The 72,089-nt window shown below is 37.2% G+C and overlaps 3 protein-coding genes across 4 annotated transcripts in view; all 3 read right to left on the reverse strand.

The window, feature by feature from the left end:
• Positions 1–717: 717 nt before the first annotated feature.
• Positions 718–13,017, reverse strand: LOC149076424 (fatty-acid amide hydrolase 2-like). Its single transcript, XM_089243984.1, has 8 exons — positions 12,778–13,017; positions 10,489–10,701; positions 10,165–10,384; positions 7,023–7,232; positions 6,764–6,883; positions 4,298–4,449; positions 2,399–2,494; positions 718–1,618 (listed from the first exon to the last, which is right to left on the reverse strand). Exons 2-8 carry the CDS (start codon positions 10,669–10,671, stop codon positions 1,025–1,027), a joined length of 1,575 nt encoding a protein of 524 aa, XP_089100110.1. The 5' UTR covers positions 10,672–10,701; positions 12,778–13,017; the 3' UTR covers positions 718–1,024.
• A 24,101-nt stretch (positions 13,018–37,118) lies between these two features.
• LOC149076425 (fatty-acid amide hydrolase 2-B-like) lies at positions 37,119–59,087 on the reverse strand. 2 transcript variants are annotated; one of them, XM_089243985.1, is made up of 8 exons: positions 58,885–59,087; positions 44,749–44,931; positions 43,010–43,229; positions 40,767–40,976; positions 40,564–40,683; positions 40,310–40,461; positions 40,076–40,174; positions 37,119–38,044 (listed from the first exon to the last, which is right to left on the reverse strand). In XM_089243985.1, the coding sequence occupies exons 1-8, from the start codon at positions 58,966–58,968 to the stop codon at positions 37,454–37,456; spliced, it is 1,659 nt and encodes a 552-aa protein (XP_089100111.1). In that variant the 5' UTR covers positions 58,969–59,087; the 3' UTR covers positions 37,119–37,453. The 2 variants fall into 2 exon arrangements, with proteins under 2 accessions (XP_089100111.1, XP_089100112.1); XM_089243986.1 differs by lacking the exon at positions 58,885–59,087 and adding an exon at positions 47,770–48,065.
• Positions 59,088–61,225: 2,138 nt separating this feature from the next.
• Positions 61,226–72,089, reverse strand: part of LOC149076426 (fatty-acid amide hydrolase 2-B-like) — a 15,959-nt gene continuing 5,095 nt past the window's right edge. Inside the window, exons 3-8 of the mRNA XM_089243988.1 lie at positions 70,901–71,120; positions 67,889–68,098; positions 66,334–66,453; positions 63,634–63,785; positions 62,038–62,136; positions 61,226–61,911 (exon numbers count right to left, since the gene is read on the reverse strand). Coding sequence (XP_089100114.1) covers positions 61,315–61,911; positions 62,038–62,136; positions 63,634–63,785; positions 66,334–66,453; positions 67,889–68,098; positions 70,901–71,120 — 1,398 coding nt within the window. The 3' untranslated portion in view covers positions 61,226–61,314. The remainder of the gene's footprint in view (positions 61,912–62,037; positions 62,137–63,633; positions 63,786–66,333; positions 66,454–67,888; positions 68,099–70,900; positions 71,121–72,089) is intronic.

The following is a 72,089-nucleotide window of genomic DNA, read 5'->3' on the forward strand; positions in this document are numbered from 1 at the left end:
ACGCAGGTGTCGAGGAGATATGATCGAAGTGTTCAAAATTTTCAATGGGATGGATAGGATGGACCATGAACTTTTAGTACACCGCCAATCGACTGCTTTTACAAGGGGACACCAGTATCGATTGGTGAGGGACAATGCAAGGTTATGGTGTCGCAGGGAATTTTTCTCCAATAGGGTTGTTAATAAATGGAATAGCTTACCCCCGGAGGTAGTAAATTGTAACACAATTGACACGTTTAAAAAGAAATACGATAAACATGTTGGGGTAAATCGAGAAGCTATCCATTCTTAGAATAAGACAACCATAATTATTCTTTATGGGCATTGTATATAATATTTTATCATGTGTATATATTGTTTATAATTTGTGTTAATTGCATTTTTAATTGGGTTGACGTATTTTTGAAATATATGACAACCATATTTTTATGGGCATCTTTTTATCAGCCACCTCGTTGGGCATTTTGCCTGTTGTGGCGTTGTATTTGTATTACCTGTAGAAATATTGGATTTCTGAACACATTACCAATAACACGCCTATGAAATTTACTATACCTGTTACTCAAGCTGCATAAGAGCCTGTAGCTTTCTCCTTTCACTAGTTATCTGAATTCAAGGAGACTTTGTGATGTGTACAACCATGTAAAATTAATGCAGGGAATGCAAAGATCATATCGACATTTATTTTAAAAATGGTAATCGATCTTCAACCAAACATCATTATAAAAACAAGTTTATTGCACAGCAGATTATAACCAGTACAATATGCACAATATTTTTTTTTACCGGATTTTGTTCCCAGTCTCGGAAGTTCCCGAATTAGTTGAGCTCGTATGCGAGAGAGAGGGAGGATGTATTGCAAAACACGTACTATTACAATTATGATTTACGATGACTCACAAACGACTCATATTATTGATGAAGATACTAGCTTCGACCATTAACCTAGTTGTTCACTGATAATTAGGATAATCGTCATTTGTCCCAGTCTCTGGAAGACTTTCTTCTTTTTTTTTTTGCATTATTAGATGGACGGTGCGGTCCACCCTCCGAAAACTTGTTCCAGTTCTTTGGCGACGGCGATGGTTACCCGGTCATTGTAAGTATTAGCCACGCATTGTAAACCGACTGGAAGACCGTCTTTCCCAGGTGTCGTCGGAAAAGAAGTGACCGGATATAGAAGTACGTTGAAAATGGAGGTGTACCCTATATTCCAGGGTTTCATGACAGTCTCGTAATGGAACGGTGCCGGCTGCGGTTGAGTCGGACACAGGAAAACACTGTTCTCGTCGTTTAGGATCTCGTCAAACTGGGCCTTCAGCCTGTGGAATCGTTCGATAGCCTCCTTGTGCCCGACTTTGAGATCCCTGTTGGTTAGGAATGAAATCATGACGCTATTCCATAGAGACAGCAGAGTGTGGTCGGAACTACGGAAGCACCACTTGAGCATTTCGCTGAAGGGGCTTATTTTACCATTTCCGGCGGTCATCATTTCGGAGAAGGGCTCGGGATGTGCTTCCACCATCACGTGGCTCCACAACTCGGCCGATTCACCGAGGTGCTGCAATCGCACTTCGGTTGGTTCGATGCCATGTGCATTCCTAAAATGATCGAGAGCCTGGAACGATAAATGTAAAATACATTTAACGAATTGAAAGAAAATAACAATAATTGTGCATAAAGCAGCAAAAATATCCATTCAAAATATTTTTTTTTTCAGATTGTAATGACGTCAGAGCCGCTCTTAGAGGTGTGCGACAGGTGCGGTCGCAGCGGGCCCCACACTCACGGTGAAGAAGTGAAAAAATATGCATGCAAATAAAACATTTTTCGTGGTAAGCAAAGCGTCTGAAATTCAACTGATTTTGATTCTGAAATGTTAATATCATTGCTGGAATTGTCACTCATGAATTGTGAATTTCAACCAATTCTGGAATTATTCATATAATTTTTAATTTCCATCAATTCTGAGATTTTTCCTCTCATTAATTATGAATTTCCATCAATTCCGGGATTGTTTGTTCAATTGGTTCTGAATTTCCATTAAATCTGGAATTTTTTCTGTCATTAATTCTGCATTTTTATCACTACTGGGATTTTTTTCCTCTCATTCTCAATTTTCATCAATTCTGGGGTTTTTCCTTTCATTAGTTCTGAATTTCCGTTAATTCATGGATTTTTCCTCTCATAACATTCGAATTTTCATTGGCGATAGATATTTTTCAAAAATTCCTGCATATTCGGTGATAATGTATGAATCTTTGTGGATGCCTAATTATTCCCACCCCAACAAAATGCATACATAAAACCGAGGCTAAAGAGCCCCGAAATTATTATTCTCGCAACGGGCGCGGCGTCTGATAAAGGCGGCCCTGAATGATGTTTATGAATGAGTTACCTTTTTCATCGATCTCCGAATCGCTGGTACGACTGGTGACGCAAGGGGACATCCATTCTCTTCGGCATAGTATATCTTCAATTTCTTTAAATCCACCTACAGCAAAATGCCAATTATTCAAAAATTCGTGAATAATTTAAAAATTATTAACTCATTTTTTTATACTGACGTTGCATTTCCGCAACGTTTTGTTTACAAAAAATTCAAGTAATTTTTCAAGCAAATTTTTGTGTGAAATGAATTTTTTTTTAATTAAAAGGTTTAATAAATGTCAAGTATTTTTTAAAAAAATTTTTACGAAGAAATTTTATTTTTTATAATTTTTCAAAAATTAAATTTCAAGAAATTGTTAGAGATTTTCAATCTGAATATTTTTTCCCCATGATAAACTTTACAAATATGGAAAGGAAATGTTTTTCCTTTCCCTTAAATGTTTTGTTTCTGATATTTGTTTGAAAAACTTCTCAAATGTGTTATTTAAGTATCCAATCATCATAAATATAAAAAATGTGAAATTTGGTTAAAAATTAGAAAAGCGGTTAAAAATGGATAAAAAATTCAAGAAATTGGTTTTTTTTAATGCTGTTTGCAAAAAGTTGTTCTCGCGAAAGGGGTACTTTTTTAGTACAGGAAAACAAATTGGTTCAAATTGTTGTCGAATCTGCACGAATTACTTTGAGCCAGCCTGAGGCTTTACGAACGTTTCAGGTCGGGTTTCAATGTCTCCCGATTTGTTTTTGTGCAGCGCTCTCTATCGACAAAATTTTGAATCAATTTTTTTTTTTCCTGTACCGAAACAAATCTCCCTTCGTGAGAACAACTTTTCTGCAAACCGCATTCAAAAAAAACAATTTTTGGACTTTTTAAAAAATTTTAAACTATTCACGAACTTATGAGACACCCTATATTAGTGTTTAATTTTTATTTGGTTTGTTTTTTTATATAATAGATAAATATTTTAAATTTGTTCGTTAATTTGTCTGACATTAACAACTTAAAACTTTCCACGAAGGCCACGGACCGGTAAATTATTTTTTTCATTGAGTCTGAAAACTGCCCCAATAATTCTGTGAAATTAGTTTCACACTAATTTTAAATTTTCCTCCATCAATTATGAAATTATTTCTTTCAAAAAGTTTTTTTCATGAACATTTTTACTCTTAATAATTCTGAAGTTACTCTTGATAATACTGAAATTATTTCCATCGGGTAGTTACACTTTCTTCAATGATGATTTTTTTTTAATAATTCTAAAACCACACACACATTGAGGTGTTTTTTAGCATTTCTTTAAACCCTGTAATTATGTATACGTTTTAGATGCTTAATTTGGTCTCTCGAAATATTTAGCCTATAAGAAATAGGCCCCAAAAACTGTTTTGGATCAGGGTCCCCTGAATAAGTAACGACTTCCCTTTTAATGTTTTATTTTTATGGGCATCTTTTTCTCAGCCACCTCGTTGGGCATTTTGCCTGTTGTGGCGTTGTATTTATATCAAATGCACAACATTACTATTGAATGTGTAAAGCATCTCGCCCCCAGTTTCTAAATACAGTAGTAGCCTTACAGATCTCTAACAATTTTTTTTTTAAATTCAATCGTGTTTTTCTATGTAAAGTTGCTATTTTTTAAAAATGGTCGGTGGGCCACAGAAAAAAGCTCAAAAGGATCAAATTTGTCCCACGGGAAATGGATTGAAATTCCCGATTTTATTTATTATAGAAATTAATTTAGTCATTTTACGCTATTGTTACTTACAAAATGACTTCGTTACCATCATAGAAAGTTGTGGAAGCTTTAGAGAACACCATATTTCCTTTTACTAAAACCTACGATGGCGGTGGTCGTGTAATCACGGAAGGGGTTCGAGAAAATGAAGTGTAACAAAATATAGTTACCGGATCGCTGAGTTTTAACGTTGGGTCATTTTTGGTCATGACTTTCAACATGGGCAACAAATCTTCCGCATATCTACACAGAGGTCCGAGCGCTGCATACTTTAGTACTTCCTTGGCCAGATAACTAGTTACTCCACCGTTCGGAATGATACCTATAGTGAAATAACAATACTGACGAATATAGCATACGTATTTCTCTTTAAAACACGTTTTTCCATGCTGAATGTAAATTTAAAACATGCTCTATGAGCCAGCTATAGCCAGTATGAGCAACTCATGTGCCACTGGGAGCCCGTGCAATTTTTTTCTCTTTGCATTGGGTTCAGTTTTCCCTTTTTAGTCAAATGGCTTGTGCGTTATTACATCCACTTGATAGTTGTCTTCGTGAGGAGAACGACACGAGAGATTTGGTAATTAAGAGCCCGGGGCAAAGAGGGGGGGCCACTGCCATAAATCTTTGCTAACTTTTTCTGACACAACCCTGCCTTATTCAATACTTCCTGGAAAGGTTCCAGGATGTAATGCCTCATTTGAGGTAACGGAAGTAAGTTGCTTTGCACGAGTCCGGCATTTTGTGAGCAGTTCTATCTATCTCTATTACGGTAGAATCTCGTTATAAAGTGGGTGAGGAAAGACATGGCATACATCCGCGTTACAAAAGTATAGGCGCAATGAAGGGAGTAAAGGTGAAACACATAAAAATCGGGGCCGTACTTATGCATTTCGTCGCCTGGTACGAATATATTTTTTTGATCTGGTGCGCCAGCAACCATGTTAGTCCCTATTCCAAAAGTTAGATTTAGAACTTAACGAATCGTGGGAAACATGAATAGCACCAAAGGCTGCACACAAAGCTCAACCCATATGAGAGTGCCATGGGTCCGATGACTAAGCAATTCTTGGACCCTTATCTACCTGGATGGTAGTACCTGCCTACCAACACATATACTCAAAAATCATATAACCAAATCTCATTATTACGGTGATCGCTTGAGGCTGATAGCAGCACCCGGTTGAGGCACATGCTTTAAGATGGCGTTGGCGGAATTGCCAGGAACACACTGTTAATGACAACAGAGAAGCATTTTTCCCAAAAACATAATTTCAGGCTGAAGTGTCTACAAAATGCACAACGAAAGTAATGTGGTAAATGATAACTATATACGTATGTTACGGCAAAAATGTGATAAATCCGGCTATTATGCATGATCGCCGAGCATTTTGCTAAATTTGATTTCTCCAGATTAAATCACTTTTACCGGCGATTATTCATAATACCCAAGCGTCGAGTCAAATCGTAAAATTTGTTATAGTATCGGGGTCCGACTATATTTGTCACACATATTAGACTCATTCGGAATTGTTTTTTCATATTTATCAAATTCACCAATTACACTAGGGTATTATGCATAATCACAGATAAAGGCTATAAATTTGAAGTATTTATAAAAAATATCAACGACACTTCATGAATAATCGCCGGTAAAAGTGGCAGTTTTTCGATATTTACCAACGACGCTTGAGTGTGGGGTGTTATGCGTAATCTCCGGTAAAAGTGTTTTTTTTTTAGTATTTATCGAACTTATATCAAGATGATGGGGTAAGTATACATAGTAACCGATTAATCACATTTACCGTCGTGAGATAGGTTAGTTTTACCCTATTGTTGGAGGTGACGCTTCTGCTTGATGCACGTTGCACTAAGCCCTGGGATCGAAGACTTAAGCTCAGTAGCTATAGCTAAAAACCACACGACGAACATTAAGAGGGGGTGGCACCCCCCCCCCCCCCGAATATGGCTCCGCTGGCTATCGACTCGGGATTTATTTCCGTTTCGCTCAATCAGATCTGTACTGAGTAGGATGAATACATCCAAACTACAATTAATCTGTATACCCTCAAGGTTGGGCCAGGGGTGCGTGTATCAATGCAAATAATTGTGATTACCGTAACATACACACCGAACACACGTTTAATATACACATTTTTTTTCCAACTCGGAATCAGGGACATCAACTGATAACAACTCCCCCCGGCCGGCGCATTTTTTGGGAGCAATGCATTCAACTTGTTAAAATTTCCTTGTAATTAGCGCCAATAGATACGATCATAATAATGACTGGTAATTCTGTGATCGGAACTAAATATTCTCATTTGAAATTGACTGGTACACGCCGACGCCGGCAGTAAAAACGGGCATTTCTCTTGTTTTATGAAAGTACGGACACGAAAACTGTACTTACAAAATACGGACATGTCATGTCTAGTGTGGACAAAAATGGGACATAGGTGTACGTTGGGGTTCTAACCTCTCCCCCCCCCACTCCCCTCAAGCCGAGATTATAGTGTTATTTTGCAGGAAAAGACAAACCCCCCCCCCCCCCACCGAGAAGGAAAAAAAATTGAAACCCCTCTCCTTGAGAAAATTCTGCGTACGCCAATACATAGGTGTAAACACACGCTTACCGGATGAGGCTTTGTGGCCGAAGACACCGTTCATGACAGCGGGAAGACGCACGCTGCCACCCAAGTCACTGCCGATACCCACAACTGATCCTGCAGAGGCTATCAAGGCACCTTCACCACCTGAAAAATAATAACAATCGCGTTGTTTGGTAACATCCCAAATATTTATGAATGAATATTGGAGAAGCGAATACGGGAAAAAAGTTACAGCAGCATCGCGTCGCAATCATTTAGAACGGAATGGTCGCTTCAAACTCACCCGAGCTACCTCCGCACGTCCTCCTGGTGTCGTACGGATTGGAAGCCGTACCATAAACGTTGTTGGTCGATTCCCAACCCAACAATGACTCCGGTACGTTCGTGGTGACCAGCGGGATACCGCCAGCATCCCTGGCGAGCTTGACGACGTCGGAATCAGCATCTGATACGTTGTCCTTGACCACTACCAATCCGTTGGTGCAGCGCATATCTGTAATCGGTATCACAAATAGTCATTAAGCACTGGGAAATTTTGTTAGAAATTATTTTAAATTTGGTAAAAGCGATTTTCACGATAGATAGCTCAGATGATGTGCGCGTGTGAACCAATTAAAAAAATTATCTACAGTGCATGGTACAGTGCTCAAACATGGAATGCGAGGCGGTGTCCCACTTTCTTGCCACGGAGAGAGAGCAGGCAGACCTACAGAGTGAACCGAACACAACCAGGCTCTGTCATTGAAGAGACGATTTAGCACCGTTGTTGAAAAAAAATTCCAGTCGGTGACCCGGTTGGACGAAGCAGACCAACAATACGATACCTATATGATACGAAAAATCTAGGCATCTACCATCTTCACTTCGAAATATGGGGGCACCCAGTAGCTGTGCCCGAGTGGCGCAGTGGATACTCGTCTTCCACCATGAAGGTTTCCACCAGGGTGTACGGTTTCAAACCAGGGGAAGAACGTAGATAAGATAGGGTGACCTTACGTCCTGAATTTCCCTAATGTGTTCCGTTTTTTCGCATATTTTGAACGAAGCTAACTTGGCTTTTTATTCTCACATATATATATAGTTATTCATGTTCTTTTTTTTAATTCACTGCGATTTGAAATGGGGCTTCATTTCCCACGATTGGTGACTTTTCTGTGATTTTACTGCGAGGTGGGTACTTTTAGCATCATTTTTGCTAATACTTGACTAATAATATTTATTACATTTCTGCTAATAATTGCTAATAATGTCCCGTATTTTCCCCTATTTCGAAGCCCAACTTCCCGTATTTTTCTCGAGTGAACATTGTTAGCCTAACTATAGAAGATTAGAAAGAATTACTAAAGCTTTATTTCTCACACAAGAATGTTAGAGAATATTTATGAAGATATTTTTCTCATTGTATATGGTGGCCATAGAAAAAAAAGGAAATAAGGGTACGCGTGGGTGAAAATACCAGAACCGAAGACTAAGAAAGGAGGACGTTTGGTCGTACACCCTTAATAGCGTCACGTATCATAATTTCTGCAATAGATGGTGCCACTATTGTGATCAATAAAACCAACCACAAGAACAATTTTTCCCAACTCTTAAAACAGAACCGCTAAACAAAAACAAACAATTCTGCGAATTTCGACGGTTATTAGTGAATGCATGTGCGAAAACAAACACAAAAACACTCATACGAATGAAGAAATATGTGTTTCAAAGAGGAGAAAAAAAAAATTGAACATAATTCCGGAAAAATTAAAAGGAGGACAAAAAAGACGAATTTCTCCGAAACGTAGGAGGACGCTTGAAATGACAAAAAAAAAGAGGATAGTTGGTAACGCTACGCGCGCGCGTTATGAGGCTAGATTTTCAAATACAAAATATTCAACTAACAACGCTCCGTAGTGCTGCCATCTAGGTTTCAAGCTAGGAACAAAAAATAATATACATATGCAATTTCAATTCTCTTCGCTCTCTCTTAAACCAGGCATCTTCAACACGGTGCTCTCTGAAGCACCCAGAGTGCTCGATGCTCGTGTCTGATTTTGTGCTCGCGAGCACTTAGAAAAAATTTCAACGTCCCAAGTAACCACCTTATAAAAATCCCATTGAAGGATTGAAGTTCTTGGTTTCATGCATGGTTATGCCAAACTTGCAGTAAGGGTGCTCTTCTTTTGATAATGGGTACAGGAAGTGCTCGGGACTAGAAAAAGGTTGAAGACTCCACCCCCCCCCCCCATCCCGGCTTAAGCCATAGTTTCCCAAAATTTTAGTGGCCGTCAAGCCTCCCCATACGATCGTGTGGTACACCCTTAGCTTCTACCGCCCCCATAGACCATTCCCAACTTGGCAAACACTGGCTTAAATGTTGGAATATTTTTTCAGATAGGTCACCAGCTGCGGATTCCAAGGAAGGGAAGCATTGCGGGCGATCGCTCCTTTCAAGAGCCGCATAGTATGGGAAAATTAGTCTGTCCCGTTACAGGACTCTCGTGCAATGAGGTACGGTCGAACGAACCTCATTTTGAGGGTCGATATCCCGGGAGGGACAGAGCCTGGGTCGTGTCTCGTCTGTCGGTCGAACGAACCTACACAAATCACTTCCCGACATATTGCTCTGGATCCGTTTATTTTTGCAGCAGAAGATGTCTGCCTCAGCTTCATTAGCAGCTGAAAAGGTCTGCACCCGCTTCATTAGCAGCTGAAGATGCCTGCCTCGGCTCATTCGCAACTGAAGATGTACGCGTTCGCTTCATTCGAACAAGAAAATGCTGGCCTCCTCTGCATTTGCAGATTGTGATACTGCCTCGGCTTCATTGGCATCTAAAGATGTCTGGCTTCACTCTATTCAATGCCGAAGACGTTTACCTCCGCTTCATTCACAGCTAAAGATGTTTGCCTCAGCTTCTTTAGCTGATACTACTACTACTTAACCGTACATGTACCTCGTACACATTCCTCTACGTAAGTTATCTTCTTTAGCTGCTGAAAATGTGTCTCCTCGCTCCATTCGCATCTCTAAAGATCTCTGCCTCCACTCCATTTGTAGCTGGAAATGTCTGCCTCGGGAAAATCGCCCCACCCAAGGGCAGAATGATGTGGGAAAATTTGCCTGTCTCGTAAAATACGAGGCGATTCAACGAACCCCTTCCGCCCTGGATCCGTGCCTGTACGTGACTGCATTCAATTTCTGTTCAGATGGTTGAATATATATCAATTTTACAATATTTTTCATTCCTTGGACTTGTAGCACATAGGTCTAACGCAACTCATAGGTATCGTTATAATACTATCTTATATCTGTGTTTTTCGAAGTACGAGAGCCACAGATAGACGATGACTAGAGCAATGGGGGCCACCGGGGGGGGGGGGCAAAAGTTTGAGAACCACTGTCCTATATTGATATCTTCGATTACCACGAACTCGACACTTACTTTTGACGCAAATATGCTCTTTGACACTGAACGGCACCCCCAACAGAGGAAAGGCCGCCTCGAGCTCCTCTGTGGATTTTTCGCCAGATGCGACCATCTCGTCGACCCTACGAGCCTCGTCAAGGGCTTCGTCGAATCTGTCTTCGACGACGGCGTTGATCATCGGCTGGACCTCTCGGATCCTCGCGATGTAAGCGCTAACCACATCCTCGCACTTCAACTTTTAAAATAAAATAATGAAAAATATTAAAATCATAAAATAAATCCTTGTTAATATGAACTAGCAGAGAGTGAATACAACTCATTAAGAGAAAGTGATTTTACCTCTTTCTTCCTGATCTTCGAGGAGATTTCGGTTGCGGACAACAACAGGACGTCGTCCTCGACCGGTGGGACGCATTTCCTATGTCCGTACAGCAAACCAAACACAAAGGCGGTCGTGACGTCTATTACACGCCGTATGAACCTCAGCGCACGGAACCTGAAACTTCTTCCGGTTTGGACCATTTTTAATTTATATTATTTGTGCGGTTATGCCTGAAAATAATGAAAAAAAAATACAAAATTCAAAATAACTTTGATTAAAATTCGAAACGAGAAAAATTGAAGTTTTGCTTATGAGTAGAGTACTAATTGTCAGTGCCGTCTTAACGCATGGGCACACGCGGGCACGGCCCGGGGGCCTCAAGAGAAGAGGGGCCTCACAAAAATGAGATCCTGTAGAAATTTTCTAGAATTTACCATGTAGGGCCTCGGAAAACAACATTTGGCCCGGGGGCTCATGATGATCTTGAGGCGGCCCTGCTTTTTGTGCCGGTACACTAATATGAACATCTTTCAAAATCTCAAACGTTTAAGGAAATTTTCAAGTTTGGAGTTTTGAAGAAGGTACTTCGGAATCGTTTCGGCTACTACCACTACTACTAAACCATACGTGCACCTCCTCACATTCCTCTGCGGAACTTTTAACTGGTTGGAATGTGCACGTCCGTTTTGTGAACCTAAATTTTTATTACCTTGTTTCTGTGTAATACTTGTGCTGCAATCTGCCACCTATTTTGCGAACTATGAGTGAAGTGTAATGGTTGAAGATTTTACCGTTGTAGGTCTGTTGCAAAGCCTTTCAACGGAGAGATCGGCACGCATTCGTTCCTCGGAATCGAAATACTGGCTGAATCGTTTCGGCAGCAGAACCCAAATCTGGTAAAGACGGTCCTGATCCTTCCGCATTTTGAGAATAAAATACTGAACCACACAAATGTCTCAAGTAACCTTACCGGCATCCAAACATGCAGTTAAGAACAACTGCTCGAACCATTATTTCCAAAATAAAATTCATTACAGGTTCTCTTCATTGGCTACTAGGAGAGGATTTTACGACTGCCATTTATAGTGATTTTATAATGAATTTGCAATGTATATGAGACTTTAAATAAAAAATTGCTGATTCTCCCAGATTTTCGGGCCCTGTCAGCCTCTTTCTTGGGACGAGGGTTCCCAACAGAAAGGGGGGGGGGTACGTGTTTTATCCCCCGGGCAGTCAATATGCCCGTTCCACGTGATACATGAAAATTCAAGCATTCACCATGTTCACTTCGAAATACGGAAATGAGAGGGCAGCACCAGAGCAGAACACGAAACAATTATTATTCTGGCAACAAAAATAGTTTAAGGGCCACGCATACACTCAGAATACACATTCCGGCAGGTACCAATTCGTTACAAATTCCACAGAGGAATGTGTATTTACGTGGTGCGTGTTCGGTTAAGTACTACGTATTAAGTACAATATACGCTCCTTTTCATGGGAGTGAGTCTGAGGGTGGTTTTGTTCTGGCCACCTCTTGGATGAATTTTATTTGCTTTTAGTTGTTTTTTCTTAACTATAAATTTACTAGAGTGAGGCAAGTGAAAAATCCTAATTTAACGTCTTCACTCCATAATGAGAGAGCCCTCGCAGTATTTACGCCTTCCTGCTCAGCTCAGAAGACTAACTATAATACCAGGCGATGCCCGGATTTTCCCAATATAATGGGAGAATTCAAGAAGTGACAAACGGAAACCAAAGTAAGTATTCCAAAACGCATTGTTGAGGCCCAGAAACCATTGTTGCGAGACAATTTTTTTGCCTTTTTCAGATATTTACCCTGCTCTGACGAAGTTTTGAAGTAGCCTATCGTAGTCGTGTCTCGATGCAAAAATATCACATGTATACAAAATTTTAGCAACGATCGGTTTAAAATTGTAGATTTGTAGGGAGAATATACGCACACACGCACAGAAAATCAATTTTGTATATGTATACATATAGTCATGCACAACGTCGTACAATGCATATGCAAATCTACCAATAAACATATGTGCAGTTGGTATTAAAGTTAAATTACTGTAAAATTTCATTGCATAAGGTGAAAACGATCGATGAGAATTAGCAGAAAACAATCGATAAATCAATAAGAACAAATTCAGTTCGTACCGCAGTAAAAATCAAATAAGAAATGGAATGCGATTGAAAATCGAATTATAGAACGTTCGCGCGGTTACATGCGCACAAAACTACCACTATAAAAATATTGCCAAGAGAAAGTGTGACATTGCTTCTCAGAATCTTACCTCACATGTCAAAACAATCGATACCCGATCCAAAATCAATCACCAAAACGGCACATCGCAATCGATAGTAGAATGATTGCACGGCACAATCCAGAACGATGTCAGCACGAGTTTGATGCTCTCTGTGTGTGTTTGCACTCAAAAAAACGTTATTTATCGTCCTATTTTTAATAAAATTTTCTTTCACCACCACTACGAGCGCTCGGAGGAGAAAGTAACAACTAAAAAAAAAGAAAAAACAACGAAGGCCGCACGCAATACGCGGGATACAAAGGTAGTCTGGAACGTGACGTCACGGGTTTTACGCCGAAACCACGTGATCTCATCGATCGTTAAGAAAACTGGGACCCTCCTGGGCATTGAAAAAAAAACCTAAACAAAATTGTATTTAGTCACACGAGGAGAGAGGAAATTAAAAGACGAGAGAGATTATTCATCAGCCTTTTAACAGGATTTTTCCTCATCGTGCGAACAAAAATATTGTCGTTATAGCGCAAATAATCATTCAAATAATCATAAATTAAAAGATCCGTTTATTGCAATTTCCCGATGAAATTATTGAAGTATATTGTTTTAGTATATATTTTTGGTTTTTTTTAAATATAAATTATAATTGATGATATTACCTGGATTCAATTGAGAAATTTTCTTTGACCGTAAACAAGGCTGCTCACAATCTTCTGTGAAGTGCGTGCCACTTGTCACGAGCCAGTTAAGCGATGTGGAAATGTGCTGCGAGACACTTGAGGGTTTTGGAAACGGGCCGCGGGTCTGTCAGGTGATCTTGAACCACGCGGTCGGCCAGTTCAGTGATCTGTAAATCAGCCATGGGTCACTTAAGGCGGTTGGTGCACACAGAATTTTCCAAAAAAACACATTTTCGAATTTTTCAATTTTTAAATACTATGAAATTTTCTACGGCTAACTGCGTTAAAGATTTTATTATGCCCGTACTAAAAATATTTTTAAAACATTAAGTATAAACTGTGTTGACAGGCATCACACATTATATACTAATGTTTCCCACACACATTAAAATGGTGTTTTCTCAAAACTAAGTTTTTTGTTTTATTTCAGATAAGGAATATTTTTTCTAACACCGCTCATTCAAATGCCTTGAAACTTTGTGCGTCTCTCAGCGCACGATGGTGTTACATACTTTAGCACGAGCTTTCAGGATTGTTTTTTAATCGCGTTTATTTTTTTCTTTCAACTTTAACAACATGCAACATTTTCAAAAATCACCAAAATTTAACCATATTTTGTCCCATAAAAGTTTTTTTTTAATAATTTTAGTAAAAAATCGTCGTGCTAAAGTAAGTAACACCATAGTGTTGAGAGATACACAAAGTTTCAAGGCATTTGAATGAGTGTTGTTGGAAAAAATGTTCCTTATCTCACAAAAAACTTAGTCATTTTGAGAAAAAAAGCATTTTAGTGCGAGAGAAAAGCATTAGCATGTGTGTATATATAATGCCTACCAGCAGTTTATATTAAAATAGTTTACAAATATTTTTAGTACAGGTAGAACAAAATCTTCAACGCAGTTACGCGCAGAAAATTTCACTGTATTTAAAATTTGGAAAATATGTTTTTTTGGAAAATTTGAGTGCGCCAACCCTCTTAACTAAGTTGTAAATGTGCCTCGGGTCACTTAAATGATTTAGTAATCCTTCGATGGGAAATAATAATCGATAACCACTGTCCAAGAAAACAATATTGGAATGAACAATAATTAAGTTCATTTTTACAAAACTGGGTTTTGAGATCACGGGGCCACATCAGATGATTCCGAGGGGCATATCTAATCCGCTGGCCATGGGTTGAGTATGTATGTATGCACTATTGTTTCTAGAACATTCTTTAGACACGGTAGAGTCATTATTGTAACACCTCACTAACAACTAACCCATGGGAGATACGGGGGGGGGGGGCATGGAAGGATCATTCTCCCCCTCCCCCCCAGCGTCAAAGATGGATTCGACTGATCATGCGTATGTATGAATTGACATCATCATCATCATCGCGCTCCCCCAAGCTTTCACGTCTATCTCCACCTACGCTTCAACCATGTTTTTTCCTTGTTGTAACAGGTAGCAAATAATTATACTGACTGGAGTTGTGGCTATTATCCAAATTTATAATCATTTTTTTCCTCTCTTACTAAATGTAGTTTCAAGTCTCAAGGTTAGCAGCGATGCAATGACAGAATTCCTTTTAGAGATAATTTCTGCCGTTTATATTTCTGCACGAGAATCAAGACTTATCTGTTCAATATACGCTCGATATAGAACTTATCGCCTTGTCAGTATCACCCGATAAGGGTTCAAAGAATCTTTGACAGTAGGAAATGATTATCGATAAGAAATTATCTCCGAAGCTCCAAATTCCACTGGAGCTGCTTTATTTGCTTGAACTTGAGTGGGAGTAGATGGAAACAAGAGAAAATATTAATTACTGGCAATGATTTCCGACGCTGCCCGGGTTTTCTCTACGTACTGGGAGCATTGAAGAAGTTGCAAATCATTGTAAAGAGGTAAACATATGTGAAACGAATTGTTTGGGAAACGCGTTAACCAAATTCAACATTCCAAAAATTCATTGTTGATTCCCCAAGATCCCTTGTTGCCCGATAGTTTTCCGCCCGTTTCGGGCATTTTCTCATCTCTGACAAACTTCTAAAGTAGCCTATCGTTCACGTTCGGGGCATGTTTGGTACATGCCATGCAAAATTTGGCGACGATCGGTTTCAAGTTGTAGATTTGTTTTGAGAACATACACATGCACACAAAGGTCAAGGTCCTAAATTTCTTAAATTCAGGCTTAGGCCAATTAGTTCGCGAGGTGGGTGAAGGTCTCTGGCCAAAGCAATAGCCTGAATCGTCATCGCCAGGTTGACGTACTTTTTGCGATTATTATGGCCATTTATAATTGTGGTTAGCTATGGTAACCCTAACGATCAATCCATAAGGTCCTGCCCAAAATACAGTGGAGAGAGAGATCTTGGAGCAGAGAGAAGACGATATTCTTCTCGGGCCACGGGCCGTTCCCCACCTACTTCCTCCGCTTCGGGATCTCAAACAATGACAAGTGTCTGTGTGGAGGAGTCGGAAGCCCATTGCATTAAGCAACAGAGTGCGAAAAGACCTCAGAGTTCCACCTGGTTAAGCCGCTCCCTCAATTGGAGCATGAATGGTTCAAAAGGATGGAGAGAGATGGAAAAGCCCTGGAAACCATCAAGGACCTGGTTAAATTCCTAGAGGCCAACCAGGAACATCTCCACACCAAGAGGGATGAGACCATCCAGACTCCACATGAAACGCAACAACTGAGGAGGAGCGAAAGACTGAGAGCAAGGGCAGAAGCCGAAGACAGCGTCGATAGGGTACTCTCCCAGGAAATAGAAGAATTAGAAGACGAAGAATACGACACAGAGGGAGAGCAATCGGAGAGAGAAGAAGCGGTCGAAATATGGGAAGACTCTGACTCTGACTTCAAATAGGATGATCCAGTGAAAGAGTAATCAAGAAACAAAGTCCCAATGATCAGTGTTTAAACTGTGAAGCACCCAACCAAAAGCTGAGGAGCTTTTGAATAATCGAACAACCCCCTCCCCTCATGCTGAAGGACCTGGCACCTGGTCGGACCAATGTGACACGAAGGGCTCACACTAGCCAACAAGCCAACGAGGGAAGACATGGTCCAGGACCTGGCCTGGACACGGCGGAGGGCTCACCCGAGCCAACAAGCCAATGAGGGAAAACATGGTTCAGGACCTGGCGCTTGGCCACAGAGAGGAACGGGGGCTCGGGCTCAATAAAGCTGGAAAGGACATCAGAAGAGCTCATCGGAATAAATTGTATATTGTATAATAGAAATATTTAAATCTGTATATACTTTTTTTTTTAATGTGTTTTTATATTCAATGTTCATGTATTTTATATTTTATATGCATAATAAAGCACCCGACATCGCCCAGCCCCTCATCCGGGCAATGGCTAAAATTGACAATGGTCGATAGAGCCTGGGCGGTGCACGGAATGAAATGAAATGAACCCTAACGATCAAAGAAATCGGAATATCGAGATCTCATAGGACTGATATCGAAATTATAAGCCGATATTATCTCCAGCTTTTTTTCCCCTCTATAATGTCCGAAATACCACAAAATTTCGGACTTTGGCAAGTTCGTGATTTCGGGCTTTAGCAGTAACATATATACAGATGGGGTACTATCGCCCACCCAAAAATTACACACGTGATTCTTTGTAAGAAACTAATATGGGGAGAGAGGAAAAAAAAAGGTGCTTTCAGTTTTTTTTTTATTTAACCAATAATTATGGAATTATAACACATTAAAAATTTATGACGTCACTTCCGAATCCTGCCAAATTCACCGAAAGTGCACCAAATGTACAACTTGGCATTTTTAAACTGCTAACAATGTTATAACCCTGAGAGGAATCAAGAAAAATTTTTTTGCAAACAGTTTTTTCCCCTTCCTCCATTTCTCTCAAAAAATTTTACTTCACAATGAAGGAGAACAAATTACCACATTTTGATAAAAAAAATGTTGGTTTCGGGAAAACAATTTTTCGAATAGATCTCGTTTGGCTAACACTTTACAAATCTACTGATAAATTTGCCAATACAGTGGGGCGAAGGTAGCACGCAATAACAAGGTAGCACTCTATCACGAAGAGGAGAAAAGCGATAATTGTATAATAGCATGTCCGGACTGACTGATTCATCATCGCTGAGCCGAAACAGCTGAAGCTGTAGATATGAAATTTCGTCAGTATTTCAATACCGTAATGTAGAAACTCCCTGACAAGATATTTTTCTAAAATTCAACCAAGAATAAAACGGTGGTTTTATGGAGCAAGTATTACTGAGCCGAAATCACTGAAGCCATAAATGAGATTTAGCCTCAATATTATATTTTATAATGTATAGACACCCTCTAACAGGGCCGTAGCTAGCCATTCCTGTGCCCGTCTGTCTAGAACCTCCTACAGATAGAAAGCCTCCGCACTCAGCTTGTGACGTCAGTAAGCAGTCCATTTTCCCTCAGAATATTCAGGGAAAAAAAATTCCCTGCTCGTGCCAGTATCATCGTTGTGGGGAAAAGAAATGATCAGGTTCAGAATTAGCGATTTCTATGCCCCACATCCAATCACTACGCGGTATTCGTGAGCCAACCAGGAAGATTCTACGCCAAAATAGGAAGAAACGAAATAGGATGCTGTGTTTCAAAATATGGCAAACTTGCTAGGTAGTCTGAATGACGTTTATGGCAAACAGTGCAGAGGCCTTTTATCTCTAGAGGGTGATGGTCTGTCCCGGCTCATTCGCAGCTGAAGATGTCTACCTTCGCTTCCATTTGAAGCTGAAGATGTCTGCCTTTGCTCAGGAGCGGATACTGGGGGGGGGGGGGGACAAGCGAAAAGAGATGAAGAAACACTGATGTAAACTACGAACAATCGATGATCAATTATTCCTTTCGATCGATATCAGAAAAAAAAATTCGAATATTTTCTTGTTTGCCTGTTCTTTTCCATAGAAATAAATGGTAAATTTTAGTCATTGTTATTGATCTTCTAGAAGTCCTTCATGTGCCACACAGTTGAGTGCGTAATTCTTTTTTATACGGTTTTGTTTTTTTTTGCCCAAGGTGGTCATTCATTCGTCCATGGTTTTTGTCCCTTTGTAATCATTCTTTTGTTCTTTTAATGTGTATTCTGAAAACTAATAAAATAAATAATGTGATGTAAATTATGTATCTATAATTATATTTACTATAAATATTTATCACTTGATATGATGCAGTATTTATAAAAATAAATGCACATTACTTTAACGTTGCAGTGCATGCGGTACATTACATAAACTAACTGTTCGCATCATCGAATAGAGAGTAAAAAAATAAAAACAGTACTCTGTAAATAAATAAATTTTCATGTTTTCCAGTAGTCAATAAGGATTTTCTGTATGCACTTCACACCCTTTGCTGCCTAACTTTCAGTCAATAGTATTGCTTCAGAAATCATACTAAAAATGTCCGGGTCATTATGCCATATTGTCATTATATGTCCGTATTGTCATTATATTGTCATTATGCCCATTATGCCGTTATCATGAAGCAAAATGCAGCAGTTCTTTCAAGGTTTTGACACCATCTACATAAGACTATCAATCTACACTGTTCTTCAGAAATGACTAAATTTATCTCTCACATCTCTTCATCCTCTTTTCAACTTTCCCTAAAATTTTCAATGAAAGTGTCCTTATCTCAGGTTCAATCTACACATGGCCGCGTCTATGTTTATGTAAATCCTCAGCACTACGATCACAGAAAGCAGCCTGCATGCAATTCTGCGAGTATTGCCTATCATTTGGAAACCCAACCCGTACATTGATTTCTCCTGTAGGAAAGGAAACTTGCGAAAAGTTTTTTTACAGTTTCAAGGAGCAACTGTTTTTTACTACGTATCACTTATTAAAATCATAGCATCAATTACGGATGTTTGTTTGTTTTTTTTATACTCCAAATAAAGTTTTCCGGACTCTGCCACGAAGCTGGGATACGAGAGATCTCGGCAACGGGAGGAGTCCAGTGGCAAAGTTCTGGCGTTCATTCATTCAGCATCAAGTACGGAAATTGTTTTTGCTAATGTGGGGCGGGGGGGGGGGGGGATGTAGAACTGACATTGGCAAGCAAAGAGTATATAAAAAATTTCGGTAGAGCACTTTAGTATTTTGTATGGTCCCTTGGTCTATTGTTCGTGAACATTCACAGTATTTATGTGAAATGTTCCGTTATATAAGAGGGTACAATTTGCCTTTCCGTTTCCGCGTTAGACAGGTTCCGTTCAATCCAGATTCTTTAATGTGTATTTTGGAAAGTTTTTTTTTTTTCCGTTGAAGACAGGTTTCCGCTTGATACAGGTGCCGGTAAAGACAATTTTACTGTACAATTATACTAGCACAAAATATCTAATAGCACAAAGCATATAAAATTATACTAGCACAAAAAGTCCCAAAAACGTTGAAGACGAAGTGGTTAAATTTTGAAAGTGTTTTTAATTATTGGCTGTGTTACGTAAATGATGTGTATGGAGAAGTTTTTAATATTCATATAAAAGGTGTTTTGCAAAATACATGTAAAAATGAATGTCAACTGTTTAAATAGAAAGGGAAAACGAATACGGGTCGCACCTAAAACAAACTTACTCATCTGACGGCAAATAATTCAAGTAACGCTATTGCGTTCAGATCGAAAAAAATAGATAAATTCTTCGATCATATTCTAAATAAAGTGTTCACGAAGTAAGTAATATTCGACATGAAGAAACAGCTGCTTTTGTGTTGACAGAAACGGCCAGCCATAAATGTTATCCTTACACCATGTGCTCATATAGATTTCACTTTTTCGACCAACGCGTCATTTGAAAAAAAGTAGGAACAACGTTGTATTTGTTTCTTACCAAGGTCAAAGAAACCGAGTTGTTTACGTACATAATTCATGATTACATTGTAGGAACTTTTCAGGCTACACTTACCAGTGAAAAAGTAAAAATTGAAAAAGGGAGGAAAAATAACAGCAAAAGTGCAGTGAAACTCGGTTATAAGGAAGTCGAAGATCGGAGGGGCAGGGGGGGGGGGGGAAGGGAAGATCGACTTACAACGATATCTAGGCGCTGGGGTTGCCGTTTTGAGAGAATTTTAAGAACCCGAGGTATTTCAGGATTTCCGCTGTGAGGGTTAAGACGTTTTTTGACAATTAATGTAATAACAGGCAATCAAAAAAATGCTGTTTTGATTTCTTCATTATTAGTGCAACCGTTTTTGTTAGAGACGGTGAATTAGGGTAATTAATACGGGACATCACCGATTATCGCTAAAATATTTCGACAAATACTACTTATAAATAGCTCTTTTGGGGGGGGGGGCAATACCCTATGGAAAACCGGTTAAAATGTGTTTCACGGGAAGAAAATGAAACTTGACTAATATGTGGGATGAATATTTAGTCATTCGTTTTCGCACAATTTATGAATATTATGCAATTTATCCGCATTCATTCCCGATTCTAGTGAAGATAAGGAAATGAGGCAAGTGTCGTAGGAAAAACTACACATTTTTTAGAAAAAGTCGTGTGAAGGGCAAAATGCGTAAATGTTTCGTATAGTAGCCAGGTCAATGAGCAAGTTGGAGCGTCAAACGTGTTGCTCTGTCCCGTTTTCAGCAATAGGCATGAGTAGAACAACAAACGTTCCCTGGATTTGATTAGCTGTAATCTTGGGAATTTCTTGCGGAAACGTCATTGGAACGGAAACAAAAGTGGCAAAAACTTTGTTATATCCGAGTCGGTTGCTTTTCATCCATGTTATAAGCAAGGTTCATTAACATTATTCTGTTCAGGAATCGGTCCGAACTGCCAGATATTGACGTTATAACCGAGGTGTCATTATAACAGAGTTTAACTGCATATTGCAAGGAAATTTAAATACCGTATTTTATTAAGACGAAAATGCATCTGAATGAGAGAAAAAAACATTCACTACTAATAAAACTAAGAAAGAAATGCATTCTTTGTTAATTATTCTGTATTAAAATTATTATTCTGTATGAAGAAAGTACGAATTGTATATAAAAAAATATGTATTTTTATACATATCTCAAAGTGTTTTCAGGTTGGTCTTTTATTTTTCATGAATCTGCATTTGTACGTGAAGGGACGACTTTTTTCTAAGCAAAAGTTATCCCTAAGAAATATTTCAACATTCGAATTACACGGAAATGGAAACCATTCAACCCATTTGCGTGCGTCATCCGCATACGAGTTTGTTAACTATTTTCGTAATCAGTAATAAAGTGGAGTCACGATTCCGCGGATTATTGCGTTTCCAAATAATAAATGAGTTAATTGAATATTTCATTTCTTTCACAGTGAATAACACAGGGTGACTCCATTATTCCCCCTTGCCGCGTGATACTGGCAAACCATTTATCCTAGAGGAATACTTCCAATTAGAAAAAGCATCCAAATGGCATGTAGAACTCAGATGCGTCATTCATGTGTTTCAAGGGTGTTTGTATAGTTACAAATACACAAGGCCCACAACACGCAAAATGCCCAGCGAGGTGATGCTCCTCAAAAACTCAATCAAAAAGTTGTTGCTCTGTTTCTCTTGAGCACAGGGGGGGGGGACCCATGTTTTCAAGTGTAATATTCCCTGGGATATTGCGGAATTCATAAATTGGGAAAAACGGCGTGAGCTAACGAACAACGCTTGCTTATGCCGTTCTTTCGCAATTTCTCTCCAATTTTCAAATTCAAATATCTCAGCCAATATTCTACGCAGAGAGTTACTACTACTACAGAACCAGACATGCACCTCGTCCATATTCCTCTGCGGAACATCTAACGAATTGGTACATGTTGGAATATGTGTGCATACGTAGTGAACCTGACTTGAAGTTTGTTTCTGTATAATGTTTGTTATGTGTAGTGCTGCCATCTGAAATCAATTTTTTTTCGTAACTATGGGTGAAGTCTAATGATTGAAAGTTGGGAACTACAGAAAACCAACTTCAGCCGATCACCACTATGGCGACGGTGGGGTACGAACCCGGGTCCGTCACTATGACCAATCGACTACCATAGTGACTACGTAGAAAGTTGACAATTTATGTTGCTGGCTTCGGGAGAGAAAGGGTATCCGTATAAAAAGTTAATTTTTATATTTTGATAAAAACCCCTTGCAACACGAATGATGCATTTGCGTTTTACAGTAGTAGTGTACGCGTCGCTTGACCGCGATAATGTCAATTTCCGCCACCAGATGGCGCCACCGGAAATGTTTTCGCGCGTTTTTTTTTTTTTTAGCCGGACTTCGAACCAGATTACCTGACCGATATATTTCGAACCGGACTACCTGTCGACAGTGTTTATTTTCAAAATGGCGGTATTTTTTTATGTCACTGTCGAGACGTTATCTTGACCATGGGATGTTGTCTGTGGTTATCAACTAATTTCCGATAATTACTATACGCTCTTTGGAGTTCAAATCCAAAGTAAAACTAAAAGGGGTCATAGCGTTATCTTGACGATGGGATGTTGTCTGTGGTTATCAACTAATTTCCGATAATTACTATACGCTCATTGGATTTCAAATCCAAAGTAAAACTAAAAGGGGTTATAGCGTTATCTTGACCATGGGATGTTGTCTGTGGTTATCAACTAATTTCCGATAATTACTATACGCTCATTGGATTTCAAATCCAAAGTAAAACTAAAAGGGGTTATAGCGTTATCTTGACCAAGGGATGTTGTCTGTGGTTATCAACTAATTTCCGATAATTACTATACGCTCTTTGGAGTTCAAATCCAAAGTAAAACTGAAAGGGGCGGGGTCTTACTCGTCCAACTGCGAGGGTTCCTTGATTTAAAAAACGTCGCTCCTAATTTTGATGTGCCTATGATCGACGATCGTCCACGGAGTTATTGGTGAAAAGGGCGCATATTGTGAACCATATCTACTGTTTTTCAATTATTTTCCACGAACCATTTTTTTAAATAAATTTTTAAAAATTTTCTCAAGATGGTCGATCACGTGACCCACGTTGATGACGATACTAGATGGCAGCACTACCGATATTTAACTTCCGTGAAAATTATTCACTATGTCGTTATATAAAAAAATTTATGAAATGTCGTCCCGATTTTCTCTTTGGACATGAAGCTGTATTAGAAATGAATTTAAAAGAGAAAAAATTACGTCGCCAAATTACGGCGAAAATGTCAATTTTGGCACCAAACTAACCAAGATTTTTCTCTAGCTGTTTTCAAATCTCAAGTTTGAAAAGATATAGTTCGTTTGTGGTTGATGATGATGCTAATTAACCACTAGTGTTCAAATTATGCTGCTTCGAGAAGACCCTTTTTATAAAAAAAATATCCAAGTTAATCAAACATGATCCAAAAAAAACGCTCACTTTCCAAGCGTTATTATTTTTACCCATCGTCTTTGGATCTTTAAGAGATTAGATACCAAAAATATGCACAAAAAAAAAAAACCACACACAAGTTTTCATTGTCAACATTTCTATATTTCCTTCCATAACGAAACGAGATTTGTAACTACACCCTTAAAAAGCTTATTCTTTAGACATCACTTCTTATACCACATAAATAAGAAAGATATTGTGTCTTCCCGCACTTTATTATTTTATTTCTATTTTAGTTTTTCATTATGTCACTTTATTCATGGCTTTTATTTTATTCACTTCAAACACTTAAAAATTTATTTATTTCACTTTATCCAACTTATTCTATATTTAATTATTCAAACTTTTATTCAAAAATTTTTAATATTTTCTTTATTTCATTATCTTTTTCATTTCGTTTATTTTTAATCATTCAAAATTTTATTTTTTAATGTTTCATCGTTATTATATTATCTATTTGATTTTATTATCTTTGTGTGAACATTTTATTTTCATTGATATTATTTTTTAAATTTAAACCTACTTTTAGTTTTTCATTATGTCACTTTATTCATGGCTTTTATTTTATTTTTTATTCACTTCAAACACTTAAAAATTTATTTATTTCACTTTATCCAATTATTCTCTATTTAATTATTCAAACTTATATTCGAAAATTTAATTTTTTCTTTATTTTATCTATTTGATTTTGTTATCTTAGTGTCATAATTTTATTTTCAGTGTTAGCTTATTTTTTCATTTTTATTTTATTTTTTATTCACTTCAAACACTTAAAAATTATTTATTTCACTTGTTTTAGTTCACTTTATTTCCATTGATATATATTTTTTTAATTCAAGCCTTTCCAACTTATTCTATATTTAATTATTCAAACTTTTATTCAAAAATTTTAATTTTAATTTATTTTATCTATTTGATTTTTATTATCTTAGTGTCATCATATTATTTTCATTTCGTTTATTTTTCAATCATTCAAAATTTCATTCTTTAATGTTTCATCGTTTATCTATTTGATTTTTATTATCTTTGTGTCAACATTTTATTTTCTTTATGTTTTTATCGTTACTATTCATCTATATATCGTTTTTTCATTATTTTTGTTATTTTATTTTTATTTACTTAAAATTGTTTATTTTGTCGTTTGAAGATTTTACATTTCTTAAATAATATATTTTTAAATTAAAATGTCATGTGAATAAATTTCACGCGTAGTTCAAAAAATGAGACAGACTACAAGTTTATACAGTTCAAATATTTATTCATATCAAGATATCGATAGCATGCTCGATAAGTTTATACATTTGTCTGGAATTTAAATTAATTCCTTTTATCGTCGGTGTGTTATTGACAAAAACACGAATGTCATAAATTGTATTACATTTCGTGAAAAAAACACCATCACCAAGAGGTTGGGAACGAGAACAGTTTCCTCTAAATTTGAAGCTGGGGTCGTCGTACACATTCAATGCAAGGCTAGATAACGTGATAATCACGGACACAACGATGATCCCGATCAAGGCTTTCCTGGTCTCTTCACGGCTAAAAAATTTTCTCTGGGCCGTCACAGCGCTATCCTTTGATACGTCTTGCATAACTCTGTACTTATCACGATCTCCACTGGAAATGACAAATGCTAGCGGGATTTCAGCAATTAATATGCTTCATTATGAAAAATCGACGTGGTCTTTCTAGTGTTAAACTGTATTTACGTTGAATTGGGTATGAAAACCGTGTCTCTGACATGTCTCAATGAATAAAATTTTCATAACTTAAGAAAATATTCATTTCCCGGCGTTTTATGAAATATGAATGTTTCTTACATTTCTGCTGAAAAGATTTCTAATGTTTATCAATCCGGGAAGTTACTCCGGCTTACGTACTATAAAATATTATATCTGTATGTTTATTAGAGTTTTTTTTTTCATGAATTTTACGTTCCTTAGCAGACATTGTTATAACGAGAGGCATGTTTTTTCGAATAGTGATGAGAATAACAAAAGGCTAAAAATAAACTACTGAATCCGATATGACTGGTGTCAACTAAAGAGTGGACATGACATTTTAACTTTTATTCTTTCTCGCACCAATTTTCTCAGAAGCATGTGTGTATTAAATAAAATAATAATACTTTTATAAAAAAAGGGATAAATAACATGAAAAAATGATAAAAATGTTAAAACTCATAAAAATGATAAAAATAACCCACTAGGAATTTTTAGCCAGCAAGACTTCAAAATGAAAGTCCTTTTTTTACTGTTTCTAAATCGCATGTTATATCGTGACTTAGAACGTGATCTACGTGAGTGGCACTTATTACTTTCAAAGGTCACGCTTAGAATGACCAACTGAACACATTATTCCGCCCTAACTATTCAGTGTGAATCCATTGTTTCTTTCATAAAAGTTCTCACAGTGAATGCTTTCCAAAATCAGTTTTTGGTTTCCAATCTTTAATTCCGACATATTCAATTTCTCGAGATGGACGAATTCTCAGCTGTTTTCTCTCATTCAATTTACTATCTTTTTACTAATTTTAACATATTCTATTTCAAATGAAATTAAATTTATTATTTCTATACATACAGAAAAAAAATTGAATTATGGGAAACATATATACCATCTAGAGAAAAATGCCTGTACCGACGATTAAAAAAATTACATTGTTATTAAGGGATAAATAAAATATTTATAAAATTAACAAAAAAATATAAAAAAACACAAGACAAAATTACTGATGTCAAATAAAAAATAAGCACAGAAAAAACACAATATATAAGGGAAAATTCTTAATTTATGATGAAAAATGCAAGAGAAACAAGACAATTTTACGTTCACATAAAATTCCAAGATTTAACGAAATGAAATGATTTTTTCAGCTGTTGTCGTAAAGTACTCCGGATATCACACTATAAAACGAAATGAGTTTTTATATATATAAGTTATTCTTCTTAGATTATTTTCACAAATTCAACAAAATGGGATACATGTCGTTCTTTTAGTTTTTCTTAGATTTCCACAGTGGTTTCAAAGGATTCAACCTAAACTTTGCGCTAGTCAACTAGTTGATTTGTTCTCCCACCCCCCAAACAAGAGCGACAATAGAGAAGGTAGTATGGATACAGATGATTGCAATATCAAAGATGGATAGACGAAACAAATACAGAGATGTTTGGTTTATGGTGTATGGATGAGATGAATAATGGTTTCTCAAAACTGAATTGTTCAAATGGATAAAGTATTCACGTAATTTTCGAATGATGTTCAATATGATGAGACTTAACAAACCTCTTTTATTATTTCAATGCATTAATTCCTTTTGACATATTTTCTTTGATTTTGTGATTTTTCCCCTTTTCAAATTACCGATTTTTGATTAAAAAAAAAAGACACAGTTGTATCATTTTCATCAACTTTTTTAACAGAAAATACTTTAACTACCGTGAGCTAATAAAATATGAATTCGATTATTTTACTCTTCGTATGCTCATTCAAACTTTTCCTTGGACTCATCATTCGCGACGTTTCAAAGAATTATTTTCCGATAAAACTTGCATTTTCGATGAAAAGATTTTTCGTCGAGGTTTCTTCCCGCTATCTTTCTATTGTTTATTAACCTATTGCCGCGAAGATACTTCAGCTTTAATGTTATAAAATATTATCTCTGTACATTTCTTCGTGTTTTTTCATGAATTTTACGAGTCTCAGCAAAATTACATCGGTACTTGATAACTCTCATATCGAATTGTTGAACATCAACGAGGTCACGAAACCCCCCATACCACATTAAATACTCAATATTTCTCACCCATATGAGCGTTAATGCTGAGAGTAATACTTTGATTTAGACAAAATTTATCACTTTAAATTCACTTTGAACGTATACGCCTGATAAAAAAAATTTATTACCCATACCAGACTATTGAAAAAGACGATTAGGTCAACAAAATTTGGGCGTTCACTCTTAACTTCGAGAACTTTGATGTCCTATATTACGACACAATCTTGATCAATCGATGGGTTTGTAATCCAAGAATGTCGTTCAGAACGGGTACAAATTTAGGTGAAAAGACGGCATATATCATCAATATAGTGGAAGAGAAATTACATCAAGCACAAATATTATAGAAAGGCGTTTATTCAGTAAAATAATTATACTTTAAAATAAAAGAGGTCGATAAAAATGATTTAAAAAAACATTGAAAATGGTAATAAAGAAAAAATGGTAGAAAAAAATATTACAAATTTTAAAGAGGATGAATTTGAACAAAAAGTGTGTGGGAGACTGCCATGTGTCTGCCTTATCCACAGAGTAATAATACTTTATATCTTAAGTCTATGGCCTTATCCTTGCAAAGGACTATCAACAAAGATGGATGCCCAGAGAATGGAAGAAGGGGGTCATCGGTTGCTACAAGATCTGAGTACTATTGCTGAGTACTATCAGTACTTACTGTCATAATTTTATTTTCAGTGTTAAACTAAAAATGAAATTATGACAGTAAGTACTGATAGTACTCAGCAATAGTACTCAGATCTTGTAGCAACCGATGACCCCCTTCTTCCATTCTCTGGGCATCCATCTTTGTTGATAGTCCTTTGCAAGGATAAGGCCATAGACTTAAGATATAAAGTATTATTACTCTGTGGATAAGGCAGACACATGGCAGTCTCCCACACACTTTTTGTTCAAATTCATCCTCTTTAAAATTTGTAATATTTTTTTCTACCATTTTTTCTTTATTACCATTTTCAATGTTTTTTTAAATCATTTTTATCGACCTCTTTTATTTTAAAGTATAATTATTTTACTGAATAAACGCCTTTCTATAATATTTGTGCTTGATGTAATTTCTCTTCCACTATATTGATGATATATGCCGTCTTTTCACCTAAATTTGTACCCGTTCTGAACGACATTCTTGGATTACAAACCCATCGATTGATCAAGATTGTGTCGTAATATAGGACATCAAAGTTCTCGAAGTTAAGAGTGAACGCCCAAATTTTGTTGACCTAATCGTCTTTTTCAATAGTCTGGTATGGGTAATAAATTTTTTTTATCAGGCGTATACGTTCAAAGTGAATTTAAAGTGATAAATTTTGTCTAAATCAAAGTATTACTCTCAGCATTAACGCTCATATGGGTGAGAAATATTGAGTATTTAATGTGGTATGGGGGGTTTCGTGACCTCGTTGATGTTCAACAATTCGATATGAGAGTTATCAAGTACCGATGTAATTTTGCTGAGACTCGTAAAATTCATGAAAAAACACGAAGAAATGTACAGAGATAATATTTTATAACATTAAAGCTGAAGTATCTTCGCGGCAATAGGTTAATAAACAATAGAAAGATAGCGGGAAGAAACCTCGACGAAAAATCTTTTCATCGAAAATGCAAGTTTTATCGGAAAATAATTCTTTGAAACGTCGCGAATGATGAGTCCAAGGAAAAGTTTGAATGAGCATACGAAGAGTAAAATAATCGAATTCATATTTTATTAGCTCACGGTAGTTAAAGTATTTTCTGTTAAAAAAGTTGATGAAAATGATACAACTGTGTCTTTTTTTTTTAATCAAAAATCGGTAATTTGAAAAGGGGAAAAATCACAAAATCAAAGAAAATATGTCAAAAGGAATTAATGCATTGAAATAATAAAAGAGGTTTGTTAAGTCTCATCATATTGAACATCATTCGAAAATTACGTGAATACTTTATCCATTTGAACAATTCAGTTTTGAGAAACCATTATTCATCTCATCCATACACCATAAACCAAACATCTCTGTATTTGTTTCGTCTATCCATCTTTGATATTGCAATCATCTGTATCCATACTACCTTCTCTATTGTCGCTCTTGTTTGGGGGGTGGGAGAACAAATCAACTAGTTGACTAGCGCAAAGTTTAGGTTGAATCCTTTGAAACCACTGTGGAAATCTAAGAAAAACTAAAAGAACGACATGTATCCCATTTTGTTGAATTTGTGAAAATAATCTAAGAAGAATAACTTATATATATAAAAACTCATTTCGTTTTATAGTGTGATATCCGGAGTACTTTACGACAACAGCTGAAAAAATCATTTCATTTCGTTAAATCTTGGAATTTTATGTGAACGTAAAATTGTCTTGTTTCTCTTGCATTTTTCATCATAAATTAAGAATTTTCCCTTATATATTGTGTTTTTTCTGTGCTTATTTTTTATTTGACATCAGTAATTTTGTCTTGTGTTTTTTTATATTTTTTTGTTAATTTTATAAATATTTTATTTATCCCTTAATAACAATGTAATTTTTTTAATCGTCGGTACAGGCATTTTTCTCTAGATGGTATATATGTTTCCCATAATTCAATTTTTTTTCTGTATGTATAGAAATAATAAATTTAATTTCATTTGAAATAGAATATGTTAAAATTAGTAAAAAGATAGTAAATTGAATGAGAGAAAACAGCTGAGAATTCGTCCATCTCGAGAAATTGAATATGTCGGAATTAAAGATTGGAAACCAAAAACTGATTTTGGAAAGCATTCACTGTGAGAACTTTTATGAAAGAAACAATGGATTCACACTGAATAGTTAGGGCGGAATAATGTGTTCAGTTGGTCATTCTAAGCGTGACCTTTGAAAGTAATAAGTGCCACTCACGTAGATCACGTTCTAAGTCACGATATAACATGCGATTTAGAAACAGTAAAAAAAGGACTTTCATTTTGAAGTCTTGCTGGCTAAAAATTCCTAGTGGGTTATTTTTATCATTTTTATGAGTTTTAACATTTTTATCATTTTTTCATGTTATTTATCCCTTTTTTTATAAAAGTATTATTATTTTATTTAATACACACATGCTTCTGAGAAAATTGGTGCGAGAAAGAATAAAAGTTAAAATGTCATGTCCACTCTTTAGTTGACACCAGTCATATCGGATTCAGTAGTTTATTTTTAGCCTTTTGTTATTCTCATCACTATTCGAAAAAACATGCCTCTCGTTATAACAATGTCTGCTAAGGAACGTAAAATTCATGAAAAAAAAAACTCTAATAAACATACAGATATAATATTTTATAGTACGTAAGCCGGAGTAACTTCCCGGATTGATAAACATTAGAAATCTTTTCAGCAGAAATGTAAGAAACATTCATATTTCATAAAACGCCGGGAAATGAATATTTTCTTAAGTTATGAAAATTTTATTCATTGAGACATGTCAGAGACACGGTTTTCATACCCAATTCAACGTAAATACAGTTTAACACTAGAAAGACCACGTCGATTTTTCATAATGAAGCATATTAATTGCTGAAATCCCGCTAGCATTTGTCATTTCCAGTGGAGATCGTGATAAGTACAGAGTTATGCAAGACGTATCAAAGGATAGCGCTGTGACGGCCCAGAGAAAATTTTTTAGCCGTGAAGAGACCAGGAAAGCCTTGATCGGGATCATCGTTGTGTCCGTGATTATCACGTTATCTAGCCTTGCATTGAATGTGTACGACGACCCCAGCTTCAAATTTAGAGGAAACTGTTCTCGTTCCCAACCTCTTGGTGATGGTGTTTTTTTCACGAAATGTAATACAATTTATGACATTCGTGTTTTTGTCAATAACACACCGACGATAAAAGGAATTAATTTAAATTCCAGACAAATGTATAAACTTATCGAGCATGCTATCGATATCTTGATATGAATAAATATTTGAACTGTATAAACTTGTAGTCTGTCTCATTTTTTGAACTACGCGTGAAATTTATTCACATGACATTTTAATTTAAAAATATATTATTTAAGAAATGTAAAATCTTCAAACGACAAAATAAACAATTTTAAGTAAATAAAAATAAAATAACAAAAATAATGAAAAAACGATATATAGATGAATAGTAACGATAAAAACATAAAGAAAATAAAATGTTGACACAAAGATAATAAAAATCAAATAGATAAACGATGAAACATTAAAGAATGAAATTTTGAATGATTGAAAAATAAACGAAATGAAAATAATATGATGACACTAAGATAATAAAAATCAAATAGATAAAATAAATTAAAATTAAAATTTTTGAATAAAAGTTTGAATAATTAAATATAGAATAAGTTGGAAAGGCTTGAATTAAAAAATATATATCAATGGAAATAAAGTGAACTAAAACAAGTGAAATAAATAATTTTTAAGTGTTTGAAGTGAATAAAAAATAAAATAAAAATGAAAAAATAAGCTAACACTGAAAATAAAATTATGACACTAAGATAACAAAATCAAATAGATAAAATAAAGAAAAAATTAAATTTTCGAATATAAGTTTGAATAATTAAATAGAGAATAATTGGATAAAGTGAAATAAATAAATTTTTAAGTGTTTGAAGTGAATAAAAAATAAAATAAAAGCCATGAATAAAGTGACATAATGAAAAACTAAAAGTAGGTTTAAATTTAAAAAATAATATCAATGAAAATAAAATGTTCACACAAAGATAATAAAATCAAATAGATAATATAATAACGATGAAACATTAAAAAATAAAATTTTGAATGATTAAAAATAAACGAAATGAAAAAGATAATGAAATAAAGAAAATATTAAAAATTTTTGAATAAAAGTTTGAATAATTAAATATAGAATAAGTTGGATAAAGTGAAATAAATAAATTTTTAAGTGTTTGAAGTGAATAAAATAAAAGCCATGAATAAAGTGACATAATGAAAAACTAAAATAGAAATAAAATAATAAAGTGCGGGAAGACACAATATCTTTCTTATTTATGTGGTATAAGAAGTGATGTCTAAAGAATAAGCTTTTTAAGGGTGTAGTTACAAATCTCGTTTCGTTATGGAAGGAAATATAGAAATGTTGACAATGAAAACTTGTGTGTGGTTTTTTTTTTTTGTGCATATTTTTGGTATCTAATCTCTTAAAGATCCAAAGACGATGGGTAAAAATAATAACGCTTGGAAAGTGAGCGTTTTTTTTGGATCATGTTTGATTAACTTGGATATTTTTTTTATAAAAAGGGTCTTCTCGAAGCAGCATAATTTGAACACTAGTGGTTAATTAGCATCATCATCAACCACAAACGAACTATATCTTTTCAAACTTGAGATTTGAAAACAGCTAGAGAAAAATCTTGGTTAGTTTGGTGCCAAAATTGACATTTTCGCCGTAATTTGGCGACGTAATTTTTTCTCTTTTAAATTCATTTCTAATACAGCTTCATGTCCAAAGAGAAAATCGGGACGACATTTCATAAATTTTTTTATATAACGACATAGTGAATAATTTTCACGGAAGTTAAATATCGGTAGTGCTGCCATCTAGTATCGTCATCAACGTGGGTCACGTGATCGACCATCTTGAGAAAATTTTTAAAAATTTATTTAAAAAAATGGTTCGTGGAAAATAATTGAAAAACAGTAGATATGGTTCACAATATGCGCCCTTTTCACCAATAACTCCGTGGACGATCGTCGATCATAGGCACATCAAAATTAGGAGCGACGTTTTTTAAATCAAGGAACCCTCGCAGTTGGACGAGTAAGACCCCGCCCCTTTCAGTTTTACTTTGGATTTGAACTCCAAAGAGCGTATAGTAATTATCGGAAATTAGTTGATAACCACAGACAACATCCCTTGGTCAAGATAACGCTATAACCCCTTTTAGTTTTACTTTGGATTTGAAATCCAATGAGCGTATAGTAATTATCGGAAATTAGTTGATAACCACAGACAACATCCCATGGTCAAGATAACGCTATAACCCCTTTTAGTTTTACTTTGGATTTGAAATCCAATGAGCGTATAGTAATTATCGGAAATTAGTTGATAACCACAGACAACATCCCATCGTCAAGATAACGCTATGACCCCTTTTAGTTTTACTTTGGATTTGAACTCCAAAGAGCGTATAGTAATTATCGGAAATTAGTTGATAACCACAGACAACATCCCATGGTCAAGATAACGTCTCGACAGTGACATAAAAAAATACCGCCATTTTGAAAATAAACACTGTCGACAGGTAGTCCGGTTCGAAATATATCGGTCAGGTAATCTGGTTCGAAGTCCGGCTAAAAAAAAAAAAACGCGCGAAAACATTTCCGGTGGCGCCATCTGGTGGCGGAAATTGACATTATCGCGGTCAAGCGACGCGTACACTACTTACAGTTTATTTGGATATTTCTTCTAATTGGAAGTATCCCTCTAGGATCAACGGTTCACCAGTAAAGTGTTATTATGGGATAGCCTCTGCATACTCGATGTTTCAAATCGAGTCAACAACTTAACAATTTTGCCCAAGCACCGTTCTGGTGCTGCCGAAAGGGACTTCCCTGATGTGCCCGGCTTTTTCACTTTTTTTTTTTAGTTTTCAGTGTGTCTAATAACTTCTCACAGTAAGAAAAATTGATGGCAGCACTCCACGACAAACGTTACACAGAAACAAAAGTAATGTTAGGTTCGCAACACGTACTTTCCGCCATATAGCAATTCTTTAGAAATTCGGGAGAGGAATGTGTACGAGGCGGTTATAATATACAGTCTGTCTAATAAATGGCTCTAGAAGTCCAGTAAAGATTGAATTGCGAAGAAAGTGTACAACGTTTTGAAGGTCAGGTCTGCTTTTCGTTTAAGCGGGAAAAGGACCGAATTTTGTTAGTATTCGCAATTTGCGGGATACAAGTGCTATTTCATTTCAATTTTGTGATAATATAAAAGAAGAATGAGTGACAGCAGTAAGCGGCTCATAACAGAATATTCGATTCTGTTTGAGTTATCAGTTAGTTCTGGCCTATTTTAAGTAGAAATGCCATTTTTCACTAATTATATAAATCATCACAAAGTAATAAATTCAATACTTGAAGCAGTTTTGACCGCCGATTTGAATTTATATAATCGATTTGAATACAAAATTGTTTATCAAAATGTGCTTATTTTTGGGCACTGGCAGAAAAAAGGGAACAAATGGTTAATGAGATTTAATACAATTCAAATTTTTTCTCTTATAGTCCCTCTCAGACCAAATTTTCTCGTTTACCGTCTTAACTTGTCTCTCTTCCCCTGGATGTGGAAGGCCCTTCTCATTAATTTCATTACCGAGTAAATATGACAAATTTCATAAATAAGATCGAATTCGACCCTCCCCCCAGGCTGGTCTCTCGTCAGCCTCCCTCTTGTTAAGGTTCTATAAAAGCCTGTGACCAAGTTGGAACGGGGTGAGGGGGGGAAACGGTGCCCGCTTGACCATTAAATCTAATGCGATTTCGATAATACTGGGTGAGCCAAACATCCATATGACACGTTTAAAAATAGTAAAATCAACCAACATAGGCATACGCGAGTGATTTGTATTTCTCTCGTTCTTTCTTATGCAGCTGAGGTCTGGCAACACCTTCTAAAGGAGAATGCTCTAGAAGGTGTTGGGTCTGGTCACGCCTCTAGCAATATCGGCAAAAAACTTGAGAATATCCAAAATAAATCCACCCGCTTCATTTACGACTGCTGGTCCTCTTTTTAGTTCCGTTTCCGATCTTAAATACGAACTTAATCTCCACCCACCGACTTATCTCCCGCTCAGCCTTGCTTTATACTCATGGTCATCTAAATTTCGATACTTCCGGTATTCTGACTAAGCCCCTTCTTATGTTTCCAACAGACTTGACCACCCCATAAAATTAAAACGTATTTTTGCCTCTCATATAATACAGAGACTGGTATTAGGAAAGAAACTGTATTTAAAACAGTTGAATGGAACAAGCTCCCCTCCACGATCTCTGATTTCTTGTCAGATGCTACAAAACGTGTGAATCCACTGCGTCCTCTTGTATAGGCCTTTGAAATATTCCATAATTAAAATAAATCTATAGTACGGTGCCATTCGTCACGGTGAAAAGTGATCTTTTTGATTTGAAACTTACGTGCGCAGATGACGAATAATGTGACAGCATCCATTAAAAAAATGTGAACTGCGACTTAAATGTGAGCTGTAACTATCAAACTTAACTCTCGAGTGCACGGATTGGGTCTGCGAGACCCATGCATTCCTATCATTTACCGGCAGGTGTAATTTTCTTGAACTCGTTTACCTTCTGTGCTTTTTTCCCGTAACTTGATTTACAGTCGAATCCCATTATAACGAACTCAAAGAGACCCGAGAAATCACTTAGTTATAACAAAATTTCGTTATAAAGGAATTTCGGGTTTTTGCATTGTTCCTTTGTAAACTTATGGATTAGAAAATTGTTCGTTAAAACGAGATTATATATACCGCTATAACGGTGTTAGATTGTATTTGTATCCGACTGGGTCTGAGACCCAACCCGAGAAAAGCCAAGCAACTTTTTTTTTTCTTAATTGATAGTTATTTTGAAATGACTTTAAAAATGATATATGGAAATTATAACATTCATGAGAAAGATTAAAGTTCTTTGAAATGACCATAAAATGAAAACTACTGGACAAAATGTTATCAAACTTGGTAATAGTTTACAGAGGAGGTCATGGAATTCAATTTTTTGCAAAAAAAAAAAGTTCAAAAACTCACCACCAGCGGTAAATGGCACTGTATGCAATATTGTTAACCGAAATAAAACATGAAGACATCGGTTTAAAATGTTTTTAATCGTTTGTGTTGCTGGGCGAGATCAATAATCCTTTCAAGGATGACACCTTCGGACCCTATAGAACTAATATAGCTCGAGTTACTTGAAACCCTAGGCCAGTATTTCCGAAACTGGGAGATGGAATGGTTCCAGGTAAGACGCCTTCATATACTGTGTATTAAGGAGTTCTAGTTCCAGGGGAGCAATAGAAGCTACGGGTATAGCATATGATCGTATGGGTTCGCTTGAGTTGGGAGCGATGAAACAGTTCTGGAAACTATGCCCTAGGCCGACACATATCCACCATCTTTGAGCGAAGTGTGACGTCAGTATCACATCCAGTCTTGTTTTTAAGAAATTAGACGTCACTTGGAGCGTTACTTTCCCCCTTTCTAGTTACTTGCTCGAGCTATAAGGCACACAAACAATGCTAAACTCCACTCCATAAATTTTTGCTGATATAGTCTCGATAAAGACTAGGCAATTTTCACAAAATTAAAAGGGGGTACAGTGCCATCATGTATGCGTGAAATTTCGAACTACTCACAAGTAAAACTTTTGAACGACGACGACCATGTTACTGCAAAATACACCCGTTGGCTCATTTTATGGTAGTTGTTTTGAAAGTGTCGTATACAAAAAAAAAAAGTTTAGAAGTATCTTCTTTGAAATTTCTGTAATTGTAAAATAATTTTCAAACTAAAGCGAAAACTATTTACGAAACTCCGACTGCAGAACGAAAAACTTTATTAAAATTTAAAAAAACTTTTTACATGGCAGTGATATTCAACATTAAATCACGCGATAAAATTACATTGAAAGTTGTCTTTGAAAGCCCGCTTTCGCCAACAAGGAAACGCTTTGAAGAGATGAGGCTTCATTGATGACTATTAACATGCCTGATGAAACGAATCCATAGATCACTTATCTGTACAACTTTTTTGGTGGTTATCAAACATCAGAAAGTTCTTTCCTCGAATTCCACATTGAAACAAACTTGTATATTAGTTTGGAAGACAGAACTAGGTTAATGGAACCAACTCGATCTCGGCAGAATTAACGTATCTACGTGCGGAGCTGAAGAGATTTCCACCCACCGAAAGCACTTTCAAGTTCCCTAGCGACAGCGATCGTCAGATAGTCGTTGTACAAGTTGGCAGCGCACTGAATCCCGACTGGCAAGCCGTCACTCAAGATCATGGGCACGTGCGTCGAAGGATATAGCAGAATATTGAATATGCAAGTGTAGCCCAAATTCCAGAATTTGGCCATGGTCTCGTGTCGGAACGGAGCAGGTTCCGGTTGCGTCGGAAACAGGAAGACGCAGTTCTCTCCGAGTATACCATCGAATTCCGCCTTGAGGTCCTGGAATTGTTTCAGAGCCTTCTGTCGAGTGCGCGAATCCTTCGGCAGCAAGTAACTATCCATAAAAGCGAAGAACAGTGCGTGGATGGTGTAGTTGGACCTCCTGAACAGCCATTTCACCAACTCGAAGGGCACGTTAATCTTTCCCTTGCAAAGAGCCAGCGCCTCGTTGAAAGGAGGTGGTTTCGCTTCTCCGACCACGTGGTTCCACAAGTGGAAAGCATTACCCAATCCTTTAGGACTGATCTTTATTGGCTCGATTCCGTGAGTGTTTTTAAAGTGGTCGAGTGCCTGCGGGAAGAATTAAATCGAAAAAAAAAAATTACCAATTTAGTTTTCTTCCCGAAGGATTACAACAGTGGTTCTCAAAATGTGCTTCGCCAACCTTTATCGGAGGCGTCGCAGCGAGCTGGTGTGTTCGGTGCTCTTTGTTAAGATATTCTTCGAAGCCGTGGATAGACTGACTAGGGTAAGGGAAACGCGGGTGACAAAAGTTTGAGAACCACTGCATTACAAACATAAGGGGTTAATGAATACCCTTAACTCACACGACGTACGCTCTCATTTATTTAGCGACCAGGACCTACGCCCCGTACGTCGTTCCTTTTAATAGTATGTGCCCGAGTTTAAACTTTATTAGTCGGTGCTATGTAACTCAAACAGCACGGTCCTGGTCGGGAGTACGATACAGGTACGTACATGTACCAAGGTTTATGAACATCACAAAATGGTTCGATTTCCCAACTAGTTGTTTACGAACACGCAAGGCAGCGAAAAGCAAGCCTTACAAACATGCAAAACGAGCTAAAAAGAAATCCCGAAAAACACATTTTAAATGTCCGGCCACATGCAGATTTTTTTTTTTATTCGTTTATCTGACATAAGAGTTGGTTGAATAATTAAATTTCAGAGGGGAAGCTTCCCCCCCCCCCCCCACAAATTCTGACTTCTCTACTCCATTGATCAACGGGTAATTTTAAGCCGTATACGCAAAAGTTTTTCAAAAAGATGCATTAATATTTTGTGGTGTAGAATTCACTGAACACTTGAAGAATTCTGAAAACATTTTAAAACCCTACATTGCATAATTCTTATTGACAAAGCTTGGCAGCAAGTGTACAGAACCATGAATTTGGCGGAAGAAATTTTGATGGCTTCGCCACCAAGATTATAGCTGAAAACGAACATGGCCGTCATAATATTTATCTGTTTCATACCTATGGTTATTTTTTCAGTGTAAGCTTAACGATTTTCATTGGTTTTACCATTATGCACAGAAGCTTTGTTGTGAAAATTCAGATATTTTCGGAGTCCCAGCAACGGGTTCTCATTTTAATTCCTATAGGTGAAATTGTTTCGGTTTACACAGACTTCAGCAACGAATTAAATGCGTAAACACACCGAGGGTTAAATATACGTTAAGTACGGGGTGATTATAAAAAAACTATCCCGACATAGGGCCCCCTAACTATCATACCATTCACAGAAACTGAATGAAATTTTGGCATAAGGTATTTTGATGTATGCGCTCAAGAATGATATGGAAAACAACAGTGTCACTAACAGTTACGGTTACAGTGAGAAAATTTCGAAAATATCAAATGGCAACACCAAGTTTTTTGTATTGGAATGATCTCCATACTGAAAAACACTAAATAGCGTTGGAATGGCACCTGTAGCACGAAAATCCCCGGAGCTAGGCAAGTAAAAAGGACTTTGCCGTGCACCAGAGCATTAATGTTCGTTTCATTCGTCACACCGTTTCTTCGGCTGAGATCCCAGCCTGATTAGTCCTCCACAAGGTCATGTGGAAAATTTGTGAAACACAATAAAATGCTTTATTTTATGCTGATTCTCTGTCCTTATTGGTTGTCCTCACTTTTGGCCTATCTACCGGCGGTGATTTTCATATCACAGTTGCCGTTCGAACGCTATTTAGGGTTTTTCACAATGGAGATCACATTCCAATACAAAAAACTTGGTGTTGCCATTTGATATTTTCGAAATTTTCTCACTGTAACCGTAACTGTTAGTGACACTTGTTTTCCATATCATTCTTGAGCGCATACCTCACAATACTTTATGCCAAAATTTCATTCAGTTTCTGTGAATGGTATGATAGTTAGGGGCCCATATGTCGGGATAGTTTTTTTATAATCACCCTGTATATACGTTTGAAAATTTTTTTAATCAATGTCATAAGTCGTCGAAAAATTACATACATCTACCCTCCTACAGACTGGTATACAGCTGTACACCTGTGAAGTATAGCCTGGGAGTTAAGGGCATCACCAAAATTTTATATAGAGATTAAGAATTTACCATTTCCAGAGCCTTCTTCACTGCTGGCTTCACAGGGGATGCTAAAGGACAGTCTGGAAGCTCTTCGGCATAATATATCTTCAACTGTTCAAAATTAACCTGCAAAAGATATCAATTATTGATTTTTAGTATATATAATAATAGGCATTTAAAGCATTTATCGATTCAAGTTGATCTTCAAAAAATGGATTTTTTTTGTAGATCTAATCATGTTTCATGAACTTTATGGAATACCGGAGTGTCAAGTCTTAGTCTCGGATTGTTCTGAGTCATGATTTTCATCAGAGGCAGCAAATCCGCGGCATATCTGCACATCGGGCCCATCGTAGAAAACATCTGGACATCATTGTTCAATATAGAGACCACGCCAACTCGCGATACGACGCCTAAGAAAATTTGAGTTGTATTTTAACGAGTTTTATTCTTATGATAAAAAAGTGAAATGGGATTTCACAGAATAACTCAAAAATATCGACGTGGATACTTACCAGATGATGGTTTATGGCCGAATATTCCATTCATGGTAGCTGGAAGTCTGATGCTACCAGCTATATCACTGCCTATCCCAATTACGGAACCCGCTGAACCTATTAAGGCACCTTCACCACCTGCGAATGAAAAATAAAACTGTCTTCTCAACTGCTTATTTTATTTAAATTTACACATTGTAGATTTCTGTTTCTTCTCTTACCGGAACTCCCACCGCAAGTCCTCCTGGTATCGTAAGGATTGGAAGTTATTCCGTAAACGTTGTTGGAAGATTCCCACCACATACATAATTCAGGAACGTTCGTCGTGACAATCGGTATTCCGCCAGCTTTTCTCATCAATCGAACCACCTCTGCATCATCGTTCGACTTGTTGTCTTTGAGCGCTACCATGCCCGACGTGCATCTCATGCCTGTCGGTGAATACGCTTATTAGATACACACAATACACTTTAGATACACACAATACACTTTAGATACACACAATACACTTTAGATACACACAATACACTTTAGATACACACATCAAACACTATGGAACAGAATACCTACTTAGGATTCCCCCCCCCATGAACTAAAACAAAAACTGCTAAAAATGCATTTTTGCCCTAAAAAACGAGAAAAGTTAAAACTGTCTATCGATTTTTGATAACTAATTTAAATATATGCTCTTCAGTTCAGAAACAAGTTTGCTTTCTTAGTTCCTGTGAGGACAGTTGGAATTCAGATAGAAATTCGTACCCGGGACATCTGAATATTTTATCAAATAATTAAATAACAATTAAGGAATTGGCATTGAAACAGACGAAAATACAGGAGTAGACCTGGATGCACGCTAGTCTTGTCTTTAAGATTTCCTAGTAGCCACTCCCTCAAAATTAGAACGACTGTACATTGATTGTAGCAAGTAACGTAGATTGAGAGGGGGGGGGGGGCTAAATACTTCAAATTCATTTCGTGAGTGTTGCTTGACAAAGGTAATTGCAAACAAATTGTATGCATTGAAAAAGTTCTAATTCACAAATAGCAAAGGAATGGTTATGGAGTTGCATGTGCGGTTGGTATGTACTAGAGGGTAGGTATAGACAATCAAACCTGCAACATTTAAAATTCACGTATAATACATACAAAAGGCAAAATAACCTGCAGAGTTATTTGCTTCCGATTTCGGAAGATGGCAGCACTTCTTTAAACAACGCTCATTCCTCAGAAACAAACTTCATGTTAGGTACACGGCACATTCAGACACTCATCAATCCGTTGTGAATTCCTCAGGGGCATTTTAACCCCTTCACATACAGGCTTCTGACAACAAATCTGATCTATATTTGACTTATCAGCGATAAATCTGGTAACCTTGTTCTAACCTAACCACACGCGTTGGAAACAGGAAGGGATAGAAAAGGAAAACGATACAATATATATAACAGTATGCATAGTATTACATGGCATATAGTAGAAAGTTACCTTATACGCGGGAAGATTCACTAACAGGAGTATAAAGGAAAAACGGAGGGAAAGAAACGACTTCGGTTCATAGTGTTACAATAAAGCTTCGTGATGGTAAGGCGAGAGGAAAGAAACAGAACTGAATCGAATTTCTTCCCCTGGTGTTCGGGCGAAATATTTGGTCCGTGATCGTAAAAGAGTTAGGAGTAGAAAATGGGATCTGGCAGAGGAAAAAAAAATAGTTCATTAAAAATTCAGAAGTGCATAGAAAATAAGTTTGAAAATCGTGAAAAATGCTCTAACAAAAAAAATATATATGCGAAGTCATACATCCTAGTCCTACGTATGGAGGGCTCAGAAGGCAATCAGTGCAAGTCAATAAACATTTAGTGCAAGTAAAAAAAAATAAGATTGGGATATTTTTATTCCGTGGTCAGTTTAAGGTGGTGCCATCTGCTGTTTCAATATAAAGACAGCGACTTGAATGCTTTGGCAACTGAAAATTTTAACAATGAAGAGTCACTTGCAGTACCCAAGTCATTTTCAGAAAACTCGCTTATAAAGCGGAACACGAGCTACGGAAGTGCATAATTAGCGACGAAAGCAATTGAATTGTTTTGTTCTGCACCTCACATACTCGAGAGGAAGAGAAAAGCACTCAACGAGGTGCGGGATTGGAACAACGGTGTTCGTTCTCGAGGTGGAAATTTTCGCTATCTGCTGATTGGATTGATCAGTTTTCTTTCTTCTCTCCCTCTTCTGTAGAGGCATCACTACACCCTTTTACATTTCAGAACCCCTCCGGCTATGTATATAATTTTCTATCCTCCTTCTCTTTACTATATACTTAGTCTCTTCCTCCACCCCTACGCATTTTTGTTTCTAGTCGCAATTCTCTTACAGCTTAGCCTCTTCGCTCTACTATAACCGCAGCCTTACACTGATTTGCTTCTGAACACCCTCGATATAATCATTTATATGAATCAAGAGGGACTACCTTTAACACTGATATGTTCCTTTACACTGAAAGGAATGCCCAACAATGGAGTAGATTTCCTCAATTCCTCTTCGGACTTCGCTCCAGATTCGATCAAGGCATCGACTTTGCGAGCGTCTTCCAAACTTTCCTCGAATCTGTATTCGACCACTGGATTGATTATAGGCTGGATTAGCTTGATTCTGGATATGAAAGCCTCCACGATATGAACAGACTTCACCTAAAAATTTTGTATATTATTATACACAGTACACCGAAAAAGTTTAGACACTTATGAAATTAACCAAAATTGAAAAGCCGAATTATTGAATGATGAAGATTAGTATTTTTCGAGAAGTACGTGATATTCAAACATTTGAATACTAAAAACAGTGCTCAATTCGTAATAAAAAAAAGTTTTGCGAAAAGTGAAATTCGTATTTGCGAAAGTTTAGACCCAATAAAGAATTTTTGCGATTGGTCACCGAAATATACAAATTCGGTACTAATTACGTCACCACCGTTTAGTATTTATGGTCTCCACAAGATAACATTTATTCGAGATGCAGCGAGCTCTAGGTAGCCGTTCTTAAAAAGTAAATATAATATAGAAGTTAAAATCGGAAGGGTAGACTGTTTCAGAAATTGCAGTTCTCTCACAACGTTCCAAAATCTATTTTCCGAGTAATGGAGGTGGTATATATAGTGCTCAACGCCGATCAGGAAGGCTACCCGTTTCAGATAAAAGAAAGATGGCAGAAGCATCCAAAGACTGGGATCTACGCAAATGATGACTGCACGGCAATTTAGAAGCTCGTCTGGACACTAAATAAATTAGGATTCGTACACGTATACGAGAAATAGGTACGGTAGTATTTCGCAAGTCAATATGGACACAAATGGTATTCAGTTATTTTCAGCGATGAGAAGTGGAACCTAGATGCACCAGGTAAATGAGAGCAATATTTGCACCATTTGCGCGAGGAGCCACGGGCTGTAATCTTAGACAAGGTGGTGGTTCACTGATGGTTTCGGCAGGTATCTATAGCCTCTGTTAGAGGTTGCCAAAATGCTCAGCATTACATACAGACACTAGAACATGATCTCTATTACCATCTGGTGAAACTATCTGGTCTCCAGTGGGAATTTCAGCAAGATAATGCAGGCAGGTAGTCATAAGTAGATCGTGCATATAACAATTCATGAGAAAGCCTAACTTAATGCGTAAAATATTGAAGTTTTTGACTTGGCATCACGTGGCTCCCCGATTTCAAACCTATTGAGTAATTTTGTCGAGGTTTATGGAAATAATCGATAGTATTCACCTGTAGAAGAATTTTAGAGCTTTCTTTTCGAGTTATTGGCATAGTTTTGAGCCGCAGATAATTCAAAACTTAATTTCTTCGGTTGAAACCTGCGTAAACTAACAGATTAAGGGACATTAGTCAAATTTTCAGCAAATTAAAACATTAAAAAGCTGATTTAAACTTCTGCGTCGATTGTTTATATGCCATTTTTGTTTCTCTCGTCATTGTTCTCTATAAAATGTATAGTCCAATTTTATTACTTTGCAAATACAGTACATGTTGGCCCTAATTCAGTGGCAAGTAATTTGTGGTTTGCAGTTAGTAGTTCAGATACTGTGTGATCTCAACTGGTGTCTAAATTTTTGCGGTGCACTGTACACGCGCTTTTTTTTAGAGATGTATTACAAATGAGATGACATAGAATAAATACAGTATAATTGTTCTTTGCATTACCTGTCTCTTTCTGATCCTCTCCGCCAGTTTGGTCGCTGGTTCGCACAGCAAGGCACTTGAAGCTCTTGGTATAGGCGTAGGCTTACCGTAGACGAAACCACAAACCAGCGCTGTTGCGAAATCAATGGTGTGACGCAGGATCCTGAGAACGCGGTACCTCATGGTGCTGTAGAAACCCATGATCTATATACCGGGAAAGTTTTAAAAAATAAAATTAGAGACGCAAGCCTGTTACGAGATAAAACATTATCGTGCGTGTGTGATGGATCATTCATTCATATTTATTGTTGTACCTACCCAATGGATCATACAGATTCCTATTAGAAAATATGCGATGAAAATCAAAATCGGTAAGCAGTTTTTAAATGAATTTCTCTAAAACGCAATTGATTTCAATGCCAGTATTTGACAAATCCTCAGTAATAGTTTTAAAAACGTGCAAGCATTTATTATATTCACTTCAAAATAGGCAGACATGACAGCACCGGCAAGAACACGAACCGAGCACAACGGACAATAAAGTACATTAGGGCCATTTATATATGTTACTGCCAAAGCCCGAAATTGGTCAGTTAGCTAATCGATTCGGTAAATGCCCGAATTTCGGGCTTTGGTCAGCCAGTTCGCGAAGTGGCCGGAAATCCCTGGCCAAAGTTTGATAACAAGACACATACGCCGAGGTGGCGTATTTTTTCGTAATAATTATATCCACGTTAGCTACGGCAACCCATCAAACCACAGTCACGATGCGGAAATTCTTAAATTTCACAGAAAAATTTCAGTTTTTTCGCTAAAATTTTCTAGTCACATCAAGCTAATCCAATACAGATATGTATAGCCATATATCAAACGGTGATAGGGAGAAAAACCGATTTTGCGACGACCGGACCATCTTACATCAGCACATCGAACTTTAGGCAGAGATCTCCAGCCACTTCGTGAATTAACCGGCCAAAGCCAGAATCATTTTTTGAAACTCGGACATGGATGAAGAAATATTAATTTTAAATCGTCTGGAAAGGGCAAGCGTGCCCCCTTCCTGCGCTTGTCTCAGCCCTGCTTCTGATAAAGGCGGACCCCCCACCAAGACACGAGATGCATATATTCAAAAATATAATTAAAATTTTTTTTGCAGCAAAATTTTCATTGGGAGGCATTTACAAAAATAGAACGAGACTTTAAAACGCTTAGTTCAAGGGTTCTTAACCTACTGGTCGCGACCCAAACCAGGGTCGTTTAAAATCCACTAACGGCCAGGGATTCCCGAGAGTTGTGACACTACCTAAACTCGATTCGCTTAGGGTACAGAGATGGGTCCGGGCACCTAAGCCGAGATCTTATGCACCCCCCCCCCCCAGTGAATTTATACTGCCAGTCCACCCTCTGAGCATGCGGGTTTGTACGACCCATCCCTGCAATGAATGGGTCGTAAAAACCCGCTCACAGCCAGATGCGCTATGGGTCACGACGCAAATTTGATGCGGCGGGGATTCGGAGTCCACTTTCAGTCCTGTTGCAAATGTACTTATTGATTCACTGGTTTCACTAACTTTAAAAAACAAAACAGTCCCCCCATGGATTGAGAAGCTGATCATGTTGGTTTAGGTCGGCACTAAAAAAAAAAAAGGTAAGAACTCCTGGATTAATTCTTCAAGGTCGAATCAAATTTCAGCGAACAATAATTCTCTTGACTGAAGAACAGCGTCTGACAATTGGTGTTTAGTTGCGATATCAGATAAGCAAAAGCTATTCCTCACCCTAGAAACATTTAAAACAAAGAACAAACCCTCGTCTAAAAATTTGTTGAAATTAAATTAGAAAGTCGAAAAAAACCTAAACTCTTATATCGGGGTGTCGCAGATGAAACTAACAGCTCACTAAAAGCGTATCAACAGAGTATAGAAATGCAGATTAATTGATCACTTAATCCAAAAATAAATCTATTGTGAAACGAGCAATAAAAATTATATTCTAAATTCATGGGACAAACTTTAAGATGCGATATATGACGCCTAAGCAAGCATTTTTGGTCTTAATGTGTGGTCTAATTGTAAATACACCCTCTACCGCCTTTGCTAAGTGCACAACAGCACTTTATCAAAAACATTGCATTTTTTTTCTGACGGATTTGCTGCAGTAAGTGCAATCAATCATTAGAAGGTGCAGGGTATTGTAATGCGATAGGCTTTCCCCACATGGTGCTACCCGAGTAACGCAAATTCTACCACAAGTCATTATACCAATTAATTATTATTTGGCGCAGTATAACTTTGATGGTCCTTGCACCAATAAAAAAAACAAACACCAATCCAAGGGTGCATATACATCCTTTAATGATTAACAAAGAGTACTTCGAAAAAAATTTACTTTTGAATTGCTGTTGTGCACTCTTAAAAACACCCTCTTCCGCCTTTGCTATCGCTATTCGTCCGTATGTTCTACGATCAAAAATGCTTGTATTAGATGCCTTATATAAACATCTTCAAAATTTGTCCCATGAATTTAGAATCGCTATAAAATTGATTTTGTCTGCGCGACCGTTTTCTCTGAAAATCTACAATTGTAAACTGATCGTCGTTCAAATTTTGTATGTGAAACTGGGCAGATGAACGATAAGCTACTTTTAAAGTTTATAAGAGCCGAGCAAATGGCCAAAATTGGTAGAAAACTGTCGAGCAACATTGGCTCATAGGCCTGAACAGGAGTTTTTTGGAATGTTTACCGCCATTCACAAACAACGCGTTCCAGACATGTTTATCCCTTAAAAAGTTTGACACTTCTCTAATGCTCCCAGTATATGGAGAAAATCCAGGTGTTACAGCCGATTGAAAATAATCATTCACACACAAACGAGCGACTAAAAGCACCAAATTTCACGGATTGATGTTCCCTCTATCGCGTGTACAATCGCGAGCGATACCTTCAAATTTAAAGTTTTACTGTAATTAACAAGACAAAATTAATCCTGCGGATATTTTAAAATAATTTTATACAATATTAGAATAAATTATAAAAAATTACCTGAAGTAGTTCCCGAGACGGAAAGCACGATACAGCGCAACCAACACCAGACACGCGAGACAAAACGTCAGTGGCGAAATCAACGTGTCCTTGTCCCGTAAAAAACCAGCAGGTATAAATGAATTTATAAAAAATATATATATAGACCTATTGTATTTAATTATAATAGTAATAAAACAGTGACGAAACACGCGAAGAGTGAGGTCATTAGAGCGATATTCCCTCGTCGGTCATGAGAGTGGCGTACGCTTTCGCACGTGATTGTTTACTCTCTTCAGCCTCGAATCTGACTATTTGTACGAACGATTATACTCTCCCGGTTTTTATTTTCCTCTTCACCTACAGCGATTGAGCCAAACTTGCACGTGGTGTCATTTTAGAGCTGAAAATCACTTTCTTTTTCGTTCTTTTCTCTCGCCAACGAAATCAAGGTCTGACCGAAAACGACTGTGCAATCGCTTCATCCCAAACAAACGACGATATTTCCCGTTTCCAGGGTGGAAATAAAAAAAGTTCTCACCAGACTTATCAAATCTATACAGTGTGCCCAATAAACAGAGGTATAAACTTTAAGGGGGAATCACATCAAAAGGTTCGAGAATTGCGCAGGAACCACATGGCCGGGAACGCCGTCAGAACAGAACAGAATCAAAAAATTTTTATACCGATTTTTGGCATTTATGCCATATATCAACGCGGCTCAAAAACTAACTTTAGAGACTTCTAGAGCTCATGGGACAAGCTAAAGATAATACTGTGTTTCTTGTGTGTGTGTGTGTGTGTGTGCGCAATAAGTGAGTGCGTGTTCGTGTCAGAGAGATTGAGACAAGATCGGGATTTAGTGACTATTTTCTGTTTAACATGAACCTCGATTTTTGTAATCGCACACGGGATTAAGTATAAGAAAAGTCTGTTTTTTTCTTCTCTTTCTCGACCTGGACAGCAGAGACCTTTTCTTTCTTGATATGTTCTAAACATGCGCCTTGGGTTTTGAAAGTCCTATAACGATTGCAGCTTGTAGCAGCATCAGCATCATTCCCATCCTGTGACGTCGTTCCGTCGATTCTTTCTTTGCTGTGCCCATTGTTTCTTAGTTCTTTAGAATGGTTGCCGCTTATAGCAGAATCAGCATCACTAATATCATGTGACGTTAATTAGTCGTTAATCTTGTTCTCTCAAGTGATCTAAATCCTTAACTGAGCTAGATGGTTTTAAAAATAGTTATAGTTTAACAATTTCTTTTTTTTTTTTGTAATATATCATGAGGTCTTTATATCCGATCTAAAATAAACATACTAGTAAAATATAAACACTTGAGTTGCTCAGTATGAACGCGTGTACTAGGGTCACATTTTCTATAGGCTTTTCGTAAGACATAAGAAGCGCATCTCGTTTTACACACTATAGTATTCGAATAGTGAAGGTCGAAACTGATCAAATCAAGGTATAGTATTACAAATGGTGATTCCCAAGTTGGCGTAGGAAGTAAACTTCTGAAGTTCTTCGCCAGCCATCAATAGCTTGAATTCATTCGGTGTCCGTATATGTGCACGATACCACTTTTATTTACTGATATTGGAAGACGATTGATTACACAGTCCAGTTGTAGAGACGTTGGCTGACGAAATTAATCTCTAGGTGTTCAGACGTGGGAAAGAACAGTTTAACATCATCAGCAAATCGTACTAGTGGAGTTGGGTGAGTGTAAAAAGTAATATCATGCGAAAATGGTACAAACATTAGTGGACTCAACACCGAGCCTTGCACCACCCCGCTAGACACGCATTTTTGCCAAAGAAGCAATCTTCGACATGAACCTGAAAAGTTCTTGACCCTGGATATGACTGCAATATACCGTAAATTTTTTTTGGCATACCCAAGGTCAATAGCTTTCTTATCGGAAGAGAACGGTCCATTTCATCGGATGCTTTGTAGATTGGTAAACAGAATAACAATTTCGGTTTTTTTTTTTACAAGGGCGTTCGTCCAATAGTCATGATATAATAGTTATTGAATTAATAGTGATCGTCGACCACACGCAGGAATAAAACCAAATTGATTAGGAGGTACAAACTCTAAATGTATAGAAAATGTAAGAAGTTTTTGGACCATACATCTCAGGGGTGGCTGAAGCCTACCTGCGTCGAGTAGCAAAGAATCGTGTGTCGCCCCTAAAGACGACCCTGGAGGGGGAGGGGCTGACAGGGCTTCGGTACAGGTAACACTGGTATAAACCAAGGAGGTTAAAAAACTACATTCCTAGCGTCATGGGTATAACCTTTTTTTTACCCATTTTTTATAAACCCTTAGTACAGAGCCGCACACCATTGTTCACATACAAAATGTTCGTGACCATACGTCCCGCTGTTAAAGAAATTGCCTGCCATTTTGGTCTTCTCCAGGGTCGTTATACTGTACCATTTTAAATTGCGACAGTTAACTTGATCCTGATTGCAGCTGTTACTGATGAACCATCACTTCTTTTATCCTGTGAAGGCAAATTACAACGCTGCAACTTTTATAAAGAAATTTATTTCAAATTCGTTTCTGGTGCTCCAGAGCCACACAAGTAAGAAGCCGAATTTTTCCCCCTTTGCCTTTATTTGAACCTTCCAGAAAAAAATACTGAGTGGGTGCACCAAAATGCACACTTGCCCGTTGTGAAAGAGTAAATTCTTGTTTCTGGTTTTACGGTCACGGTTCCCTCAAGCTTTCTCAATATCTACGTCGTCAAAGTATGGATGGCTCAAAAGCTAGATGTCAATTTTAGTTTTATTTTTTGTTTGTGCGGTTGTTGTAGGGGTCTTTTTTTGCGTGATGTCAGTTGTTTTATTTTATTTTCGCTCTTGTCTAACTAAAGTCTGAGCTGCCGCCCGGGTGCACCACAACCCCTGCACCCTCGCTTAAGCCACCATCATGCAGCTCCCGGTTTCGAATATTTTACAAGAAATATCGGTCAATGATACAGGGCGGTAGTTTTGAGGATCAGAACATCTGTCTTTATTTTTCAAGACAGGACGAGCTATGGCATTCCTCCAGCATTAGGTACCACGTCACTGTCATGAAAATTTTGTCTGTTTCATAAAAAACGGGATGACCCGAATCGCCCTGGATCCACCCCATTCGCAGCTGAAGTCCGCTTTATTCGAAACTGAAGAAGTCTGCACTCACTCCATTTTCAGAACAGAACAGACCAATCACGACCAGGCTCTGCCACTTACGTGATTTTAGTTCATTGCCCCAATGGGCGCGGTCGTGCCTGAGAAAATTCTGAAAGATAGGGAGGGAGATTGGGGGCGCCCTTTCGTAGGATACATTATACTCTCTGTGGTCCCCAACTACGAGGCACAAATGTGAGCCGATCTCACCATTTAAAAGTCTCGCCGAGAGCAACAGGCCTACAACGGTATAGTATTTAATCATTAAATTTCATGCATAGTTGGGAAGATTGATGGCAGATGGCAGCACTACACATAACAAACATTACACAGAAACAAACTTCACGGAAGGTTCACTACACACCCCCCTCACATTCCAACATGTACCAATTCGTTAGAAGTTCTGCAGAGGAATATGGGCGAGGTGCATGTCTGGTTTAGTAGTAGGGTACAATATACATTCGTTAATCGTTATACATCGTATAATTGGTTATACTTACACTCGTTATGACTGAATATGTCTGTCACGGCTCAATTTGCAGCTGAAGACATCTGCCTTAGCTTCATTAGCAGCTGAAAATCCCTAACTCGCTCTATTCGAGGCTGGATATGCCTCCACTTTATTCGCAGCTGAAGATATCTGCCTCGACTTCATTAGCAACTGAAGATATATGCCTCGGCTTCATTAGCAGCTGAAGATGCCTGCCTCGACTTATCCACAGCTGAAGATGCCTGCCTCGACTTATTCACAGCTGAAGATGTATGCCCTTACTTCATTCGAATCTGAAAATGCCTGCCTCCACTTTATTCGCATCTGAAGATATCTGCCTCGGCTTCATTAGCAACTGAAGATATCTGCCTCGGCTTCATTAGCAACTGAAGATATCTGCCTCGGCTTCATTAGCAGCTGAAGATGCCTGCCTCCGCTCCATTCGCAGATTAAAATATCTGCCTCAAAATCATTCGCAGCTGAAGAGGTCTACGCCCACTCAGGAGAGGATCCAAGAATCAAAAAAAAATGAGAGAATTTATTTGTCTGTCCCGTAATATACGGGACCATACAACGAACTTACACAATTCGCTTTCCCGACACATCGTCCTGAGTCATCGCCTGCAGCGCTGGAAGGGAAATATGTAATTTGATTTCTCCACATATTTCGAGCGGCAGTTGCCGTAGGAAGAGTATGCAACGGTATGCAAACAGGGAGCTGGCACGGAAAAAAAATGAGGAAAAGTCACATTTTCCCCTCCAACGCTGTCCTGAATAGTGCCGCCTAGCGACGTACGATGACGTTTCCGGCCACACATGGATTCCTATGCAATTCTCAATAATTTTTTTTTGTTCTCTGCCTCTCCTTAAAGTTTATATCTCTATTTACTAGACACCCTGTACAAAAAAAAATAGATTTTCTTGTGTGTATGTTCTCTATACAAATTCACTATTTTGTGATTCACCAGTGCCGTCTTAACGCATGGGCCCACCCGGGAGCCTCAAAAGAAGAGGGGCCTTACAAAAATGAGATCCAGTTGAAATCTAGGATTTACCAGGTAGGGCATCCGAAAAACCACTTGGCCCCGGGGCCCCTAATACTCTTAAGACGGCCCTGCCGATCACCCCAAAATTTTGCATTTATACGAAACAAAGCGCGACATCAACGATAGACATTTTAAAAATCCGACAGAGCGGAGCAAATGCTTGAAGTGGGCTAAAAAACTATCGGGCACCAATGGTTCGCGGGGGGCTCGGTCGATTGCGCCGAAAATGGGAGTGTTTCGACTTGCAATGTATTCCCCCAACAGGTCGATCGCGCCCAGTCTAATTTTTATTCTTGTGGGTGACGGGAAGAGGGGGAAGTTACCAACTGCTGATTGGGGGTGTCACTGTCTATTATAGACATGATTAGTGCATATAAGCACAACGTAGTTTTTGCCACAAAAAAAAGAAAAAGCAAGGTAGATAAAGATAAAAGTTATTACCACTGAGATTTTTCACAATTCTGTGGTGTTTGGCCAGAACATATCTCCAAAAAATGGTTTTTGATCTAAAAGTCTTGCTAACTATAAATAATTAGAAGTGAGATAAATGCGCAAACACGCACGTACAGCTAAACAACATACTGATGTATGATATTTTTATTTGTGTGTATGCTTTATTTTTGATTTTTAAATCGCAATGAAAATGCTCATATCTCAAAAATGTGATTTTGGAGTTATCACATGTTCTGACCAAACACCACAGAATTAGCATCTTTATAATCCCCACTGAGGCCATATTCTTGAATTTTTCGGTACCATGCTTGGGTCAGATGGAACCGACAACCAGTGATGCTACATTGGGCCATATTACAATAGGAGTATGAGGAATTGCCGACGCTTGCCGTCCAAATAAAAAATAATCTGGCCTAACAATGATTTAGATAAAGAGGGCTTACCTGCAATTCTTAGAAATTGTGGGTGAGCGCAATCGACCTGTCGTTTGGAAATTGGAGTGGGCGCAATCGACCTATTTCTTATCGAAAACGGTTCATCTTCGGCGCAATCGACCTACACCCGTTCGCGGGACTCAACGATGACCTTCGGAATGTTTACTTTGGTTACCGCTGTTTCCAAAACAATGCGTTTCAGGCTATGATTACACTATAAAAGTTTGATAAAATATCTTTTACAAAACACTTATCTATAAACCTTATTTTATCTTTTATCAACTTCACTTTATCTTTTACAAAATATCTTTTTGGTTTTTAAAAGACAACCAATAAGCGTATCGATACATACGGTGGCGGTTTTTGGAGAAAAAAAAAATTTTTCATTCTTTTTATAAGTGAAAAATCTGATTCTTATAAGGGGTGATTCAAGTATGACGTCAGCATCGAATGGGCGCAGGTTTCCGATTTGCTGACTTTTGATGACAAGGGGCGGGGGGTTTAGATGATGTTTACGTCATGAACCACCCTTTATGAAAATATGAAATACACTTACGTAATGGCATCTTTCTCGGTGCGCCAGAAACGAGTAGAACCTCTCGCTAGTTTGTGGGCACTTGAAGTAACATTCCCCCTATTGATAAGTCCCCTACAGAGCCACTTTAGTGATCTCTAAATGTTTCGCGGATCCAAATGATATGGAAATTTGTCCGGACCGCTTAAATGCTCTGTGCCACACACCACTAAAGTGATCCGTAATTATGCCGCGGATCATTTAAGTAACCTGGGAATGTTCCGCGGGTAACTTGAGTGATGTAGAACCACACTGTGGGGGACCACTTAAGAGTTCTGAAACTGTGCCACATGTCACTCAAGTGATCTGTAAATGTGCCACGGCCCACTTAAATGCTCTGAAATTGTACCACGGGTTACTTAAGAGATCTGTAAATGTGCGACTTGGTTCATTTTTACAAAATAAGGTTTGAGGGGGGCGGACCACATCTGATAATCTCCAGAGCCACATTTGGTCCGCTGGCCTAGGAGTTTACCATGTATGACTTAAAGGGTGGGTCGCAATGAATTTCGTAAAAACAATTTTGAGTTCTTAGCCTTCAAATAGCATTGAAATTAACAGAAATTGATTATAATAACAAATAAAGGTATTTTCTTCCGGAATATTAATATTTTTTAAATATTTTTTGCGTTAAAAAATAAATTTCTGATCGATTGCGGGGGAAGGGGGGGGGGGGCACGAGACTTCCTATGCTCCCGTGTACGTCTCAGATCCCACCAATATGCGTTAGGAAGTACAGGGCAGAGCTGACGAAATTTTGCTGACAACGGTGGGGGGGGGGGGGGGAATCAAAAATGCAAAAATATGCTGACGTGATATTTGAGCGGCCCCTGACCGACTATTTTCCTACTTCAAAATAGCGTTTGACAGACGTACTTTTTTTGATGTCATTTCAAACGTCCCCCTACGTTTTAGAAAATTTGCTCTTTTGTCCCCCCCTTTTCCGGTTTCCATTATCCCCCCACCCCGTCTGAAATATACAGTATACAGCTCTTGTGTTTTTTATTTCCCCCTAAGTATTTTATATGCTTTGACCGATCGCCGTCCAAATTCCTAGAATATGCGAACCCGAAATTTCCTCCAAGCTGGACAGATGCTTCTTTAACTGCGCGCCATGATTAAAAAAGCAAGTTAGCTTGGTCCACGGGGTAATAAGAATGGGAAAAAAAGCAGTCTCTGGAAGAAGAAAACAGCAACATCTCTTTTAAGAATACATGCCATTGTTTGCTCGCCAACATCTAATGCCATTTAAACTAAAGTGGGGAGAGTGTTGCTTCTTCCAATAGAAAATAAAGAAATAGGATGCAAAATGCTCGATGCTGATTCCTATGACTAAACCGCCTATAACAATTAAAAAAAAAACGCTGCCGAAAGTAGAAAAAAATTTCTGAGGGTGGAAGAAAACCCCTCACCTCTTGCTTCAGGCAAAGTAATAAATCTGACCAGACTGTGAACAATTCATTATTAAGTGGGGCGAGACGTATCATTACTGTTCTATTTTTTTCTTTTTTCAGCGGTTGTGTTTTATTTGGGGAAGATTATTGTGATTGTGGTGTTTTTTTTAGTACAAGCGGTGCCATCCAGTGCCGTTTTTAACGCATGGACACACCCAGGCACGGCGTGGGGACCTCAAGAGAGGGCCTCACAATAATCAGAACTAGTTGAAATTTTTGAGAATTTGCTTTTGGTGGGGCCTCAGAAAAATCCCTTGGCCCGGGGACCCATGATGCACTTGGGACGGCCTTGGTGCCATCCGTTGGGAAAATTAGAAAAGTGTGCGTTACCAGAGGTCAAGCCTCCTCCTTCCTCAGTTTTTGAATCTAGTAACCCTACGTAATAACATAAGCGTTCCTAGCCAGATTTTAAGTCGAAAATCAGCCCCCGAAGGGATGGGAATCGGCAAATGACTTTTAATTCCGGTCTGGTCTGGTCTACGTAATATCTGATTTGATAGAAGAAGAAAAAAAACTGAAATAAGTCAGCAAACCTCTACCCCCTTGGTGTGAATACTTTCAAATCAAATTGTTCTCTTTATATAGTTTTCAAAAAAGAATTCGAAATCGAAACCGACGAATTAATGGATTTTTTCTAAATTATATGATATACGAAGTTTGTAAGTGTCGCCATCTGTCGTGTCACTCGTGAACATCAAGTAAAGATGTTTGTGACGGGGTGGGGGGAATGTTATAATTAAACCGGTAAAAATTTTAAAATATATATAAAGCAGGCAAAAAAAAAACACTAAAAATTCCTTAAAATAAGCACGAAAAGAGTCATTTATGATTGAGGAGGTTTTTTATTTCTAAAACGAAAACATTTTTTACTTTTTTTTTAAATACAGCTGTCTCTAGGCCTTTTGTAAGCCGTTGAAATCGCCCTGAGGGCAAGACTCGGTTTTGTCGGACATGCAATGCGGGTTGTTCCAGTGTTTCTCAAGCTATGGTCCGAGGCGATGGCGTAGGTGGTCAGCAGGCGGACTTGACAATTTTTAGACTGAACGTAATATTATTCAATTGTTGTGTATTTGATATTGCTAATTGTACTTTCATACTTGGGTTCACCATCAGGGATATTGCAATCTTAAACATAGATGGAGATGGACTTGAAAGTCTGGAGGGGGCGGCACAGTCATTATTGCTGGGGGAGGACATGATGATGTCAATTGATATGCACACATATACATTAGACCAGACGACTCTACCTTTGACGCTCGGGAGGGTGGCAGTGCCCTCTCCCCCCCCCCCGTATCTACGCCCATTATCCTAATTATGGGATATCACTGATTGTAACCAAAAGATGTTATTTATGAAAAATTTGCTAATTGCTGCAAAATGGATGAAGACTGGGAAGTAAACGGCTGCTAGAAATCGCTGTAAACAAAAATATATTTTACAAAAAAAGAAACATTCAAATGAAAAGATGGCCATATTTCATTGAGGAAAATAAGGGGAAACGGAGATTATATACGGTATGGGTGAAATACGGGACGTCGGCAATTGTCGTCCAAAACGTTACCATAAGTCGGGAAAATACCTAATTGCAGTTAAAATCACTGAAAAATTGCAAAAAAAAAACTTTGAACCTGACAAATAAGTAAGATGAATATTTTCATTTATAGCCATAGTTATTACAATAATTATGAAAGCGCTGTTTATTCATGATTTTAGTAAACGTAACAAATTTAAATAAGCATTGTTGAAAAAAACGGACAAATGTATAAAACAATTTGGAGCAGGTGAAAATGCCGGAATGGCTCACGATACCAGACACAAGTGGGCCGTGGAATTGTTTCAGACATTTTACTGGTCCTTAGGTTTAGAAACGCCGGTTTATTCAAACGTAGAACATTTTTGGAAGAAATTACAATGCAAAGTTAGCCGTTTCTACCAAAATGGAGCAGCATATCCACCTTATCCATTCACTTCGGTATTTTTCATTCATAAGGGTGAACATAACAAAGGGAGAAGAACAAAAGGTTCTCAACCTTTGGACGCCCACGGCCCGGTTGATTTCTTTTTTTGCTAGTGGAAGGCCAGGTCATACACACGACTAATGGGAAATAAATGGGTGAAAATGAAATGGTGAACCACTCACGGCCTGGTTTGACTGATGTCAGGGCCCGGCGGTTGAGAAACACTGACATAACAAAGCGGTTGTCTTACTAGCGTTAAGGGATTTTGTTAAAATGACGCATTTTTCAGCTCTCAAAATCGAATTTTACAGTAGAACCTCTCGGTAACGGACACCCTTGGAAAATTTTGTCCGCTAACGAGTAGTATCCGTTGATGGCATGTAAAGTACTTTGAGTCCCGCCGATTGTAATTCAAAATAAAGTGTTCGTTAGTAGAGTTGTCCATTATAGGAGAGAGAGAGAGTTTCCACTGTAATAGTTTTCTCCCATTAATCAAAATTAATAATAGTTATTATAATCTGGAAATGAATTGCTATTATTCTATTTATGTGTTTTTATATTTGTAAGAGATTATCGCGAGTGATAATCATGTAACATATAATGACAACTAATATATAAGTGGATTTAAGAAACAAAATCCCTGGAATATAAAATAAAAAGTTAATTCAAAAATCAATCGACAAATAAAAAAGTTCGAATCGTCTTAAAGTATTCATCACAGCGTAGAAAGTTTTTTTTTTAAATCGAAATAAATAGTTCAAAATTTTACTCATAGATAGCGCTGTTGTATCATTAAAAAAAATCAACATAACACATGAAACGTGGCATAAACAGTGTAGATGACGCAACACGCCAACGAAATAATGCGATCCTTTTTTTGCTCGGAATCTAGAATTGGGGTGTTTGGCATTTTGGCATGATTGTTTGCAGGTATAGTTGCTGAGCACAATGAAATACAATCTGATACCGTCGTTCCCGAATGTAATAATTGTAGAGAAACCTTTATTTTTTTCAGATGTGTGATGCCCGCACTACAAAGAGTACTCATATTGAAATGTGGTAGTTTTTGGATCGTAATAAACATCAATTATACACAGTGTGAGTGTGTGTGTGTGTCGCTTTTCATGTATCGCCATGAGAGAAATACTTTAGAACAAACCCATACTTTTTATGCCAATAAGTTGATTTTCTTGGTAAATTTTTAGAATATTTTATGAACTTTCATACCTATCCTGTTTATTTTTTTATTCCATTCGTTATGAATTTAGGAAAAAAAAAATCTGAGCCTCTCCCCATTGAAAGTCATATGATTTATGTGCGCGCTACAATTGATATCACTTTAAAGACAACCGCAGAGAAATTATTAGAAATAAATTCCATTGTTATTATAATGATTAAAAATTATTTCATTTCTCATGATTTTTTTTTTCAAAGTAAAATCAGCTTATATGCTCTCATATATGCAGTATTCAGCCTGAAAATGTACGAGCATCATTTCAATGACAGATACGATAACGCTTCGATAATATATGAAATGGGGGCACTTACCACAGAAAGATGGTATTTGACGTGTGAAGGAGACCGGGGCCCGAAAGTGGAATAAACACTGACATGTGTGATTCTAATGGGCATCTCTGTTTGCCATTATCACGTTATCAATAAATGAAGAAAATAATAATACATTTCTGGGTCAGAAGAAGAGTCGCCGTTTTTATTATCATCAGAATCGATAACATTGTGATGTCTTTTTTTTTTTTTTTTCTTTCTTCGCAAATTTGCTCCTCGGTAGATAATCTCTGGTTGGATACACTTCAAAGATAACAAACGTACGGGTCGATATGCAAAAGAACCTCAAAAGTGGCTCTTTTTCTCATTGACGAGGGGGGGGGGAAGTAATCTTTGATACGCAATGAATTAATTTATTTAATTAATTACTATACACGAACAGATCCAAAATGGATGTGATTTCAGTGTTTGTGATCATCAGTATCTCCATTGTTGATCGCCACGTTTGCTAGGTCTTCGGGAGATAGATCAGTTTCACTACAAGGTGGGCGTGGCGACTTGTATACAGCTTCGCTCTTGTTATCTATATCGGAATTTCCTTATATTTTCGGGTTGAAATTTCTTTCAGTTTAGTTTGATTAAATTTCCTGATCTTAAAGCTTAATGTTCTTTGTGCCTTGAGATACAGCACGAAATCTCCTGCGTATTCTTCTGTTCTCCTACTTCTGGGGTGAGGAGTAACAGAGGAGTCGTGACAGGCGGCAAATAGGGGTTACAAAGAACTGTGAAAAAAAATTCAAATGTGAAGAAACAAAGTTTCTCTAAGTAGAATATGGTTGGAAAAAGTGTGCCGGAAAAAGTATGGCGATTACTTTTAGAATCCAGTAGATCTGCCCATAAAATTAGGGCAATCTTAACGCACTGGCCACCCGGTCACAGTCCAGGAGCCTCCAATGATGGAAGGGGGTGGTAAGGATAATGAAATCCGATACTGTTTGTTGTTTGCTTTTTTGGAAATAAGTATGCAAATTTGTTCGCAGGTTATTCCAGTCAGGTAGGGGGCCTCTGATGCTGTTAAAGTGGCCCTGCATAGAACCAGGGCCGTCGCATGGACTCATCCGGCCATGGCTGTTTGGTAAACGTGGCCAGAGTACCTGTAAGTGCGGAGGTGAAGGGAATGTGACACATTACGTCACGGAGCGCAAATTTACCAAAAAATTTCACTTTGGGATATTGTCTGAGGAAAACAAAACTCTGTGGAGAAAACATCATCGTCAAAAGAAGTCCTGCTGTTAGCAAGTTGCCAAACTGGTTTGTTTCATTGAAGACAATCATGATTCCATAATTCCCACGCATCTGAGATGTCAACCGGATGCTGCCTCGTCAAATTCCGATGAGCATTTCTTGCCATAAACAATCGGTACCCACACGGGCACTGACGTTCTGTCGATTTCCGTCTCTACATGCTATATACTACATGCGCGGTTCGTCATGACACCAGCAACTCTCTTCTTGGTCCTTCAAGTAACCTTCAAGTACCCGGGGGCACACTCACAACTTTTATCGTTGGTAGACCCAAATTTATTGTCAAGTGGTTTTTAATCAAATATAGTATGTAGTGCATAGTTTGATAATTTCGGTTGCTAATGTTAACCGCTTCACGTACAGGCTTTTGACAACAAATTTGAATTATTTCTGACAAATCTGGTAAACTTGCCCTAACCTAACCGTACGTTAAGAGGAGGAAAAGAAAAAATGTACAAATAGTATAACAGATAAGAGTTTTTTTTTAAGAGTCCTCTTTTTCATTCTCACTCTGCGTGTTCTCTTTCGCTCTTATATGCATATAGTGGAAAGATACATTGTGTGTGGAAATTATAATTTAATTATAATTAATAAATTAAAAAATCATTAAAAGGAGTTTAGAAAGAAAGAGGGGAGAGAGAAAAAGCAACTTCTGTTGATAGGGTTACCGTAAAGCTTGGGAAGGTGAAAAAAAGAAAGAAAACAGAACTTGTTTGAATTCATACCGACGTTCGTACAGAATTTTACGCCCGTGATCGTAAAGAGACTATACTGTCTTGTACCAGGGTGCTGAGGACACTGGAAAAATCATTTTAGAGGGCTCCAAACCTGTTTTCGCACCGGGTCGCTAAATATTTTCCTTCTTTGATACGGTTTGTATGTCGTTCAAAACCTCCACTGAAATGAGGAAATATCACATAATCGGAGCCGTAGTGTGCCTTCTCGGGGGCACCGGGGTAGACTTTCCCTTGGGGCCCCTCTTGCAAGGACTATTCTAATGCAAAACAAGTATGTAATCTTTAGTGCCCCCCCCCCCCCCAGTACGTAATCCATAAAGTCTCATTGAACTGGCATATGATCATCGTTACTTAACTTTATTTTTTCACTTTTACTAAACAAAGAATTATTTTCGAAAACTTAATGAAAGAACACAAACAAAAGGGTCTATCACGAAATATTGGTTTCCGCAGGTGGATGCCAACCACCAAAGACAGTTTCGAGTTCAGTCGCGACGGCCATCGTGAGACGGTCGTTGAATCGATTCGCGACGCACTGGATGCCCACGGGCATCCCTTTGTGGAACGATGTCGGTATATGAGTGGACGGGTAATTGAGGACGTTGAAGATACCCGTGTAATCCAAGTTGTGATACTTCAGCATCGTCTCGTGTCTGTACGGGGCGGGCTCGTTCAGGGTAGGATAGATGAACACGCAATCGTCCTTCAACAGCTCGTCAAACTCTTCTTTCAGTTTCGCGAACTTCACCAAACCGTCCGCGTGTTCCTCGCTGCTGCACTGCATCGATTTCTCCTCCATCATGGCGAAAAACAGCGCGTGGAGAGTGTGGTTGGATTTACCGAAGCACCACTTGAAGAACTCTGCGGTAACGTTGATTCGACCCTTGCCTTCCGTGAGCTTTTCGGTGAATCTCGGTGGCTTCCCTTCCATCACGACATGGAACCACAGTGCGAATGAACCGCAAAGTCCTGGGAGGTCGACTTTACGCGTTTCGACTCCATATTCGTTTTCAAAATGCAACAATGCCTAAATGCAGAAATGAAAAATATTTATAAAAAAGGTTCTGAAAGCGGCCATTTTTTTCTCTTTAAGACAAAAAAAAATTTCCGAAAATCATTAAAAAAAATTATTTTGTGATAAAAGTAGACTGACTTTCCTGATGGAGCTCTTCACTTCTGGTACAACTGGCCCCACTCGAGGATTGTTGCCACAATCTTCAGCGTAGAAAAATTTCATCTTACGGAAATCGACCTGCAAACACACAGAAACCACGTCAATCTATCTGTTCACTTTACCTTCAGATCGATAACAAAAACAAGTCAATCACAAGTATACAGGGTGCTTCCTTGTTATCGATACTCAAAAAAGCCAGTTCCTTAACCTTTCAGTTCTTAGAAAGAACTTTCAATTATAAAAAAATATGTTATAAATACTGTTAAAATTCATATTTTTTATTTTATACCCAGAATAAAAGTCAATGTTCTTCAGGGATTGTTAAGCGGCGTCTTTTAGGCCAGTACTACACTATAAAAGTAATGATATTAGTTATTTTATATAAAACTTAAAAAATGCAACCAATAAGTTACATTCCAGCGAATGTAAATACGCTTAGTGGCTGTTTTTTTTATCTGATGCTATATAAAAGAAGAGCTTGAACATAACACACGTGTATGATGTCAAAATGAAGAAGCTGATCGAAATAATCAAATGTCAGAAAATATTCGAAATACCGATTTATACAAAAAAAATAACTATAATAACAGCTCACGATATCGCGTATATCTTTCTGAATTTTCACGACATTCAACTGGAATTTTTATACAAGTTGCAATACCTGGCTACCAACTACGAAAAATAAAATAGATATTTCCTGCGCATGCGCTATAGAAAATTTACTAAAGATAAGCATATCTCATTAAATAAATAATTATCAAACTTTAATTTCTACACATGATATCCTATACACAGTGCCCGATTTTCTGTGAATATCATAAAAATTGGTTGAAAACTCCGCATGTTATAAGCAAAAAACTGGCGATAAAAATTGTGATTTTTATTTTTTAAAAAAACCACATTTATACCTTCGTCAATAGACGTGCTATTCTCCCGAAAATGCACAGAAGTATTGTATAAAGCTGGTATAATATTTTGAGAAAGTTACAAATCATTTGCAGTTTTATCATCATATAGAGTTGATCGAAAAACTTTTCTTTCCCATTGGTTTTTTTTGTTGGTCCCCTTGATGCACTCGCGACTAAATTTCCACTGGAAATTGTGAGTACAAGCATGGCAGAAGTTTCAGAATGATTTGTCCTCTATGTTTCTAGAAATTCGAGGAAATGTATGAACTCCAAAAGAACGCAGACTTTTGCCAATTTAAGTTAAAGTTGCCACGCATTTCTAATATACACATCACGTATTTTTAGTTACGTCTGGTCGTTTCCTCGGAAAATTAGAGATCCCACACTGGAATTGGGTATACCATATCACAACCTTTTGCATCTGGACTATACAACTTTTCCATGTAGAATTTGAACATTCCTACACATCCGAATCTACATTAGCCAATGGGTCCACAGTATACTGATGTCGTCTCTCAATTTATAACATGTAAAGTTTCATCGTATATGATCGTTCGAATTTTTTGACAGGGGTTGCCTATTAATATTGGTCGATAGAATATGTGCCACTCAGTCCACACAAACGTTTGCTTAGTCGGAATGTTTCTCAAAATACGTAGCTACTTACCGGTGAATCCAGAGCGAGCCGTGAGAGATTGTCCGTGAGTACTTTCATAATCGGATTAAGATCGACAGCGTATCTGCATAGTGGTCCTATCACGAAATACTGTCTGATGGATTCGGGGTACTCGAAATAATAGCCGTTGTGTGGAACCACCCCTGCAAATACATTATAGTATATGGCAGATATTGACGAAATATTCATTCATTTCCGCAGTATTCGGTAAAATTATTTATAAATATATCAGCAAAATATATATATATATATATATATTCATTAAAAACACGTGATCTGGACTTTCCATAAGTTTTTTGAACGTGAAACTTTTCTCTGGTCACACTTTTGGATGATGACCTGCTCAATCATCCTCTGGTGATTTGGATTGAGTTTAGATGAAATTCCTAAAATGACATTAAAGGATCATTCTAGCTTCATTTGCCGAATGAAGAAAAAAATTGAACGCGACGAGTAAATGAGAATTCTTTCAGGAACTTAAGGAAAGGGCTTAACAGGGGTGTCTGAGAACTACAAAGTAGGATACTTCTCTGTGGATACTTTTTTTTCTCTCTCTCGGGTCTGAGAATTGTCTGAGAGAGCAGACAAAATTTTCTTGTACAATTCTATTCAATCTATGAAACGTCTGACTTTGAGAGTGCCATCTATCTTTTGCCAAAGAAAAAAAAACTGAAAAAAAATTTGCACTTGTGCAGACAAAAAAGCATATTTTGACTATTTGAACCCCATTGAATCATGAAATTACAATTTTTTTTTTAATTTGTAATAAAATGGGATTCCAATTTTTCAACAGTTGATGTTTGTTAAAATGATTTAATATTTTATAAAGGAATTTTAATAACTTTTCTGAACTGCAAAATTGGCAATTTTTTTATCTTAGCAAAAGGTTACACCTGCCCAGGGGCGTAGCCAGAAATTTCGTTCGGGGGGGGAACCAAAGTGACAGAACAATAGATTTGGCCATCTTTTTCCCTTTTTTTGGTCATTTTCTCACATTTCGGGGGGGGGGGGGGACCAGACCCCCAAGTCCCCCCGGCTACGCCCTTGCACCTGCCGTTGTACCTTAATCAGTTTTGTTGCACCACGGTCATATGCTGCACATGAGGGCCAATTAGATCAAGACCTTCAATTTACTGTCGATTCCGAACGGTAGCTTTTTTTTAATTCTCATCCAGAGGTTAGTAGTACTCCGAACGCTGATTGCACTTGAAGGTTTATATCGCGAACATTTTTCGCATTGAACTTAATATAATCGCAGTTTTACGAAAAATTTTCAGTGTTTCTTCGACTTTGAAAAAAGTTGGACTGAATAAAATATTTGATCGAAGTTTCCATGTACAATGTAGATCATACAACACATGAAACGCTGGTAGAATGTGGCCTGTCGGAGAAATTTGAAGTGGTTCTTCACCCCCACAAAGTGATTTTTATTCTCTAATAAAATTGTGGACAAAAAACCCCCGATATAAACATGATTTAGAATCACTATTGTCATTCACTCCTTCGTTCATTAGACAATGGGATATCCGGATTGCAGCCAATGAACTTACTCATTCCAGGGGTGAACAGCCCTTTCAGTCAAATATGAGAGATGTCTACCGGACGCTGCATCGCCCGGAATTTGGGGTTTTTTGGATACACTCGCCACTGCGGTGGTCATAGTAACGGACTCGCATCACGAGGTCCCGGGTTCGAACTCCACTGATGCCGTAGTAGTGGTCGGCTGAAGTTGGTTTTCTGTGGTGAATGAAAATTCCGATTTATTTCAAAATCGGATTTTCATGTATTGAGCTGAAGCTGAGCACCCACAGGTACAAAAACACTTCCGACGCCCGTCGTAGCAGGGAACTGACTTATACCATGCACCTGCAGAGACTCCTGTTGATCTTTCTGCACAAACTCAAATCCTTCATTTTCGCTTTCGTTCGAGCAGATTTTTTTGTTATTATTGAAAAAGCGTCCTCTATTGGCTTAACAAAAAAAAAAAAAAAAAGATAATATAATTTAATTAACTGTAGACAAGACACTTCGAGGTCAGTACCAATATTTCCAAGTCTGGGTTTTTTCAAGTTTTAATTGTAATTATATTTGTTGCAATTTACAAATGTTTTGTCCAAGAAATATATTATGCATGGTTTAAAAAACATATATTTAATATATATTAAATTATATATCTTTGCGTTTAACATATATTTACAATTATCATGAGAATCGTAACCCATGCGGCCACCCATGGCCCCCACAAGGGTGGAGCTGCAGTTTTGGGAACGGGACGATTCTCATCATTTTTTGTGTCTTCACGCTATAAATTGACTGTTCAGCATGCCCAAGTGTTAAGACGGCCCTGATTTTTAACGCGCCCAAATTGAATTTCAGTGGATGTATAAAGCAAAAATGAATTAATCTCTGGAGCCTAACCCCTATTACATCTCCCCCTTAATATTGAAGGGGGCCGCAAAACTGTTAAAACCGCTAAATGACAAAGTCCGGCCCTGATAGAAGGGCCCGTGAAAGATCCCAACCTAAGGGCCCTACCCATAGGTGGTACCACTATATTTAATCACTTGGGTGGCCCGCGGTGTCCGAAATGTTGAGCACCACTGATTCATGTAGATGATGAATCAGAACGATTCTTCATGTACTATGAATTTTTTTTTTTCCACGCATATGGTGTGTATACAAATTCTTTACCTGTGCTGGGCTTATGACCAAATACTCCATTCATCAACGCAGGGATTCTGATACTTCCACCGTAATCACTGCCCAGTCCGAAAATCGATCCGCAAGATGATATCAGGGCACCTTCTCCACCTGTTTTTTAGAAGAAAAGAAAAATTACTTGCATTTATAAATTAGAGCAAGATGAGTTATAGAGTGAAAGATTATGTAATTTATATGTTACTGCCATAGCCTAAAATTGGCCAGTTCGCAAAGTGGCAGGAAATCCCTTCAGGAAAAACCGATAACAAGTGACAAAATTCGGGATTGTCGCTAAGGTGAAGTATTTTTTCACCAACTCGTAGTCCCGCGATGAGGTACAATCTTTTTTTTTTTTCAAAATTCGACAGAAAAAAACTATACGTTTATATATTATTATATAAATAGTTTTCTCTCAAATTTCTTTTTTTTCCTCTCGTCACGTGGAGCTAATCCAATACAGCTACTATATATAGCCATGTATCGCACATTGGCGATGGAAAAAAAATGGATTCGGCGCCTACCGGACCGTCTTACATCGGACTTTGGGCAGGAATCTCCGGCCAATTCCAAAATCTTCAGCTATTTCGCGCATTGGCCGCAGTTCGCACTTTGGCAGTAACATATATAAAGGTAACTACACTATCTTTCAATAGCGAACTGTTCATAACCCAGTCTGTCGCTATTGAGGCTTTTTACTATTTTATAACCAACAAATGGCTTCACGCAATTCGCAAAGCAGATGGCGAAAATAGATGAAGGGGGTATGGGCCGCTATCACAGCGGCGATTGGGACCCCGGCCCACTAATCATGGTCATGGTTACTATTTTATTTTTGAAGTGATGCCCACGTCGGGAATCTTGTCTATTTAGTTTTGTGATGTTTAATTTAATTAAAGTAAGTGCCTGAGGCTGTGATTACACTATAAAAATTTTATATAATAAAACTTGAAAAATGTAATCAATAAGCTTGTCGGTTACATTCGAGCAAATACAATCGATAAGCTTATTAGTTGCTTTTGTCGAGTTTTATAAAAGAATTTTCTTAAAACCTTTCTTCGAAAAAATCCATAACATAATAAATTTATAAATTTAATAAATCATTGATAATTAATGATAAGTTATAAATCATTAATAAATTCATAATGAAAAAGTTATAAAAATTCTACCATAAAACCTGAAAAATGCAACCAATTAGTTTATCGGTTGCATTTTCAAGTTTTATAAAAGTTTTATGTGTAAAAATTTCTTCAGTTTTATAATCAATGAATATCCATGTAGGCTACGTATTAAATTCCCGATAATTGAACACATTTGATTGTTTTGTATTTTTAAAAAAAAGAGTAATATTTATTTCAATTTGTCCACAAACTGGTTCATTGGCCACCTCTTCAGCAGTAATGATGAGAGGTTTTCCCCGGCTGAGACAAGGAAAACGCAGACGCATTTTAATTTATTCATACGACATAGTTCCGAGGATGTCAAAGGTCTACCTGCATGCGCTGAAGCTAAAGTTCACTCCATAATCGTGATCGATTCTGACACAAACCTGAACTGCCTCCGCAAGTTTTTCTCGTGTCGTAAGGATTCCTGGTCACTCCGTAAATGTTGTTTGAGGATTCCCACCACATGCATAGCTCCGGTAAGTTCGTTGCAACGAGTGGTATCGCTCCAGATTTCTTGAGTCTTTTAACGACATCCGAATCTTCCTCAGCTTTGATCCCTTTCCTTGAGACGAGGCCGCATGTGTATGATAGGCCTGGGGATAAATGATATAACTTTTGTCATTAAAAATGTTAATATAGCCATATACAGGGTCAGGGTTCGGTTATTGACGTCTTTTGACATTTTTGACATGACAAGCGTCAAAAACAGGTTTAAACTGTCGAAAACCGTCAAAAATCTAAATGAATGCTTTTTGATAATGTTTTGAACACAATAGGTACAGGGTGATCAGCGAATAAGCCCTTATTTCAAAATTAAATATCTCTACAACAAAGATCAATAGAATTATGCGGTAAACGGTACGTTTATTAGCAAAACTGTAAGAATGTTGTGCAGAAATTTCGAAAATTTAGTTGTTTTTTTTAATTTTTTAAAATTAAAAAAAAAAAAAAACTGGAGATTTTTGGGTTCCGAAAATCCTCATTTGTGTGAAGAGAAACCATTGCATTCGCCTAAAGTTACTGCATGGGCTGCGGTATGTGCCAGAGGCATTATCGGCCCCTTCTTCGTGCGAGAAACGATTACTACTGAACGTTACGTTACAATTTTGGAACTATTTGTCAGCACACATCTTTTAAATTTAAAAAAAACTAAATTTTGGAAATTTCTGTACAACATTTTTACAGTTTTGCTAATAAACGTACCGTTTACCGCATAATTCTATTGATCTTTGTTGTAGAGATATTTAATTTTGAAATAAGGGCTTATTCGCTGATCACCCTGTAGATAACATAATGAAAAACTTACTTTTTTGTATATTACAATGTTTTATTTTTAAACATTAATTTATTACAATAATTAAAACAAAATATTGATTATAATTTGCAATTTTGAATTTTTCAACATAAGAGTCTCGAACATATAAAATATAGTTTTGTGGTTCACTTTATGTAAGCTACTGATTACCTGTGTTCAATTTGCTACGTAGAATAGAGCTGTTTATTCAAAATACGTATGATAGGGTGCATTACAGAGTTAGGTTTTATACTTCAGAAACTATAAATCAGTATTAAACAGTAAAAAAACTTATTGCCAATGTTGTCAAATAGTTTTAACCTAATAGATATGCTAAATAAAAAACACTTTTAAAGGGTTTTATAACTACTGAGAATCAATTTTGATATTTTAAATTTTCTGATCTTCCCAAAATTTTATTCCATGCAAAAATTCTCACACAGAATCTGTTAATACACTTATTTATTCTTTAATACACTAATTAAACTCATTTATTTTCATTAAATTTCTTAGAGCTTAGGATGTTCACAGAGTTTTAAAGAGTATTTTCAACCGAAGCAGAGCCGACAGGACTTGATACCCAAAGCATTTGTTTTGCACCTTTAAAATTAAATACAGCTTCAATTGGAAAACCATTGCATTATAAATGCTAATAAATATACCGTATCACAGTGCAGAAGTAAGAATAACTAAGTTTGACCAAGGATAAGTTTCAGGAGTTTCTTAAGCTTCATGTACAAGCTAGCATTGCCAAATTAAATGACATTTTAGTTCTACAATTTAGTATTTTGATCGCTAGATATATTTCAAAATGGAGAATGCACAATAAGAGTATAACTAACATAAGAGTATAATGCACAATAAGAGTATAATGCACAATAAGAGTATAATGCACAATAAGAGTATAATGCACAATAAGAGTATAATGCACAATAAGAGTATAATGCACAATAAGAGTATAATGCACAATAAGAGTATAATGCACAATAAGAGTATAATGCACAATAAGAGTATAACTAACACTAAGAGTATAATGCACAATAAGAGTATAATGCACAATAAGAGTATAACTAACACTAAGAGTATAATGCACAATAAGAGTATCTCAGTGATTATCTAGATAATTTAATAACAGAAATCAACATTACATATATGATGTAATAAACTTTTTTAAACACTTATCTGTTGTAAAAAGTACAGCAAATGGTTTATATCAAAGCCCATATATAAGCAGTTGAAGAAATTTTGGAAGGTCAAGAATCATCTTGAATCAGAGAATGTCAAATCATTCCATAGTTTTTCTATTACATAGTCACTTTAAACATTACATACAATTAATGTGTGCATTTCCAATGGGAATTTTTTATTGAAAAGCAATATTTGAGGTTTTTGACAAAGGTTTTTGACGGGGGGTTTTTGACGTGACAGTTTAAACCGTCAAAAACTGCCATGTGTCAAAAACTGCCAATCCTGTACAGGGTTCATGAAAAATTCCCTTTATTCTTGGATAACTCGCGAATCGTTCATCCTAGAAGCATACTTCCAGTTGGGAAAAAATATCTAAATAACGTGTAGACCTCAGATACGTCATTCATATTGCAAGGGGTTGTGTACCAAAAAAACGACTTTCCATCTTCAACAGTATAGTGCTGCTGTCTATGAAAAACTTTTCATTTACAATCAGTAGAATTTTTGACAATTTTTTTTTTTATAACGGGTTGCGGGACTTTTGGATCACCTTGTAACCCCAGCGAATATTGCACTTGAAAACAGAGTTGTGGTTATTTTTTGCTCAGGAGTAACCTAATAAAAAGAGAATTTATGTATATATATTAATATAACTATACGACTACTTGCAATATTAATGAGTATGTGAGATCTACTTGTTATTTGGATACTTTTTCGAATTAGAAGTATGCTTCTAGAGTTAATGGTTATTCCAGGACATAGTGACTTTCCTATTCACCCTGTACGTGATAATTATAAAGAATCTCTTAGCCGAGGGTTTTTCTTTTTCTTTCGTAATTCAGGCCTTCATACATCAACCTTGCCATATTTTTGATTACAATTCTGTATTGCTGTTCACGGATACTGTACATACCTTCGACGGCTATGTGCTCTTTGCAGCTAAATGGTACGCCTAGGAAAGGAGTATCTTTGGCTAATTCCTCTTCTGTCTTATTGCCAGAGGCGATAATCTCGTCGGCTTTCTTGGCGTCTTCTAGAGCCTCCTCGAAGCGATCGTCAACGACTGCATTAAGTATCGGCTGCACCTCTTTTATTCGATCGATATAAGCCTGAGTAACTTCTTGACTTTTCACCTATCGAATGAATACATAACTAATTCAATAAATCGCTTCATGCAAGAAAGACATCAGTGACAATAACTAGTTTTTAGAGAAAAAAAAAAGCGGAAAACACGGTCCAAAATTAGCCTTTTCTTCGTTTAACACTAGGTTTACCAAGGGGTCATTTTGACCCGTCTGAGAAAACTTTCCATTAATTTTCTTCAATTTGTAAAAATTGCTTTACGTTAAAATATCAAAAATTAAAAAAATAATAATAAAAACTAATTATTATAACTGATGTAATTTTATTGAGGTTCTTTTTTTCTAATTTAACTTCATAATATATAGCTCAATTTATATTTTTTTAATTAAATACCAAAAGGGGTCATTTTGACCCCTTTGGTAGAAATAGGTATATGTCAACTCATGGTAAACCTAGTGTTAAGTTTATAAATCTTTTAACGTAATATCTTCTACCAGACATACTACTACTTAACCGTACATGTACCTCGTATGTATTGAATTGAATGAAATGGCCACGAAAAATGTTGCGCTTTCATGAAAAAAAAAAAAAATTTAACAACATTTTCATTTTTCTATTCGCATTATCTTTTTCATATATTGCCTAAATACGTTGTTATTTTTCACTCGTTTCCGTTAGACTTAGGCAAGTTATTGATTTTAATTAAGGGGTCTCAAACCTTTTACCATGGTGAAGAACTATGCTTTAATATAAATACCATTAAAAATACTATTTAACCATTGATTTATTTCAAAATGTTTACACATGTTCTTGATTGTATGTGCTATCCTATGTCAGTACAGTTTTACATATCTCTGATACTTTTTTTTTTAAATTTCCAAAAAAAAAAAATGCATTGAAAATAGTTTGTGTGAATGGTAAAATAACATTACATCAATTTGATGGCATAAAAATTGATTCAAAATAAAAGAAACTGTGTAGTTCATGAAAGGAAGCTAAATTTTGAGATTTCATTGATT

The sequence above is a fragment of the Pholcus phalangioides genome, unplaced genomic scaffold (assembly GCF_987345545.1).
Source record: "Pholcus phalangioides strain wild (caught in Gottingen) unplaced genomic scaffold, Ppha-v1.0 ptg000015l_1, whole genome shotgun sequence".
Classification (NCBI taxonomy): domain Eukaryota; kingdom Metazoa; phylum Arthropoda; class Arachnida; order Araneae; family Pholcidae; genus Pholcus; species Pholcus phalangioides.

Coding starts and splice junctions, on each gene's coding strand:
- LOC149076424 (XM_089243984.1), bottom strand. CDS start 10,671: ATGGTCCAAACCGGAAGAAGTTTCAGGTTCCGTGCGCTGAGGTTCATA. Junction 10,385..10,488: donor CGAAGATCAGGAAGAAAGAG/GTAAAATCACTT, acceptor TTATTTTAAAAG/TTGAAGTGCGAGGATGTGGT. Junction 7,233..10,164: donor AGAGCATATTTGCGTCAAAA/GTAAGTGTCGAG, acceptor TACCGATTACAG/ATATGCGCTGCACCAACGGA.
- LOC149076425 (XM_089243985.1), bottom strand. CDS start 58,968: ATGCCCATTAGAATCACACATGTCAGTGTTTATTCCACTTTCGGGCCC. Junction 40,977..43,009: donor GGAACATATCAGTGTTAAAG/GTAGTCCCTCTT, acceptor ATTCACCGACAG/GCATGAGATGCACGTCGGGC. Junction 38,045..40,075: donor TGAAGAAGGCTCTGGAAATG/GTAAATTCTTAA, acceptor TTCTTCCCGCAG/GCACTCGACCACTTTAAAAA.